Genomic DNA, 56958 nt, shown 5'->3' on the forward strand with positions numbered 1-56958 from the left:
ATTCATGAGATGACGCCTCCCTATTCACCCCAATCAAATGGGGTGGCCGAAAGAAAAAACCGTACTCTAACTGAGATGGTGAATGCCATGTTAGATACTGCGGGGCTTTCCAAGGAATGGTGGGGTGAGGCAGTTTTGACTGCGTGTCATGTCCTGAATAAAATTCCAATGAAGCATAAGGAAGTAACACCATTCGAGGAATGGGAATGGAAGAAATTAAATCTCTCATACCTACGAACATGGGGCTGTTTGGCCAAGGTAAATGTACCTATAGCCAAAAAGCGGAAACTTGGACCAAAAACTGTTGATTGTGTGTTTCTTGGTTATGCTATCCACAGTGTGGGTTATAGATTCTTAATAGCAAACTCCGGAGTACCCGACATGCATGCTGGTACAATTTTTGAGTCCAGAGATGCTACATTCTTTGAGAATGAATTTCCTATGAAATATACACCTAGCACTTCTAGTAAAGAAACTGTCATGCCCCATGAGCACTTTGCACCGATAGAACACAATGATCAAATGCCTGAGGAAAATCCTGAGGAGGACAACATTGTAGATACTCGCAAGAGTAAGAGACAAAGGGTTGCAAAATCCTTTGGAGATGACTACATTGTATACCTCGTGGATGACACCCCAAGAACCGTAGAAGAGGCATATTCATCTCCTGACGCTGACTACTGGAAGGAAGCAGTACGCAGTGAAATGGACTCGATTATGTCTAATGGTACTTGGGAAGTCGTTGAGCGTCCATATGGGTGCAAGCCCATAGGATGCAAATGGGTTTTCAAGAAAAAGCTTAGGCCTGATGGTACAATCGAAAAGTACAAGGCAAGGCTTGTGGCCAAGAGTTATACCCAAAAGGAAGGCGAGGACTTCTTTGACACATACTCACCAGTTGCTCGCTTGACCACGATTCGAGTACTACTTGCTCTGGCAGCCTCTCATGGTCTTCTCGTCCATCAGATGGACGTTAAGACAGCTTTCCTAAACGGAGAGCTGGAGGAGGAGATCTATATGGATCAACCAGACGGGTATGTACTAGAAGGTCAGGAGGGAATGGTGTGTAAACTATTGAAATCCTTGTATGGCCTCAAGCAAGCACCTAAGCAATGGCATGAGAAGTTTGACACCACGCTTACATCTGCAGGCTTTGTTGTGAACGAAGCTGACAAATGTGTATACTATCGCTATGGTGGGGGAGAAGGGGTGATCTTGTGCTTATATGTCGATGACATACTGATCTTTGGGACCAGCCTTAATGTGATTGAGGAGGTCAAAGACTATCTGTCCAAGAGTTTTGAAATGAAGGATTTGGGAGAGGCTGATGTTATTCTTAACATCAAACTATAAAGAGGAGATGAGGGTGGGATTACACTTGTGCAATCCCACTATGTGGACAAGGTTTTGAGTCGCTTTGGATATAGTGACTGCAAGCCAGCTCCTACTCCTTATGATCCCAGCGTGCTATTAAGGAAAAACCGAAGAATAGCAAGGGATCAACTGAGATACTCTCAAATCATTGGTTCATTGATGTACTTGGCTAGCGCAACGAGGCCTGACATCTCATTTGCTGTAAGCAAGCTGAGCCGGTTTGTCTCAAATCCGGGAGATGATCATTGGCAGGCTCTGGAAAGAGTAATGCGCTATCTAAAGGGCACTATGAGCTATGGAATTCACTATACCGGGTATCCAAAAGTACTAGAAGGGTATAGTGACTCAAACTGGATATCTGATGCTGATGAGATAAAAGCCACAAGTGGATATGCGTTCACACTTGGAGGTGGCGCTGTTTCCTGGAAGTCTTGCAAGCAGACCATCTTAACGAGGTCAACAATGGAAGCAGAACTTACAGCACTAGATACTGCGACAGTTGAGGCCGAGTGGCTTCGTGAACTCCTGATGGATTTGCCGGTGGTTGAAAAACCAGTGCCAGCTATCCTAATGAACTGCGATAATCAAACAGTGATTATTAAAGTGAACAGTTCAAAGGACAACATGAAGTCATCTAGACACATCAAGAGAAGACTGAAATCTGTCAGAAAGCAGAAAAACTCCGGAGTGATAGCATTGGACTATGTCCAAACAGCTAGAAATCTGGCAGATCAGTTTATCAAGGGGCTACCACGTAATGTGATAGACAGTGCATCGAGGGAAATGGGCTTGATACCCACCTAAGGTTGCATAATAGTGGAAACCTGTCCATTGTGATCGGAGATCCCGTGAATTTGGATGGTGAAACAAACTATTGTGTGACTGAGAGAAGAGACCCTTGAAAAGGGCTCATTTTCATGATGTGCTTCTCTTCTTTCCTGCATGGTAGGATGGCTTATGTCTTAATGTGATCCGAGTGGCTTTTCCAAGCAGAGATGTTGACCTGCAGAACATCTCAGAAGGAACACACCTATATGAGTTCGACTGCTAGTCACAGTCTATGAGGTTTGGGCGATCACTAGATACTCATGAAAGGCCTGGAGTTTGACTTATATGCTCCAAACAGAGGGGATGCGAACGGCAGCCCAGTGCCAGTCAAGGTTCTGAGTGAAACCTGATCACACAAAACTTACAATTCAAGGCATAGTCCATTGTTCAGTTGTGGTCTGATGTAGCTCATTTCCTAGGTGGAAGTTCAACTTAACAGTCTCCACCAAAACCCTGGTATATCAAACAGGCACAACATTGAGAACATTTCTTATGAGCCTTGAAATTTGGTGGGGATTGTTAGAATAATTGGGCTAGGCCCAATTTATAATATTAAATCTCAAAGGCCCATAATAAATGTTGAGGATAATAATACCACCTCAGGATTTAAGCGAGAAATATCTCAACCTAAATAGGGAGTTATTGGAGGCTCCCTGTTGACCAGTTGAGGTGGGGGTCGGAATGCTACACGCGCGCGCGCGCGCCGGGCCGGGGCGTGGGCGTGGGCGAGGGCGTGGCGTGGCTGGCTGGCGGCGTGCGTGCGTGCGTCACGTCGCTATCCTTTTGCAGCCACTAACCCACGTTCCCACGATTCCCTCCGCAACAGCGCGTCCACGTTTTTTCTCCTGATAGATAAGGAGGCCGCGAGTCCGATCCGAGTTTGTCGCTTCTTTCCCGGTGTTAGTTTCTCCTTCTCCGCGCCTGAGTTGCTCTCGCTTCCCCGCTTCTGATCTCTTGCGCGCACGAGAGATTGGAAGGAGCAGTGCCTCCGAAACCACACCTTCGCCTGAGATCTGCACCGGGTAGGCGGGTGATCAGGTTTTTGGGGAGTGCCTCCCGCGCACGACTGCTCATCGCCATGTCTGGAGTTGCCGCCGCCACTGCTGGCGGAGGTGGTGCGCCGCCGCCGACAGGAGCTGGATCTGGATCCGGAGCTGGTGCGCCAGGAGGTGCCGTGAACGACAACAACAACGGAGGCAATTCTGCCTCACCATCCAGCGGAGGGCCATTCTCGGGGTATAATCTTCTCCTCCTGCTACTGTTGTTAGCGCTATCGCTATACTATGTGCGCTATGTTCTTGTTCCTGTTCTACATGATGCCTCTAGCATGTTATCGCGTTACTGGTATGTTCCTGTTCCTGACATTTATGATGCGCATAGTATGCTACTGGTTATGTTAAGATCACCCTACACTGCTTTTGTCATGATCATTGTTTCAATTTCTTGGATTAAAATATGCCGATTAATGACTATATTTCCAACACTTCATAGTATATTTATACAGCAGAATAGAAGAGCAGGGTGATTTTCTTTTAACCCCTGCCTTCTATTGAATGGACATGAGTTAACATCACAACAAAATATAGAATTTGTTGTTGAATCCCCCAGAATATGGAATATCTTCAAACAAATATACTAGTATCACTTATGGGATGGCCTGGACCATCCTACGTTCGCGCCCCGTCTGGTGCATGGGTTTTCTCGCTGTTATTCTTCTCTATCAATGAGTAGGTGCTAAGTTTCTCTTAGCATCCCACGTTCTATTTTCAAAAGAATGTCACTTATTTGTGATTGGACTGTACGTGTTGCACTGAAAACTGTTTCAGATGGATATTGGTCGTGTGCAAAATGTGATGTTTATCCCTTCTCCTACTTAATTGAATAGCAGAGCTCCTAATTTTATCGCTCAGAAATGTGATGTTTAGAGCAATCCAATGGTAGTGTTTAAGGGTGATGTCCTGGGGTGGGGTGGAGACAGTATTCCTGAATTTCGTACAAACAGCCAGATTATAACTGTTTCTAAAAAGTTAAGTTTGGAAGTTGAACTGATATATCTGATGATTCAACTAAAGCTTGGTGAGCAGAGGTTCGTCCTCATCATAGTAGAAATACATAATTCATAATTTGCGCCCTAGTAGTACATGGTGGCTGGCAATGAGTCCCAAACATTTAGGGACTGTTGGAAGAAGAGAAAATTGAAATGCAAAGTATCCGACAAGCAAGCACATGAGTAAACAAAAACACAACAGCAAGCGTTGTTATGTCCGATGGGTTATGCTCGGCTGGCAGATGCCACGTTAAATTACTAGAAATTAACCAAACGGTTGGTTAATTTCTAGTACTAAGGGTGTGGGTATGGTATGGAACTATGGATAGCTAACACTATATCAGTCGAGTTCATCCAGCATGGACTGAATGGAATCGATATCTTTACGCATTTCATTAATATAGTAGCAAGTTAGGCCTAAAGCAAAAACGGACCATCCAGCGGTGAAGCATGCGAAGCGGTCGGCGAAAACCTTAAGACGCGCGTGTGTGTGTGTCTCTCTCTCTCTTTCTCTCTCTCTCTCTCTATATATATATATATATATATATATATATATATATAATATATATATATATATAATCTACAAACAAATATGTGTTGGCAACTTTTGTGACGAGTTGACAAGCACGATCGTAGCACCTTATGCCTTGCGGTGATCCTAGAGTCGTCAACCACCTCGATCTAGCAAAAAGCTAAACCTAGATGGGTTTTGATAACTAAACCGACTAGCGGAGCCGTTTTCTAGATAGCTACCCGTCTCGTGGGCAGAACGGAAGGTTTTCAGGACAAACCTACAAAGAGATGTCGCACTCTCGCAGCGGCGGCGGACGGTTTACGGCGCAAACCGACAAAGATGGACAAACTAAGAGAAAACTAAAAGCAATATGAAAAAACGATTCGATTGATTGATTGTAGCTTGGTTTTTTACAATGAACCGGCCATGTCCCTTATATAGGGGTTGGTCTTGCCCTCTACAGGCCCTCCTCCACGTCCAACTCGGGGTAGAAATCAAAGGAAACCCGAAACATGCCTTCCCGAGCAAGGAAACCTCGAAACCCGACGAAACAGAGTCGGACTCAGACCTGCCGGTCAGACCGGCCACACAACGCCAATCTGACCGGCCCTCAACCGGCGGTCTGACCGCCCAACACAAGGCGGTCAGACCGGCCCACTCGGAGGAAACCGGTAGACTTCCAAATTTTGGCAATATTTCCTATTTTAATCCTAGGTGCCAAATTTGGGTGTAAACACCCTGCCTTTTTGATGAACAACGTGAATCTAAAAACATAGAACATGTTTTTGGTCTTAGGACGATAACTCAATTACCGGCCGTAGTACCTCCTAAGCGTCTTGCCAAACGCTCGGGAAGTATTTCTTCAAGTATTTCCCGTTGATTGCTCGCTAAAAACGCTCCCCTCGAAGTGTCTCCAAAAAATATGCGTTCCCTCGAACAATACCGCATACTCGATAAGGACCTTCCCAACTAGGAGACCACTTACCGAACTCCCTGGATCGAGTACCCAAAGGCAAAATTGTCTTCCAAACCAAGTCTCCAACTTGAAACAACTTTGCTTTCACCCTTTTGTTATACGCCTTGGCCACCCTCTTCTTCTCTTTCTCTATCTCTTCCAAAGCCTTCAAGCGCTTGTCGATGACCTCATCAAGGTTGTCTCCCATCAACATCTTTTAATCTTCACTTGACAAATCATCTTGCTTGATATAACGAAGAGAACCAAGATTTACCTCAACCGGTAAAACGACTTCTTGACCATAAACCAACTCAAAAGGAGTGACTTTAGTAGCACCATGTTTAGATATCCTATGAGCCCACAATGCTTCAGAAAGCACCTCATGCCACCTCTTTGGGTGTTCCTCAATCTTCTTTTTCACTAGCTTCAACAATGTTTTATTACTCGACTCGGCTTGTCCATTAGCCTGAGCGTAGTAAGGAGAAGAACTCAACAATTTAATACCATAAGATTCGGCAAAACTCTTTACTTCCTTAGACGTAAAAGAAGCACCTTGATCCGTAGTTAATGTTTGCGGAATATCGAATCTATGGATAATATGCTTCAAAATAAAGTCAATTACCTCCGTATGAGTCATGTTCTTGAGAGGCACGGCTTCGGCCCACTTGGTGAAGTAATTCGTAGCAACTAGCACGAACCTATGCCCCTTTGATGACGAAGAATAAATTTGACCAATAAAATCCAAAGCCCAACCTCGGAACGGCCATGGTTTGATTATAGGGTTTAACACGGCGGCGGGCGCCAATTGAACATTGCCGAACCGTTGACAAGCTTCACATCTCCTATAGTATTTGAAGCAATTCTCAATCATCCTTGGCCAATAGAACCCCGCTCTCCTAAGCAACCAATTCATCTTGTGGGCTGATTGATGAGTTCCACAAATTCCTTCATGTACCTCTGCCATAGCCACTTTAGACTGATCTTCATCTAGGCACTTCAACAAGACACCATCTATATTTCGGCGATATACATCTTCATCAAGCAATGGATATTTGAACGCTTGCCACCGAATTTTCCGATCAACCTTAAGTGTGGGATCTTTCAAATATCGAATCAAATGAATCCTCCAATCCTCCTCTGTTTCCTGGGCACAAATGTTCGAATTCACAGTTAATTTGGCCTCTAAATTGATTATGGCATGCCCCCCAGCGCTCTGCCCAAAACCGGTCAGACCGGCCATACAAGGCCGGCCAGACCGTTCGGGGTCACCGGTCAGACCGGCGGCATGTGGCCGGTCAGACCGCCCCTGGTCACCGGTCAGACCGGCCGTGCAATGCCGGTCAGACCGGCCCTGGTCTCCAATTTTGCCAATTTCGCACAAAGATTTAAAATTAAGCACCGGCTCTTCTGTCACGTCCCAAAACGACCCTAAAATATATCCTTTAAATTATGCCTAGAATAATTAAAATCCTAGTGAAAGCCTCCAAAAATTAAAATGTGCCATGTTAAAAGTCAAATAAGGCTTGGAGGATTTTTGTATATTTCCTAAAAGACTAAAATGTGTAAATAAATTTTAGTGGAATTTTCAGAGCACAAATAATAATTATCAAGAAATAAACAAAGTTGAAAAGGTTTTATAAAAAGAAAAACCCTAAAACCCTCCTTCCCTCTCTCTGGGCCAAATCCGGCCCAACTCCCTCCCCCTCTCTCTCCTCTCCCCGGGCCACTCGGCCTCCCCCTCTCTCCCCGCATGCGCGCCGCTGACGGGCGGGCCCGCCCACCACCCTCGCTGACGGGTGGGGCCCACCCGTCATCCCCTTCCTCCCGCCGCTCCGCCTGCACCTAGCACCACCGCCGCCGCGAATCCCGCCGCTCCTTACCGTTCCCGCGTGCAATTAAGTGGGGGGAAATATTCCCCGTGATTCCCTCTCCCATTCCCCCTATTTTCCCCTCTCTCTCCCACGTTCAAATGGCAAGATTTGCTCCCGCAAATCTCGCCGGCGCCATTGATGCCGACCGGGAACCCCGCGCCGGTTTCCTTCCCCGCCGGCCGCCCTCTCTCACTCCCAACCCTATATAAACCCTCCCCGCGCCTCCCTCGTCCGTTTCCGCCACTCGCCGCCCTATCTCCCCGCCGGAATCGAGCTCGCACTGTCATCCTCTCTCTTCGCCGTCGCCGTCGACCTCCGGCCGGGCCTATCCGCTCGCCGGGACCGTCCCCCGCCTCGGCGTCGTCTCCTCCGGCTTCGCCACACCGCCGCCGATCCCGTCTACCGCCTCGCCGAGCTCGCCGACCGCCGGAACGCCGCTGTCCCCGTCAACCCGAGCCGCGCCACCGCCTCCCTCCACTCCGGCCACCTCCTCCGTCGCCGCCGTCGCCCCGCGGTGAGCCGTGGACCGCCGCCTCCTTTCCCCTTCCCTTCTCTTCTCTCGGCCGCCGCTCCGCCGCGCCTATGGCCGCCGCCAGCGACCACAGGGCGCGGGCGCCGCCTCCCGCCAGCCGCGCCGACGTGGCCGCCTCCGGGAGCGCCGTGTGGCCGCCGCGTGGGGCCCGGCCGTCAGCCGCCCGTGCCCTCGGGTGCGGCTGACGAGTGGGGCCCACGGCGCCGGCTGGTGAGCCGCGGGTGCACCCGGTCCACCGTGGACCGAGGGGCTGCCGCGTGGGGCCCACCACTCCCGTGGACCCGGTCCGCGCGCCCCCTCCCCTCGGCTGACGCAATAAACCCTATTTTTTAATTAAAATTTAAATGAAGAAATTCGCAAATATTCACTTAAAAGAGCATATAAACTTCAGGCTATAACTTGGCCGTTTGAACTCAGAATTGGACCGTTCAAGTCTCTAATTTTTCCTTAAGAAGTCAAGAACCCTTTTTGTGCTTTGTTTCTGCTTGTTATATGGATTTTATTAGAGTAAAAGCCTTTTTCTTTCCATTGGTCGTGTAGACGCTGCAGCTTCGGAAGATCCGCTCTACGTAGAGGTTAAAACAGACTTTTGGGAAAGCGAGAAAGGCAAGTCACATCATTCTTGAACATATCGAATCCCAGTTTATAAAATTATTTTGGTTTAAATTACTGCATTATCGCTTTATTTAAATTCCCGCGTTATCACTGTCTTATTTAGCCATGCCTATTTACCTTTGTTATGACCTTATTATTATTGCTATTATTATTATTACCTTGTTCACCCTAGGATAAACAAAACCCCAACTAGTTGGTACCCTATTCATGGTTCCACTAGTATGAATTTAGCTAGCTGCTTCGCTAACTTATTAGGCAACATTAGGTGGTTTTATAACCTTAGACTTTGGGAATGCTCATATCATTTGGACATTATGGAATGGTTGGATTATGTGGAATTGGACACACACTTCCCCCCCCCCTATTCAAAACCCTCAAACTGGTTTTAGGCTGGGCTCGAGGTGCATGGTTTTGATAGTATCACCTTGGCCACTATAAGGACCGGTCTTCGGGCCTCTGTTGCAAAGCACTGCCGTACTTCCACATGTCTAGTGGGTAAGACTTAGTTTGTGGCTCAGTCTGGTCATGGGCAAAAGTACACGGATGGAGACGGACGAAGTCGGAGCTCGATGGACATCTCTAGGACAAATGAAGGCTACACGAGCCGTGGCCCGGTAGTCGAGATGTCATGGCACAGGGCCCATGTCCTGTTGCTTGGGGCTCAATCCTGCCTACCTGTCTCGGGGGTTCCGGCCGTAGGCAGGGTTGGGTCGGTACTCTTGTCTATGGCTAGGATGGGTTGGGAACTATGTCACGTCTTCCGCCCGTATGCCATGGTGGTATGTGGCACGTGGTTACACGTAAGGAAGACGTGTCTTGTGGGTAAAGTTGTACACCTCTGATCAGAGTACAATCTATTCGAATAGCCGCGCCCTCGGTTATGGGCAAGCCTAGCAATGTACCCAAGTTAGTGTTTTAATTCTTAAAACATGCCTAACAACTAAAATGTGGAATGGTTGGCCTGGGTTGGCTTGGGACGAGATGGGACCTGGGTCTGGTTGCCAGTTCGGTCTAAATCATCGTAGGCCTTGGGTTAAGGCAGGTTCGTGTGGGTTCACGGCCTTGAATAATAACATTGTGTAGCTCTAGGATCGTCTTTACAACATAGCCTAGAGCAACTAAAAGTCTTTTAAATGCTGTTTACTGCAAACCCTAACCCCTTTATTATAACTCCCTTGTACTCCTTTGCATTTATTCTGCATTCATGGGTGTGTCTTGTTGAGTATGGTGGTTGTACTCAATCTTGCTCAATTTTTCCCCAACTCAGAAGAAGAGTTCCTGGAGGATGAAGGCTTTGGTGTCTAGCTCGTGCTTGCCGTCAAGTGCCTGTGGTCATCGCCCTAGTCTTTCGCAGTTTTCCGTTTATCTTCGTGTATGCTGGGCCTTCGTCGCCCATGTAATAAATTAACTATTTACGCTTCCGCTTGTTAAACTCTGAATTGTATCAACTTTTGGTGTACCTTGCCTCCTGGGACAAGGAATAATATACGAACGTATGGAATGCTCGTTGGGTTAATTCCGGTCGTGACATCTTCCAATACCAGAAATAATCCCTTCTTCACATTATAGCCAGATGCTTGTTGTGCCAAATCATTTGCTCTAGAATTATCATGCCTAGCAATATGTCTAATAGCAAAATTATCAAAATTGGCAATAATATCCAAGCATGAATCGAGGTACCTATTTAGTGATCCGTCCAAGCATTTATAAATTCCGGCGACTTGTTGCACCACCAATTCCGAATCACCAAAAGCTTCCACGTGCTTAGCTCCAACCATCTCCATGACTTGTAAGCCGAATAACAAAGCATTGTATTCGGCTTGATTATTTGTACAATAATATTCCAAGCGAACCGATGCTTCATAACACATTCCATTAGGCGAAAACGAAACTACCCCTATGCCTTGACCTTCTTTGCAAGAGGAACCATCAAAATAAATATTCCAAGGTATAACTTCAACAATACAAACTTCTCCCTCATAAGCAATATCCACATGATGGTCTACTATAAAATTACATACAATTTAGCCTCTCATAGATTTAAATTTTTCATAAGCCAAATCATATTCTATCAAAGCATATGCCCATTTGCCAATTCTCCCACTTAGAATTGGCCTTTGCAACATGTGTTTAATAACATCGGCTTGACAAGCAACTATGCATGTACTAGATAACAAATAATGCCTCAATTTGGTACAAGCATAGACAAAGTCTCTCTATAAAGACATACCTTGTTTCGGCATCCAAAAGACGGCGGCTCAAATATGTAAAAATATACTCCTTGCCATCTTCCTCTTGCGTCAAAACGGCACCAATGACTTTGTCTTCGGAGGCAATATATAACCGAAAAGGCTTTCTGGCTTTAGGCACCCGCACAACAGGTGGAGTAGACAAATACCTTTTCAACCCTTCAAACGCCTCTTGCTGTTTTGCTCCCCAAGTAAAATCGGCTTCCTTTCTCAAGCGAAGTATAGGAACAAAAGCATCGATTTTACCCGCTAGATTAGAAATAAATCTTCTCAAATAATTCACCTTTCCTAGCAACTTTTGAACTTCCTTTTTGCATGTCGGTGATTTGAAATCACGAATTTTTTCTATCTTCTTAGGATCAATCTCAACTCCTCTCTCATGCACCATGAATCCTAAGAACTTCCCCGCCGACACACCAAAAGCACATTTAAGTGGGTTCATCTTCAAACCATACCGGCGCATCCTCTCAAAGGCTAACCTCAAATAGGCTATATGTCCCTCCATACCATCCGATTTGACAACAATATCATCAATATAGATATCTAAGATAATCCCTAGCAAATCATGGAAGATCAAATTCATTGCCCTTTGATATGTTGCACCGGCGTTGTCACGCCCGGAAATTTACTAGTAATTTCCAAACTAATTTATACATAAAATCCTCGTCCAGGAATCAGCCGAGGTACACAAACTGACAATTTAATATACAAATCCATCATAATAATAACGTTACATACTTACAAAAGAAAAGAAAAACAGCAGCGGAATTAACGGTCTAGCGATGGCTTCAGCTCCACTCCCACAGGCAGCTCAACTGGGGTATAAGCCAAACGTCTACTCCTGGATCCTTTCTCTTCAACTGAGGTTGATTGATTATTGCAAGGTGAGCATATGACATACTCAATAAGCCACACAGCAAATATGCAAGTGCACAAGGATACCAAAGGATGGCATAATATAGGCTCATTTGCAAAAGCAGCATTTACAAAGATTTAAAAGTAAAACAGTAGAGTAATTAATCAGAAATTTTAATCAACACTGAACAGCACACCCATGCTGCTCAGGCCCAACCATCCTGAACAACCATACCCGGCTGTACAGATCTAACTCCAAACCAGGAGCTAAACAAATTATTACCAGTTATTGCATCAATAATTATTTGTGAGAGGTGTGAGACTAATCACGAAAAACATTGCTCAACTCGCTCATAACCGCTGGCACGGCTATTCGAATAGTTTTACTCTGGCCAGAGGTGTACCACTGTACCCACAAGACACAGCCTCAACATCATGTCTACCATGCGTTGCGATACTAGAAAGTACCCGAATAGAGGCTGTGACAATACCCCCTGCACAACACAACTCACCACAGTGCACCATTCCTGGATCATAATCACCCTCTCTATAAATATAACCAGAGGCATGGACTCCCCAGCGATCCCCACGGACTTCTCACCGCTTCTCCGTCTGGCACCCCGTAATGAACAATGCTATACAAAAGGTAAAGCCGTTGCCCACGTTGGCTTGTGGTTGGTACGGTTAATGTTTCACAACAGTAGCTCGCGAACCGGTCTTTAATTGTCATGAGCACGACCTTCAAAACCATGTGCTCACAACCCACCATTAATCATATTTTAATTACTAATTAATTATCATAACACGATTAACCATCGTGAGCTATCATTAAATATAACCATAAATAATAATGTAGTATATATGATTCATCCCATTAGTGAGCTAATGTTTCTAAGCATGGCTAAGCAATTATATATATAACATTTAGCTGAACCAAACCAATACATAAGGTTCAAGGTTCAAGCTAGTCAATTTATTACCCAAGGTATCAAGGAATAGGGCATTCAATGCAAATTGGCCATAACAAAGGAATAGGTTCACACCACCCGGTGACATTCGAAAATTAATAAACAGTTGAAATAAATAGAGAATTTAAATATAGGATCAACATGCTCAAAGGATTGTGTTTAGGATCTGTGTGACTTGCCTTGAGCTTCCCCAAACGCTTCCGAACCTTCCTCAACGAAAACGCTCTCCTCCGAAATGTCGGAAACTAAAGCAAAAGAACAAAATCAACAAAACAGTACAAAAACAAGCATAAATAGTACATGTGGATATTTTTAACTGAAGATCTCGATTTTAGATGAATTAGCAACTTGAACCACTCAAATCCGAGTTACGATGATTTAGTTATGAATTTATGAAGTTTAATCGATTTTCATCTAATAAAGAAAACCTAGAAAAAGGGATTTATGACGTCATCGCTGACGTCATCATCGCCGGCCATGGCACAGTTGACACGACCACCGGCAAAAGAGGGCTCGGTTGGGCTATCCGAGGACACCTACGCGTAGAGGACGACGACGCGAACTCACCGGTGCAAAGAACAACGACGGACAACGACGAACGACGGCCGGCGACGAGGTTCAATGGCGGCACGGTTCGGCTTGACGGCGGCGATGGTGCTCCGGTGGTCTTCGGCGGCTGCGAAGGGGCGGACGGGGTTCCTCTCCTCCGTGCGCACCCGACGGCGGCGACGGACGGCAGCGGCGACGATGCTAGCGGCGGCGGCTCTACGGGCGACGAGAGAGCTCGGGAGATGGGGCAAACGAAAGAGGACGACTAGGGGATGCTATTTATAGGCTTGGATTGAAGAGATCAGACTCCAACCGAGAGGAATCGAAGCCGGAAAAACCGAGGGTTAGTTAGAGAGATAAACTCGAAAACGAATTCGATTCCGCGTTGATTTCTTCGGGATAAAGTCCGATTTTTGGGGGAAAAGATAGAGGAGGATAAGAGGAATATTTCCCCTCAACTAATTTTGCAAACGGAGCACGGGATGCGGCTGATTTGGTGGAGGAATCGGCGTCGGCTAGAGCACAGGACGGCAGCTCGGGCTTCTGTCCAAGCTTGAAGATGAACAGTAAACGGGGAAGCAAATTACACTTTCGTCTTGGGCTGGCTGAAAAACAAAGGAAAGAAAGAAAGACATGGGGAGCTCGGCTGGGCCGACTTGGGCTGCACAGCACGCACGCGAGGGAGAGAGATGTTGGGCTGAAATCAGCCCAACGGCTTAGGAGAAGATTTAACAACTTTTTCCAATTAAAATAATCACTGAAATGATCTTTGAGTTGTTAAAAATACTTCCAATGCTCAAATAGTTTTAAGAAAAATCCTGAAAATACTTGAACACTCAAAGTATTTAACAAAATTATAATTAGAACATTTAATGATTACTTTAATATGTGGATAATTACTGAAATGTTCTTTGTATGATTAAAATTAAGAGTTGAGCTCCGAAAAATCTGAGAAAATTCCAGAGAATATAATTAACCATGGATAATTTAATAAAAATTAAATCCATCCATGCTTTATATTTAGGAAATTTTATTTCCCACATTTAACTTCACTTGTAAATTAATGAACATTTAATATAAATTCTAATAATAATTTATTAAATAATTTATAAATCCTAAAACGAAAATCAGGATGTGACAGGCGTTCTTCAACCCAAAAGTCATAACAACCCACTCAAACAAACCAACAAATCCTGGGCACCTAAAAGCCGTTTTGTACATATCCTCCTCCGCCATAAAAATTTGATTGTAACCGGCATTACCATCTAAAAAGCTAATCACCTTATGACCCGAGGCATCATTGATCATCATGTCGGCTATAGGCATAGGATATTCATCTTTGGGAGTAGCTTTATTTAAATCTCTAAAGTCTATGCAAACTCTAATCTTACCACTCCCCTTCTTTTCCACCGGGACAATGCTAGAAACCCACTCCGCATAACGGTATGGCCTAATGAACCCCGCCTTCAACAACCGATCAATCTCCTCTTTGACTCGGTCATAGAGTAAAGGATTAAAACGACGAGGTGGTTGCTTATAAGGCCTAAAACCCGGTTTAATTGGAAGCAGACGCTCAACAAGCTCACGGCTAAGACCCGGCATCTCATGTTACTCCAATGCAAAGCAATCAACATACTCTTTAAGTAACTCGATTATCTTAACCTTATAATCGGCTCTCATATTTTTGTTTACAAAAGTCGGCCTTGGTTTAGTTCCATCACCTATGTCTACTTCCTCTAATGGATCGGCCGATGTAAACCCCTGTCCAAGCTTCTCCACTTCATCAAAATCTTTAATAGTTTCACCAATATCGTTCTTTGTAGACCGATATTCTTGTACCCTCTTTTGTAACAACTCTAGATTAGCTTCTCTACTCATTGTACAAATTGACATGGCCTAGCCGTGCTAAACTAGCCGGCTTTACAGAGATAGGTACAAATTTGCCATCGGAAATACTAATGAAATCATACCTAGAAAGATCCATCCCCGATAAGCATTGAATATTCCCATGACGCCACTCAAAAGTAGCATCGGCCATTGCAACCTCGGCCGATGTATCCGCTTGAACAATCTCAACATCATCGCCGTCCCATTAAATTAAACATTGATGCAAGGTAGAAGGCACACAACAATTGGCATGGATCCAACAACGACCCAAAATAACATTGTAATTACCTTGCACATCGACGATGAAGAAAGCGGTTGGTAGCATCTTGTTTCCCATGGTAAGCTCCACCGAAAAGATACCCTTCGCCTCCGTTGGTTCACCATTGAAGCCATTGAGAATCATGTTGGTCTTCTTCAACTCATCATCTCCCCGCCCCAACTTTTTAAACAACGAGTACGGCATCAAATTCACGGCGGTACCTCCATCCACTAGGATCCTAGAGACCGGCTTCCCATTAATATGACCTTTGAGATAGAGAGGTTTCATATGACGGTTTGACTCATCGGGCTTCTCAAAAACCGCATCTTTAGGACCTAGTGAAAATTGAGCAACCTCGGCTTCATCCATAGCACAAAACTCCATAGGCAACATACATACCATGTTGATATCCATGTCTTCTTTTGGAGATGACTCATCTTTAACAACTGATTGTTCTTCCTTCTCCTCTACAACAACCGGTTCTTCCTTCTCTATGGATTTACGCCTCCATACCGGTGGTGGTTACAACTCATTGAACCTTTTATCTCTTTGCTCTTCGGCCTTTTTCTCTCTTATTTCTTGGGCCCGAAGACGTTGCAACCTTCTCCTTTGAGTAGCCGTCAAATCCTTAGGCATCCACCTAGGTTTCGGCTCTGTTCCAGGAGGTAAGTAGTGCCCCCTATTGAGTTTACTTGATGACGATGAAGCCCCCACTTTACTCCTTGTGAACCTCCTGTCAAACCGGCGCTGGAGCCCGGTCAGACCGGACGTAGACCACCGGTCAGACCGGCCAGATGCGCCGGTCTGAGGCATCGGTCAGACCGACATTAGGTCGGCGGTCAGACCGGCTTGAGGCATCGGTCAGACCGTCATTCGGTCGGCGGTCAGACCGGCCAGATGGCCCGGTCAGACCGGCCGTATGGCTGAGGTCAGACCGGCCAGAGGGCCTGGTCAGACCGGCCGAGTGCGATGAGCTGGTACCGGCTTCGGTTTTGTTGCTTGAAGACTCTCCAACTTCATCTCCAGAAGGTATTGGCACATCATGAGACCCCACTTTGATGGTAATCACTTTCGACGTCCTTGCCTCCACCTTAATACGCTTCCCTTCCCTCTTTTCTTCACTGGCCCGGTTCTTACCATAAAACTGGCCATTGTTTGGTGAAGACAAACACTCATGGATTGGCCTCCTTGGTCCTCCGCACCCTTGGTTGAATTACATTGGAGGCATATGGTTGAACATTGGCAGTGCTGCCCCCCATGGCATGTAATAAGGATAAAGATAACCCGGCGGCAGCATTGGATAAGGACCCCATGACATGTCTTGTGAATGATGATATGGAGGTGAATGCGACCGTCTTGGTGAGTGACCAAATCGCTTCCTAGGAGGTGATCTTGGTCTTTTCCCTTTGTTGCGAGTTCTCTCACCACTTTGCTTTTCATACTTCTCCAAAAGCATATCAAGGGTCATTTTGGTCTTCCTAGGAGCTTTAGAAGTTGAAGCTTCACTCTTATTTTCCTTCCAAACACCAACCTCCGGCTTCTTTGGCACTATCATCTTCGGCCTCGATTCGCCAATGATCACTCCTTTTCCCTTAGTAGATTCGGCTTGCTCCGGCCGAATCAACACCTTCTTCTCATTGAAATTAATTGTATTCACCGGAAAAGGATCATGATCAAGCTTCATCTTGGAACCATCGGTGAACTTCAATCGTCCTTCATTTATGGCTGATTGAACCTGTCGTCGAAACACATTGCAATCATTAGTAGAATGAGAGTGGGAATCATGCCATTTACAATAAGCTCGACGTTTCAATTCTTCTTGAGATGGTATGATATGGTCTTTAGGTAATCTAATTTGTTTGTCTTATAAAAAATAATAAAAAATCTTATCACACTTGGCCACATCAAAACTATATTTAATCTCACTTTGCCGATCTTTACGAGGAGTTGGCATTAGATTAGAACAAACAAAAGGCTTATTTTAGTTAGTCCATGACCACTCAGCAATATACATATCATGATTACCCTCATCTTAACTATCACTAGCCTCAGGGTAATCAATCAAATTAATATTAGGCTTTTTCTTATATGGTCTAACAATTTTTTTATTATCCTTAACCCGGCTTTCCTGAGCCAGAGCCTTTTGCATAAGTTGACTAACATCAAGAAATTGTTGGTCATCTAATCTTTCTCTAAGATGAGAAATTAAACCATTAAAAGCAAGACCAGCCAAATCTCTATCAGTTATATTCAAGCTATAACATCGGTTTCTAACATCCCTAAATCTCTTAATATAATCAATGACAGGCTCATTATATTTTTGCTTAACCGATGTCAAATCACATAACCTAAGCTCAGTTTCTCCAGTATAGAAATAATCATGAAATCTTTGTTCTAATTGAGTCCAAGTATGAATATAATTTGCCGGTAAAGAAGTAAACCATGTAAAAGCGGTACCGGACAAAGACAAAGAAAATAAGCGCAATTTAAAAGTATCACTATTAGCCTCACCACATTGCGCTAAAAATTGACCTACATGCTCTCATGTGGTCCTAATATCTTCACCACTAAACTTGGCAAATTCGGGAACTCTATAACCACGAGGGAATGGCACATTATCATAATAGTCAGGATACGGCTTTTGGTAAACCTTAGCACGATTCCTAGCTTCAATCCCGAATTTATCCCTAATAATCCCACTAATTATTTCCTCCACATTATTAGGCCTATGTTGATTTGGTGGTGGATTTGGTGGCCTAATAGGATGTGTTTGCGGCGCAATATGATTATATTGGCCTTACCTAGTATCGGGAGGATACCCATTAGCAACATCATTATAAGCATTAGGAACATGTGGGGGAACTTGGGGATTAGTTGCAGCAGTAGATATAGGAGGATCAAATGTTCTAAGATGATACAAATAACTAGCATTAGTCATTGGATATATCCCCTGAATCGGAATAATTGCGCCGGTCTGACCAGTCCAGGGCCCGGTCTGACCAACGTCCAGAGGCGCGGTCAGACCGGCCTGAGTCCCGGTCTGACCGCCGTGATAATACCCGGTCTGACCGGCCGTTTGGCTGGTCGGACCGACGGCGAAGTCGCGGTCTGACTGGCCATCAGGCCCGATCGGACCGGCTGTCTGCGCCGCTCCATCGGTTCCACTACTTGTTTGATCTATAGGAACTTGGCTAGCACTGGTAGAGGCTTTATCTTTTAACATAAAATCGGCCATGAGAGGGCCGAATTTAGTTCTTAAAAACTTATCAAATCGACCTTTAATAGTTGCATCTAACTTATTTTTAAAAATAATCATGGATGAATCTTTTGTAGATACAACTTGTTGTTGGATAGATTGTGTTACCTCTTCATTGCTTACCAAATCGGGAGTGAGCTTAGGACGTGGCCCGGGTTTGATGATCACGCCTTGACGAGTCCTAGTGCACGCCCTCATCAACGCCTCCTATGTGATCTCCTTAATGTACTCCTCTATGGACTTGCGATCTTCCTCCTCGAAGTCATCCAATGTAATTGGTATCACATTGATAGGCTCCACCTCTACCTTTGATGACGACTGCTTCGTCATGGCGAAGTCGAAGTTGAGTTGACGCTGAACGGATCTCCCCAGTGGAGTCACCAAAAATCGTGTTGTCAACTTTTGTGACAAGTTGACAAGCACGATCATAGCACCTTATGCCTTACGGTGATCCTAGAGTCGCCAACTATCTCGATCTAGCAAAAAGCTAAACCTAGATGGGTTTTGATAACTAAACCGGCTAGCAGAGCCGATTTCTAGATAGCTACCCGTCTCGTGGGCAAAACGGAAGGTTTTCAGGACAAACCTACAAAGAGGTGTCGCACTCTCGCAGCGGCGGCGGACGGTTTACGGCGCAAACCGACAAAGATGGACAGACTAAGAGAAAACTAAAAGCAATATGAAAAACGATTCGATTGATTGATTATAGATTGGTTAGTTACAATGGAACCGGCCATGTCCCTTATATAGGGGTTGGTATTACCCTCTACATGCCTTCCTCTACGTCCAACTCGGGATAGAAACCAAAGAAAACCCGAAACATGCCTTCCCGAGTAAGGAAATCTCGAAACCCGACGAAACACAGTCAGACTCGGACCCTGCCGGTCAGACCGGCCACACACCACCGATCTGACCGGCCCTCAACCGGCGGTCAGACCGGCCCACTCGGAGGAAACCTATATGGGTGTAAACAATATGTACTGGAGTAATATATATAGATGAGGAGGAGGATTACACGCACGTACCTTGAGCATGAGCAGGAGGAGGAATCACCAGCTTGTTGACGACAAGTCATGTCAGATTGGTTTTCAGCCGCGTGCGGCGTTGTTGTTGTTGGTCTGGTGGTGGCGATGGCATGTGGTTTGCTCATACTAGCAGTCTTGTTGGTGGTAGTTGGTTTGCTCATACTAGCAGTCTTGTTGGTGGTAGTTGGGAGGCGCTAATGAGGAGGTAAAAGGGCGACAAGAAAGCCGACGGCGGACGAGAGGACGCGCCGCCGCCATTGAACCAAACACCGCTCTCAATCTCGCCGCCGCCGCCGACATGATTTCTCTTTGTTTTCTTTTCTTTTCCTTACTGCGTTGCGTCTTTGGGCGTCTTGATGGAATGCACGCACTTTGCTTCTCGGTAGTAATTCCCCAACCCTAGCAATTTATTTATATAGATACAGTGTGAGGGAGGAGGAGATTGATCAAATACCGGATCGGATCATCGTAGTCGGTAGGTACTACTACAAGCCAATAGCCATATAGCCAGACGGACTGGGAATTACGATCGGAATCCAAAATAGTAGTAACTATAGAACCCAATATTTTGGAAGATCGGCATTGGATTCTGGTTCGATTCTGATCGCCCAACCAATACATACTCCCTAACCTCTACTCCCTGTCTCCTAAAGATTGAACTTTTCTACAAGTTCTGGGATTCAATTGCATAAAAATTTCGGCACAACTGAAATGGACGAATTTCAGAAATATCGGACAAATCTTGACCGAATTTGTTGCAATTTTTAAAACAAAGCACCAGAAAACTGGGGAAAAAACCAAATAATCATATGGGACTCAGCACACAAGCAGAATAACAATATTGATGTAAATTTTAAAACAATCATCAGAAAACTAGGTAAAATCACCGAAGGATCATCGAAGCATCAGCACATAAGCAGAATAACCGGAATAACACTAGTTTTACTTCATAATAAATGCAATTATGCAGTCCTAAAGCCAAGTTCATGACTGCATAATGCATTCTGCTAATAGCAAGTTTTGTGCAAGCGGTTGCATAATACACCCATATACGTACCGTTGAATATGCTCTGAGATTCATTGACGCAAAATTTGTCGCACACACGAAGGCCTAAGATATTTGCTTCACTCTAGTATAGGTCCTATCAAAATCGGGTTAGGAACATGCTAGTTAGTTTGATCTTGCAACTAACAAGGTAAAAACGAGAAGATTAGATCACGGGGCCAATCGACCACAGGGGTGATATAGTATTCTGTGTCCAACCGATACCGATGGAATTTTGGATCGATCGGATATATAACCGATAGATATGAATATGAAGGATTAAAGAGACATTGGTCGGAGTTTAGATGTAATATATCTATATCTATACCTAATAATTATAAAATACGTAAGGCTTCCGACTATTTTTCGTCCATCCACCTCCCCATCCCGCATGGCCGCACTCCTTCCTCCTCGCACGACTCCTCCCTCTTTCCCGCGCCCCTCCGGCTCTTTTCCAGCGCCCCACAACTCTCCCTTGTGATCCCTCCCTCTAGGCGCCCCAAATCTCTCCCTCGTGACCTCCCCCTGCAGCCCCTCTCCTTCTTGGCACCCCTCCTCCTAGCGCCCCTCTTCTCCACTACGCTCCCTCCTCCCGCACGTTCAAGGAAAACAGAACCTCCTCGTTTGGAAACACATTTTGATGCACTCACCCGGTGGTGTTAACCATTAGAGCTCGTTGTTGCCATTTCTCTCTCTACCAGGACCACGTCATTGTTGGCCACGTTCCCATTGTTCTGGTTTTTTTCATTACCAAGTGCCACCATCTATGGACGAGTCACATTGTGGGACACGTCCAACCACCTTCCTCACCACCATTTAGTCATAGGAGCATTGGCGCCCATCTTCCCTCCTCGTTTGTTTCTTGTTTCAGCTAGGGAAGATAATGAACAGTGTTAGTATTGTTTTTCCATCTTTTGTTCTTCCTGCGCGTTCAAGGAAAATGGAACCCCCTCGTAAGGAACGTGTTTTGACGCACTCATCCGGTCATGTTCACCACCAGAACTCGTTGCCATTGTTTCTCTCTCTATCAGGATCACGTCGTTGCCTGCTGCGTTTCTACTGCTCTGTTTTTTTTTGGTTGCCCACCTCCACCATCTATGGGCGAGTCATATCGTATGACATATCCTACCATCTTATTCACCGCCGTTTGGTCGCCAAAGCACCGACACCCATCTTCCCTCTTTTGTTTCTTGCCTTCAGCTAGGGAAGACGATAAGCAGAGCCAGTTGGGTACTATTCCTTCCTGGTCCAGCCCAACCATGCTCCTGGACCACACACATAATATAGACCATATAAATGAACATAACTATAAATTTCAAATATATGACGAAGAAACGGTACCAGTTCAGAATTATTGCATCGGATTTTCATCTATGGGCTAAAATAAGTTTTTTTAAAAAAATTCTAGCTAATTTCAATTGTTTTCACATTTACAGTATTAGTTTTAGCACTATTTAATATATTAAAAATTGTTTTAACTTATAATTTTTCTCTGTGTTGAATTATTTATAGCTAAAAGAAAAAACAGGATTTAGTTATATAATTTTACTGATATTGAATTATCATTCTGGCCAAAGTTATTTGTAGTTTCATATTGTTATTTCGATTATTATATTTCCTTCATCATTTATGCCCAATTGTGATATATGGTTTAGGATTTAGTTTATGTCAATAAATGTTATTTATAATCCGTTGCAATGCACAAGCATTATGCTAGTAGTATATGTAAATCTTGATAGATCAAACCAAACCGAGATAGTATAAGATTGAAAGTATTCTTTTTGCTGATCAGAAACCTTATTTCTTGAACTTTGACTGTGAAAAAACGATGAAGCTTCTAGAGGCGCAAAAACACAAAGGCAAATAGGTAAATGCTATGGAACGCATGGTGAACAACCCGCGGGAGTACTGTAATACCGATTAGTTGGATCTAGAGGAACTCAGGCAAATTAAAGTACTACCTCCTTGATTGGATCTCATGTCAACTAGCTTTTCAGAGACCTAAAAAGATAGAAGCCCCTCTCCTCTCTCTGCAACTAGAGAGGTAGGCAAACCTGAGTTGATATGTCGAAACACCAACCGGATCAGAAACCTCATCCTAAACTTACTTCGAAATAGGTTCGAGAGCTTCCATTTCAATGTGTCTTTCGACAATTATATATGTTGATCCTGAATGTAGGCCGATGCACTGAGATATTAATTAAAGCTTATCAATATTCGCGAAGTTTGTGATTATGATCATTAGCAATATAAATCTATTAATCACAATCTTGATTGAACAATTAAATTTTTATAACAAGATGTCACACTATTATACATATTTCTAATGCCATTGAAATTCAAAGTTTCACGTGTAAGAAGAATTTAATTTTAATTTGATTGTGTTGCATATTCAAAATTTTAACTTTATTAATTTTTCTATGTTTCTCAATGTATCATGTACTAGTAATTGATACTGTAGTCAATATATTTTTAATGTTACATTGTTTTAAAAAAAATAAAAGTAAGTTTAAACATTTAAGAACGTGATGCAATATTATATTTCTCTAAAGTGATAAAACAATGCCTGATTTTTGGATCCCCGGCCCTATAATTATTGAGGAGACAAAGAACCTTTTTTAAAGATACAAGAACTAATTGGTGAACGGTTGCTCGCAGAACCATTAATTGAATTCACCGTACCCCGCTAGCCCTTGTTACTTCCAGTCTCTTCAAAACAGACGACGCCGAACACGACTTGGTATATTTATTTTCAAGGTAGCCGGCCGGAATATATGCTAGAGAAGTAAAGTAAAGTAAAAATCGTAACAAACAAAGTAGTTTGACAAAGTTTGTGTCAAGTATATCTTTCTCTTTCTAAACATACCAGCATCGTTATCTTCAGGACTTCAGCGTGATAATCCGACGAACAGTTAATTGGTTAATTCCATTGTTTCGCGCTCGTGGTTTCTTACTTGACGCACGTGCAATCGCGTGCTTGCTAACGCGTTCTAGCTACCCGTACGTACTGTCGTACTCCAGGTCTCCAGCATATAGCTAGCATCGCGTGCATGCTAATGGCGCTGTACGTATAGCACGGCCAGTTGTACGGTGAAGGTGAAAAGGTAATTCGTCGTTGTCGTTGGATGTATCGCCACGCATTGACGCATCCATGCCTGCACGCCACGCCGCCGACGGCGCGCACCCAACACAACACAATACGTCCGCGCCGACGCGCGTGCACATACCATAATACCCATCTCCCTATATATATCCATGCAATACACCTCGCATCAATCATCCATCGCGGCTAGCTCCGTCGTGTAATCTCGAGAGGTTTGCAAAGCCAATTAAGCGTAAGATCGATCAATGGCGCCGCGATGCCTGGCTGCTCTTGCACCCCTGGCCGTGCTGCTGCTGCTCTCCTCCTGCCTCGCCGCCGCTCCGGCGACGGCGCAGCAGAGCAGCAGCATCGGCGACACCGTGGTGTTCTGGGGCCGGAACAAGGCCGAGGGCTCCCTCCGTGAGGCCTGCGACACCGGCCTCTACAACACCGTCATCATCTCCTTCCTCAGCGCGTTCGGCCGCGGCAGCTACAAGCTCGACCTCTCCGGCCACCCCGTCGTCCCCGTCGGCGGCGACATCAAGTACTGCCAGTCCAAGGGCAAGACAGTCCTCCTCGCCATCGGCGGGCAGGGCGGCGAGTACTACCTCCCGTCCTCCCAGGCCGCCGCCGACCTGGACGACTACCTCTGGAACGCCTTCCTCGGCGGCGGCCGCAGCGGCGTCGCCCGCCCATTCGGCGACGCCGTCGTCAACGGCATCGACTTCTTCATCGACCAGGGCGCGACGGAGCACTACGACGAGCTGGCCAGGCTGCTCCACGGCCACAGCAATGGCGGCGTGATGCTGACGGCGACGGCGCGGTGCGTGTTCCCGGACCAGCGGCAGCAGGCGGCGCTGGCGACGGGGCTCTTCAGCCGCATCCACGTGAAGCTGTTCAACGACGGGCGGTGCACCTGGGGCCGGAGAGAGTCGCTGGAGAAGTGGGCGGCGGCGTACCCGGACAGCCGGATCTACGTCAGCATTGTGGCTTCGCCGGAGGCGGACAGGGACGCCTACATGTCGCACAAGGATCTCTACTTCGATGTGCTGCAGTTCATCAACAAGCTCCCCAACTACGGAGGCATCATGGTCTGGAACAGGTACTGGGACAAGAAGACCGGCTACATCAACGGTGACGTGTTCTAATTCCTTATTAAGCTAAACATATATTACCAAGATGAATATGATATGTTAAATGTGTAATATGTTGAACAATGTACAAATAAAGTGAGGTCAGTATGTGCAGATCTCACGTACAGTGAATTACTAACTGGTGGTGATTGTAATTTGTAATTCCAATTTGTATATTTTCCGGATTTCGTGGATGATGTGGTTTCTTACCTCGGAAAGAGTATTCATCCCTTGAAAGGATATCCCATCGTTTTATGCATATTATATAAAAAGCCATAAAAAATTGAAATAAATTGACAAGATAGATTAATATGAAATATATCACTCTACGAATATGCAAGTTAAAATTTAACTTCTATAAGTTGTAACAAAAAGTAACAAATATAATTGTGAAGGTGGATGGAGCGGAGGCGGACGACGGTCGTCCCCATGCTCTCCCTGTGGCGCGGCGCCTCTCTACCGCCTAGATCCAGTGGCGGTGCCCCTCTCCCGCCTTCTCCTGCGCGACGTCGACGACGACGACGAGACGAGTGGCGGCGACAGCTATGACAACGACGAGCTACGGCGGCAGCCGGCCCCGCCGACGACGACGAGGAGGAGACGGCGGCCAGGAGCGGCGCCGCCAGATTTAGGGTTTCATTTAGGGTTTTCTTTTTTTTGATTTTTTTTATTTTTGTTTTTCCGTGCGGGCCACATAAAGCACCCGCACGCGAAAACCCGATTTTCGCGTGCAGGTGTTCCATATCTCACGCGAAAATCCTTTTTGACCGCACGGAAAAATTATTTTTGTAGTAGTGTGTTCGCGGTGACCTAGAAGTGGTCTCCTCTTGGGTCTGCTTGGAATAGAACTAGGGTAAGTTGGGGTTCACGCTGGCACGATGGTAGGCTAAAAGGAGGAGGCTGGACGTGGGGCTCAGTGGCATGTCTCGGCATTGACGTTATGACCCCAGCGTTCTCAAGCCGTGAACCCATGAGGACTCACCTAGCGTTCTCGAGCCATGAGGATGATGGAATGTGATATATGGTTATATCACAGAGATATGCGGATGCCACAAGTTTATTATATAGTTGGGTTTGGTCGGGTTTCCCCTCTATTTGGTCATGTGGGCAAAAGTGAAGCGGCTAGGACCATACTCGCACTCTGACGATGTCTATGTTACATGGGCATCATCTTGGTGGCCGGTCCGCCATGGTATGAGGGTGTAGGTTTTGTAACAATCCACTTTTGTTCTTTGGTTCGTAAAAATGTTTTTCATGTGCACTGCACTGCATGAATTATTTCGTGCATAAAAAATCCCAGCTGAGCAAAATAATGTTTGTACGATTGCTCTAAATGGTTCCCACTGCCATAACCGACTCTGAGTTTTCAATATTGTCCAAAAATTCTGGATAAATTCCTAAATATTCCATACCTTACTACTAGCCTTGCCTCCAAGTTATGTTTGGATTGAAGCAAGTTTACCCATCTAACCATTCAAACCCTCAGTCGAAATTGGAAAATTTAGGGCACTGTTCACCCAACTGGAGACCTTTCTCTCCTCCACTCATTGTCTCTTATCGTTGACCTGTTGACCTAATACTATCCCTTCTTTCTAGAAAGTTAAGACCATTAGTTGTGCTTAGAAGAAGCCACATCATCGATTTATTTTCTCAACATAGGATTGATTATTGATGGCACATATTGCCATCTCATCACCTTGCCCCAATCCATTTCCTCTCCTTTCTATTTCTACTTGAGAAATTACAGGAAAACTAACACAATTAATTAAGCCACAAGGAGCTTTCACAAGTCTCATAGCATCCCTTTATGAGCCTCTTAACATCCCTTCAGCATTCATAACAGACCACAAATACCTTCCACCATCCTCTGAACTCATCCAATCCGTGAACCATATTCGTTGATTTTTTCTTTGAAAGAACCACGGTAGGGGAAGCCCCCACCGTTAAGATTTTATATTAATAAGGGGGAAAAAATTACAACAAATTTAACCACTATAACAATGTATCTCTCTCAGAATTTTTGACTCTATGAACTAAAAGGGAGAGATCATTCCTAAAGAGAACTCTCCAAGAGGGAACAGAGGGAACAATGTTTTCAAAAATTAAACTATTCCTCTGCTTCCAAATGTTCCAAGCAGCATAAAGCACCTTCTCAACAAAATGGGTAGAGTTATATGAATTTCTGGCCGTGACCAACATTTCACCAAAGCTTAAAGAAAGATTCCAAACCACACCAAATTGCGCCCAACATTGAGTACTAAAAGGACACTGGAAAAATAAGTGGAGAGTTGTTTCCCTTGATCCTGTTGAACAAAGTACACAGAGCAAGGAAGCATTTTGAGGGGAGCAATGCCTTCTGTCTAACATGTCATAAGTATTTAACCGATCAATCAAGAGGAGCCAACCAAACACCTTGACTTTCATAGTACAACTACTCTTCCAAATCCATTTAATATAAACAGGCACATGGACATGAGAAAAATTCATGGCATAAATTTTCTGTGAAGAAAAAATACCGTTGCCCCAAACATATGTCCAGCGATCACTTATCATTAAGATGCTCCAAGGTATCTGCAGCTGACATTGCTAAATATTCTTGAAAAGCTTGCTCTGAAAGTGGCAAGGCAAAGAGCTAAGGTAGATCAGAAGTAGAGAACATCAGAACTGAGAGATTTGAATTCCTGGCAAAAGAATATATTCTGGGATAAACCAATGCCCTGACTTTATTGTTCCACAAATCTTCCCAAAACAAACAAGATTTTCCATCTTGCACAGTACAGGCCGAGATGCCTCTAAAAATTTCCACAAATTGCAAAACATCCCTCCACCAAAAAGATCCTTTAGGAGTAACAGCATGAGGAGGTTCTGCAGTGTAGTAAGTATTCCAAATCAAACTGACCTAGGGAACAGGATATCTATTATAGAACTTATGCAGATTCTTCAAGAGAAGGGCATTATTTTGCAATCTAAGGTCTATTACACCCAAACCACCTCTATCTTTCGGCTGACAAACTCTTTCCCAGAGAACCAAAGACTTCTTACTAGAATTAATATCAGATCCCCTCCACGGGCAATGTCTCCTAGCTCTATCAATACTTTCTATGACTGTCTTTGAAAGTGAAAGAGAGCACATGTAGTAAGTGGGAAGGGAGGAAAGAACTTCATTCACAATGGTCAATTTGTCCCCATGAGATAACAAAGCAGTGGTTGCTGAGAGTCTTCTCGCTACTCTATCAATTAGAGGAGCAAAATCAATAACTCTTGGTCTTGTGGTTCCAAGAGGAAGACCCAGATAAGTAAAAGGTTACTTACCAATAGAGCAACCAAACAATTTTGAGAGATGATCAACCTTTTCCAAATCTACATTCAGAGGAATCATGCATGACTTACTATAGTTAATCTTAAGGCCAGTTGAAGAGGCAAAAGTGTTCAAAATTGCCTTGAGACAGAAAAGCTCTTTTTGGGAAGCAGTCAAAAAAATAAGAGTATCATCTGCATACTGGACAATCAGAAATTCATTACCAGGTGTTGGGATTGGCATTGTAAGAACTCCCTGAGAACAAGCTTTATTGACTATAGATTGTAACAAGTCAGCTCCAAGAACAAATAATAAGGGTGAAAGTGGATCACCCTGTCTTACACCCCTTTTGCAATAGAAGGATTTGCCAAGAACACCATTTAGGATAACTGAAGAAGAGGCTGAAGAAAAAATATGAGAAATCCAGCTTATCCATTTAGGATCAAAGCCTTTCTGCCTCATGATGTCCAATATAACCGAATGTTCAATAGTATCAAAAGCTTTCTCAAAATCCAATTTTAAAAGAACTATTTCCCTCTTAGAATGCTGGCACTGATGCAGATATTCAAAAGACCAAGCCAAACAGTCCTGAATATTTCTAGCCTTAATGAAACCATATTGGTTTTGGTGGATCAATTCAATGATGACAGATTGTAGCCTATCAGCCAGCACCTTAGTAAGAAGTTTTAGAGCCACACTCTGTAAAGAAATTGGCCTGAAGTCATTTACCTTTTCTGGAGAAGACTTCTTAGGGACTAGAGTTATAAAGGATCTATTAATACTCTCAAGCACCAGAGAACCCTCACAAAATTGAGCACAAAGATTATAGAAGTCCTGTTTAATTATAGGCCAACAGGCCTTAATGAAGCAACCATTGAATCCATCAGGCCTTGGAGATCTATCAATTGGCATTTTGTTGACAACTTCATCAATTTCCATGGTTGTAAAGCCAAGAGACAATGACTGAAGATCAGGAGCAGCAGAAATGAGATCTGCCAAACTGAAGTGCATGACTGGAGAAGAAGAAACTCCCATCCTTTGCTGAAAGGTTTGAAAAATAATTTCTGCCTTTTCTGCATGATCAGAAAGCACCCTTCCATCATCAGACTTTAGCTGCATAATTAAATTTCTGCGATATCTTTCAGTTGCCGCAGCATGAAAGAATTTTGTATTTTCACCACCAAACTTTGCCCACCTTATAGTGCACCTTTTTTGCCAATAGACTTGTTTAAACTTAAGGAGCAAAAGAACCTTACTTTTCATAAAGAGTCTAAAATTCCACTCAGCCAAGGTCAAGTCTCTGAGCTCCTCCAATTTATCAACAAAGGCTAGAGCCAGATGGCTAGAATCGAAGTATGAAAGTTTAGTATACTTCACGTAACTAAAGTTTATGGTTCAACGATTTTATTTCAGTTTGTTTACCAATTCTATATGTATTTGCTTCTGTTTATTTATTGAGCATAGCCTATGAATTTGCTCTCGCACGAACAAGGTGGGAGTTTTTGATGAATTGTTTCTGCTAACTTAGAAAAAGAACAGCTATTGCGGTAATTCCATAATGCATTGTCTATTGCTTTAGTTTCTCATGAAAAGCTTATATTGTTTGACCCATTCTTATTAGTGCTATCTAGGATATTGGCTCCTGTACTTATGGGAAAACCTGAGGATTGACATAGCAGCGGATAAAATTGTCATACCATTGGATTACCTTCGAAGCAAAGGATTCTCATAGAAGGAGATGACATTTTTGTGTTTCTGCAAATCAATTTCTTCATCCTGTGGCTGATTCCTGGCCATAGACATCTTTCCCCAATTTTTGGTATGGCTTGAGGTCTATGACAATTTTGTGTTTCTGCAAATCGATTTCTTCGTCCTGCGGCCGATTCCTGGTTGTAGATGTCTTCCCCCAATTTTAGGTATGGCTTGAGGACTTTATCTTCATTTTGTTCTTTTCTCAAGTTCTTTTCTTCTACTTTCATCTAACCTCCATGACATTAATTATGATGTATTCTTTAGTTTTTTCTTTTTTCAAATACAAGCTCTGATGGGAAATATTCAGCTACATGTTCAGCCAATGAGAGTGTCCAAACATAGACTAAGTGACATTTCAGAGTTTTAGGGTAATTTCACATTCTTATGTTGGAAACACAATTGTATATGTTTTTCATGTCAGAGTTGAATATGATCTGCTAATTACACAATATCCGTTACCTCTATGGTCTGGAACTATCTGCTCATACTTTTATTTATGAAGTCGTCAATGCTCCTTTCACTAATCAAGTAATCATTGCAGTTGGTAGCAAGATTATGTTATGTACGGTACTTAAAAAGGAGTTCAGAACAAGCACAACACTTAACGAAGTAAATATGCAACATTTTTTTAGGATTAAATAACTATATGACTATTTCTTTTGGAGAATAACGAAGACGCTGCAATTCAGTTCCTAATGTTGCATGCCCTATTTTATTTTTCGACTATATTGGTTCGGCTGAAGTTTTACTAACAAGTGTTTGCTCAATATTTGTAAGTATCAACCATCATATCATTCTTTCTCTTTTAATATGGTATTTTCATTTCTCCCAAGTATTGATACAAAATCTCGCAGCAATGCGTGGGGTTTCAACTAGTTTATTTGGTAAGATAGGCAACTCCATGGGACATACTTCTTATGTTGGTCTCCACTCCCCACCTCTAATTCGGGACCCACAACCCAGCCAAACACGAGCCATTTTTTGCCGCGCTGGAAGCGTGAGCCAGGCTAGCCCTCGCGCATGACCGTGAGTTTCAGCTTAGCCACGACCCACTAGACTGCCCTGGAGACCCCACGCCACGTCACAGCTCCTCCCCAACGCCCTGCCACGCCATCATAGTGCTCCACCACGCCTCCCAATCGCATTGCACGCGCGGCAGGCGGCAGCGGCCAATCTGTCCTTTGCCGCCCATGATTTCTTGCTCCCAAGTCCCAAGAATGCCTCGTCTTTGACTCGAATGTGGACGAGAGAAAGGCCGCCTACCTCGGGACCTCGTGAGAAGCCCTTTGCCAGCCTCTGCAACACCCTGCCCTATCCCATTTATCTGTCGCAGGCTTGCCGGTGCCCACGCCATCTCGAGGCCAAGGGAGTAAGGCTGTGATCAGGAGGTGAGGTTAGGAACTCACCTCCTGCGCACGCAAAACGGAGCAACGCCTTTTCTTATGATTAATTAAGTATTTATTAATTTTTTTGAAAAATATATTAATATGTTTTTTAAAGCAACTTTCGTATAAAAACCTTTTGCAAAAAAACGCACCGTTTAGCCATTTCAAAAGCGTGCACGTAGAACACGAGGGAGGTGAGTTGGGAAAGTTGAGGGAAGAACACAGCCTAAGCAAGCACCCGCTCTCTCCCCTCCCTTCCTTGGCTTCCTCCTTAACCAAGACCATGTCCTCCTAACTCCCGAACTCGCCCTTGTTCTTAGGAAGCCAAAGGACCCAAGTGATTGTCCCTTGGTTCGCTGGGCGAGGTGCCACGTGTGGTAGCGGCAAGCACACCTCCACCGTTCCAATACCATCGGTGAGTATCATCTCATCCCAGCCATGTCACCTCGCGTCCCTTCACCCACTGATTCCGTTTTTGCACTCAGTTGACGCTGAGCACAAATGCAGTGCATCGTGTTCTCCAACGCTGGCCCGGTGCCGCCATGACCTAACAAGCGCTAAACTCTGTCCCTGGTGAGTATCTCGACATCCAAGCAGCTTTACCATGTGTTCCTCCCCCCACCTTAATCCATTTTCCTCCTCCTCCATGGTAGAACTTGCTGCTGCCCGATCTTCTTCTCTTGGGGCTGACCGAATGCCTCCATGCACTTGATTTGGGAACTTTCACCTCAGTAAGTTCCAACCCAATTCCTCCCCATGGGAGCATCTATATACCCTGCTAAGTTCATTCCCATGCTTGGTTTTAGTCCCCGACGCCCTGAGTTCCACCACAGGACAACTTCTTCCATCTGCCGTCACCTTGCCGATAGCCTCAACCGCTGAGCTCCTGTTTATGCATGTGTTTTCCTTGCCATGACCAGCGATGTCGTCGTTTGTCCAGCCGCCCAAGTGCCACCACTGTAGCTACATGCATGGCCGAGGCTCAAAGGAGTAAGACCACACAAGTTAGAACCCCAGTACCTTGCATGTAGTACCCCAAGAGCCTCCATGTGCCCGTCTTCACCAGCCGTGCACTAGAGAATGAGAGGACAGAGGTAGGCATGCCGTACTTAACCTTGGCATTTTACCGAACACCATAGGTGCACACTTGTTTGAGCTAACCATGAACATCCCATCGGCCCCATCCATGCTAGGTTGGCCTCACTACTGTTAGAACGTGCTGAAACCGTGAGTAGAGTCGCTGCCATGACTTCACGTTTACGCCGGTCATCGTTAACATCCTTAGCGAGTTGTGTAGTTCGCTCGTATGAAGATGTTGTTTTTGGACCGAGACATTTGCAACTACTGAAGTTTTTCAATAGGTTCACATTAACCCATATGTAGGTTTTGCGCCATAAAAACGCCCCTAGAACCAAGAAAATGTTTAATAGATGACCTGTTAGGTCGGTAGAATGTTTCCAGCCGTTTCAGCAGCTCGGTTGAGCGAAAACGATGTTTTTCATTTATCTTCGATTTTAGGGCAGAGAAGACTTCCTTTAGCCGTTTCTCCGTCATACAAACTCGGATTCAAGCGATTCTTTTTCCTGAAATCACGCACTTTCATACTCTGCAAAAATATTTGGATTACCTGTACTATTAAATTTTGCCATTGTATTTATTGCATTCGTTCGGTATTCGTGAAGACAACGATGTTGTCGATCCTGCTGAGGTGGTACCAAAGGAATACCAGGAGGTCCAGGACCAAGGCAAGCTCCCCCTTGATCAATTGCTCATATATTTCAAATATATAAATTGTATTCATTGCAAAACTATTATGCATGGGTAGCTTGCCAATTGCTGCATATACCTTGTCTTTGTTACTTGAGTATCATGATTCATTGTCACCTACGTTATCACTGAGAATTGGGTTCATGTGCTGGGAGGATAGTCGTGTAGAATATGCTTAGCTGGCTTATATCGGTAGTGCTAGTTTTAATCGGATTATTGGGCTTTCGAGAAAAAAATGTTTGCAAAATTATGGAAATGAACAGAGGGTAAAATCTTTATTATCTTGGTGGAAAACTGTGTCCAAATTGATCTGAGACACTAGCGCAAATCACGTGTGGCTCATAGGAAGTCCCTAGCTAAGAGAATTATTGGTTCCAAGCAATAGACCCGTCTGTTGTAGTTGTAGGTCATTGTTGTTGACATTGGATTAATGCCGGTATGGTTATTGTCCATACTTGTCGGTGCCTTTGACGATATTGTGTTCAAGGTTTACCTGCACAACGTTTGAGCCTCGGGCCTTGGAGGGCACTCCTCTGCTAGCTAGTGAAAAGGCTTCGTCATATTGGAACGAGCCTTCTGTATGGTAGCTCAGGTTTAACGTGTCATCTCGGTGCAGTTGTGCACATTCTGCAGAGTTTAAATCTATTCGGATAGTCGTGGCCATGGTCATGGACAACTCGGTGAACCATTCCTTGTTATCCTTGCATTATTACGGATTACCATTGGATACACTAAAAGTCTTGCGGAGTACGTATTGTACTCACACACGCTTGTGTGACTTCTTTTTTTTTAGAGATTGAGGAGGACCTGGCAATCGGGTACTTCTATACAACAGGTTTTGGAGACAATGATGTTGGTGCTTACTAGGACTTAACGGTCAGTTGTTGTGTGAGGGCAGAGACACACTTGCTGGGTTTTGGTGCCTTTATATTATGTTTTCGCTGTGTTTTACTCTCTTATATTGTCTTGTATTCGGCGGATGACCCATGATGTAATTGTTAAAGTCTAGATCATTTATTTACTTAAGTTTGGACTCCTATGTACTGTACTTTGATGATGTATGAACTCTAGTATCAAGGTTGAATGTATGTGCTAGCAATTGATCGTGTAACTAGCACGGCATACATATACGATTTGGGGTCAAACCCAGGTTTGACACTAGGCACCGTAGGCCCAATCCACGTGTACAGTTTAAACAGTCTTGAGAGCCATGCAACACCACAACCTATGTGGATAGTATATATAGCATGATAAAATAAGAAGGGGTTTCAAGTAAATATTTATTATCAGTGCCCACTCATGCATGGTCAGCAGTAGGGTTTGAAATTTCGGAACCCCGGGCAAATATCTCGTCCGCAATTTTTTGTTTTTTTACAATTTTTTGAATTCGATCAACATTTATTTAAATTCAACTAAAATTTATTTAAAATTTTAAATAATTTTGTGAAAAAACCCACCATTTTTTCTGAAATTATTGAAATTCCTGTGACCACTGAAATTGCCATATTTTCGGTCTTTACCAAAATTGGAAACCCTGGGCAAGAGAACCTTCAATTCACCCAACCCTCATCACAGTTCCGGGTTTGGGCTCATCAAAACAGGCAACATCTGACATGACATACATTTTCTAAGTAGCCAGAACGCTAGAGAAGTAAACATTACAGCAATAAAGTAATTGGTGGCGTGCTGGGCTGTTATATTAATTCAACAACACGTTCACGGTCAAATTAAGTTTATCCCAGCATCTTCCTTTTTGCTAAGCACCGGCTTTGTTATCTCTTCTGCATGATAAACTGAGAGGGACGAAACGGGGTTAATTTCTGTTGTTTCGCACTCGTGGTTTCTTACTTGCGCACGCTAGCTGTAACACACCAGCTACTGGTGGTGAAGCGTGAAGGTGAAGGCCTAGCTAGCTTCGTCGTTATCTTTGGACTTATGCCTGCATGCCCACGGCGCCCGCCGCGCGCACACAACATAAGACGACACGTATGTCCGTCCAGCGAGCGCGATCGATCGCTATATATATCCATGCATCCACGTTCGTATCCTTCACACCTCGATCAGTAGCTCCATCGTAAGATCGATTCGACCAACATATCAACAATGGCGCTTCGACGCCTCGCGGCACTTCTCTCCTTGGCAGTACTACTGTCCGCCGGCCTCGCCGCCGTGTCGGCGACGTCCCAGAACACCGGCGACACCGTGATCATCTGGGGCCGGAACAAGGACGAGGGCTCCCTCAGGGAGGCCTGCGACGCCGGCCGCTATACCACCGTCATCATCTCCTTCCTCAGCGCCTTCGGCTACATCCCGGGCACCTACAAGCTCGACATCTCCGGCCACCAGGTCTCCGCCGTCGGCCCCGACATCAAGTACTGCCAGTCCAAGGGTAAACTCATCCTCCTCGCCATCGGCGGCCAGGGCGGCGAGTACTCCCTCCCGTCCTCCCAGGCGGCCGTCGATCTGCACGACCACCTCTGGTACTCCTACCTCGGCGGCCGCCGCAATGGCGTCTACCGCCCGTTCGGCGACGCCAACGTGAACGGCATCGACTTCTTCATCGACCAGGGCGCGAGGGAGCACTACAACGAGCTGGCCAAGATGCTCTACGACCACAACAAGGACTACCGCGCCACGGTCGGCGTGATGGTGACGGCGACGACGCGGTGCGGCTACCCGGACCACCGGCTGGACGAGGCGCTGGCGACGGGGCTCTTCCACCGCATCCACGTCAAGATGTTCAGCGACGGCCGGTGCCCGGCATGGTCCAGGAGGCAGTCGTTCGAGAAGTGGGCAAAGACGTACCCGCAGAGCCGTGTCCTGATCGGCGTCGTGGCCTCGCCGGACGTGGACAAGGACGCCTACATGCCGCCGGAGGCCCTCAACAACCTGCTGCAGTTCATCAACAAGCAGCCCAACTTCGGAGGCGTCATGGTTTGGGACAGGTTCTACGACAAGAAGACCGGCTTCACGGCTCACCTGTGAGTGTGTGACTGGTCGTGACATTTGAAGACCATTAATTCCTTAATATTGGATCAATAAAAGCTTTGTGTGCAGTACTTGTGTACTACACAAATAAAGTCATGTAATGAAAATAAACATATATTGTGTCTGCTATAAAGATTTGTATGTTGGGTAATGTATGTAATCAATAAATAAAGCGAGGTACGGTACCTCGGGTGAAATAATAAAGAGCTTTGAGATAAATAAAACTTCCTTTATCTTAACGATTTTTTTAATGTTACATCAAGTTTTTTTTGCACCTTCGCCCATTACCCGTTGATCCAAGGGCTAGTGTTGCTCGGTTTTGCTAATTAGCGTGTACGCGCGACTTCTCTAAGTCGCACACGTGCCACGTGGAGGGTTGTGATTGGTTGGAAAGAGAATGTTAATGGAGAAATAGTTATATTTTGGATAAATTCTGAGAGCTAAAAGTTATTATATTTTGGGACGGAGGGAGTAGTAACTAAATACATAGCGTATAGTAACAGCATCAACTATGTACAATGGTTTGTCCAATTGTTTATAATCACATCTTATTAGAATAACTCTCAAGTCATGTATTAACTATGACTTGCATCCCCATCTATGTGAGTAACACCTCTCGCTCTAGTTGAATGTGTATGTCTCTTTCACTACTAGAAAAATGATTTTTCATAGCGTTTGGAAAATATTTTTCATGGCGGCTACAAGAAAAAATCGCCAGCGTAGAAAATCGGGGGGTGGGGGGTCACTGGCCGCCAGCGACCATATTAAGAGGTCCGCCATAAAAATACTATATTTTTTTAGGCGGACCTCTTAAATGTCCACCATCAAAAATAAGCGTTTTCGCTAGCGGCTACTAAAGAGATCCACCAGCGAAAAAACGGATCTGCCAGCGAAAAGCACAGCTCACAGATCGATTCCTTCACAGCATCACCCACCCACGCATTTAAAAGCAATTTCACCCACCCACCCACTGCATTCATCTCTCCTCTCTATCTCTTTCTCATCTAAACCTCACCTCTCTCCCCTCCCCTCCCATCCCCTCCCTCAGTCCCTCTCCCTCTCCCAGATCTAGCCAGAGGGAGGCGGCGGCGGCCGCCGCGGCAGCGACGACAGGCGGACCTAGCGACGGCGCTCGGGCGCGGCGGGGCGGCGGCTCTCGGGCGCGGTGGGCGGTGGCGCTCAGGCGCGGCAGGGCGATGGCTCTCGGGTGCGGGCGGGGAGGCCGGATCCGCCGCCGCCGAGCCGCAGGGAGGTGGTATCCGCCGCCGCCGGGCCGCGGAGAGGCCGGATCCGCCGCCGTCATACCACGACAACGACAGGCCGGGCCACGACGACGACGGCGACCACCACCACCACCACGACGATGGGCTGGGCCATGACGACGACGACAACCACGGCGACTGGTGACGACGACCGGAGGGTCTCCTCCTCCCTTCCCTCTCCCTCTCCCAGATCTAGCCGGAGGGAGGGGGCGGCGGCCGCCGCGACGGCGATGGCAGGCGGGCGACAGCGATTTTGATGAATTTCTCCATTTTATGTTTGTATTGATGTTTCATACATGCATGTATTAATGTTTGTTTGTTGAGAATGAAGTGAGAAATTGATGTAGTGTTCTCTTAAGGTTGGATGATTGGATTTGATGTGGATTTGAATTGTTATGGATTTGAGATTTGGGGATGTGGATTTGGGATGCTGGAGGCTGGAGAGGGAGAGGGGTTTTTGCTGGCGGCTGGAGGACAGCTACATATGGTTGTTTTTTGTCTCAAAATTAATTATCACTGGCGGCCGGTATAACACAGCCGCCAGTGAAAATCAATTTTTGCGGGCGACTGATAACCGCTAGCGAAGATTGATATTTTCTCTGGCCTTTGCTTTGTGGCCGCTGCAATTTCTGCCAGGGAAAATCTAAAATGGCCGCCACGAAAGATGATTTTCGTAGTAGTGTTTTTCCCTCTCTCTCCTTTCTTCTTGCCCCAGCCTTCATCTCTCTACCACTAGTGAAATCTACGAATAAACTAGAAAATAAAACAAAAATATATAGGTTAAAGCCTCACATGCTAACCATATATAGTTGTTACTGCACAAAAGTAGAAGTGTTACTATATGATAGGTACATGTTACCACTTCCAAGTAGCCATGTTACTGCACGGTAATTGTAGTTTTACTATGTCATTTTTACAATATGAAAATCGAATAGGTGAGCTATAGGTAAAGTCTGTAGGTGGCTTTGAGCGAGGTCTGATTGATGTAGGAGTGTTTTGAATAATTTTATACATTTGGTAAAACCATGTTACTGCATGTATATGCCCTTGCTACTACAAACTACACATTCTATTATTGCATGTGGAGGGTTAAAGTTTAAAATACCAATATTTGAAAAACAATATCTCACAAGATATGTATTGTTTTTTAAAACAGTTTCCACTATGATGCTATAGTGTTACTGTATGTGGAGGGTTAAACTTCAAAATGCATCTACGCACTCTCCTCCTCAAAGAAACAGTTCTTCCCCTCTCTTCTCAATAAAACCGGTCTCATCACTCCAATATAGTGTTACTGCATGTATATGACGTTACTGCAATTTTGACAGTAATATTGTAGTGAATTGCAGTAAATCAGGAATTGAAACAAAAATATTTGGGTTAAAAGTCTCAGATGCTAACCATATACTTGTTACTGCACAAAAATAAATGTGTTACTGCACGGCAGATACACGTTATCACATGACAGTTACACCTTACCGCATGTTTATGCAGTAACACTATCCAAGAAATGTACTAAAACACTTTGTTAATGTAGAACATATAGAACGTTACTACACCTTTGGTAATAATATCGTGGTGAAATTGTAGTAAACCAGGAATAAAAAAATATAGATTCACATGCTAAATATACTTGTTACTGCACAAGTGGAAGTGTTACTGTATGGCAGGTACACGTTACCACATGTTTATGGAGTAACACTATACAAAAATTGCAGTAAGACGCATTGTTATTACAAAACTTATGATCTTTTCTATATACTAGAAAAAAAATACCCGTGTGTTGCAACGGATAAAAATATTTTCAGATCGCTATACATTTTACTCTTTGGTTTTGGACCAAAAGCTCACTATACATTTACTCTTTGTTTTCAGACCAAAAGGTTATTCCCTTGTTCCTTTCTTGCCACCTCCCCTTGCTTGGCCTGCTTCACTTTAACTTAACCCATAGCCTGCTTCTATTTGACCGAACCCACAAGAGGAGTTGTAGTTACAGCTCGCATAGCTGACTACCGTCTTCAACCTCCGGAAAATGGTGAAAACATCTCATGTCCATACAATGCCAGAAACGGTCCTCCCATCAATTCCGATCGAATCTTTCTCGATCTTACAAAATTGGTTGACTGCTTTTATACAATCGATCTGTTCTTTCCGTTTTTATAAAAATCAGAGCGAATCCACAAAACCCATGACAAAAACGGTGACTTTTAAATATAGATTAAATCCGTTGAATTAAAACAGCGTTGAAAGAGAAAATCATGGGGAAAATGATGAAGTAGTGGGGAATCGATTTTTGCAATTAATTAGAGTAGGGAAAAAGAAAAACCGGCGCAAAAAAGACGGATGGAAGAAAACAGAAAATAAAAAAAAAAGGGAAGATGGACGGATGGAAGAAAACGGAAAAGAAAGAAGAAAGAAAAAGGAAAAAAGGAATATGGATGAAATTTTTTAGTGGAAGCCTTGCGTATTTTTTAATTAGGTATAGACTTACAGTAATATCGTGATGGGATTGTAATAACGCACAACAGATAGTAGTGACGAGTAATAATAATGCTATAGTACTACTTACTTGTAGAGAGTCAAATTCCAAAAAAGTCAAGCTTTGAAGAACAATATCTCTCACGTGATGTATGATTTTTTTAATTGTTTGCACCATGATGCTAGGAAAAAAGTGCTTATTAAAAGTAGACCCGTCATGATTATATTTTAACTAAATTTGAATATTGTTACTGTACGTAAGACAAAGTGTTACTGCACAGTGGTCTGTCGTGTTATTGCACCGTTTTGCGAGATAAGAGCTGAGAAGAGGTGGGCGGTGGGGGGAGTTAGTAGGTGATTTGACCAGGATTTGACCGACGTGGGGATGCTTTGACCGACCTTTGACTGAGATGGCAGGTGGGTTTTGAACCCTTAGAAAGGAGGGAAGGTGGGTTTGGCCCTTGGGAGAGAGGGGGGAATAGAATAACTATTCTATACCATAAAATCTATTCGGAGAGGCCTCTCGTTTTTGCCTTAACCAGCAACGTCGGAACGCGCGGAGAAATCAACTGTAGCTTACTACATGCATGCATTTTTTTTTAGAAGTCTACTACATCACATGTATGTTATTTTCTTCTTCAAACAAAGTTTTCTCTCAAATTACTTATCCGATCTACAATCCGATTACATTATTGTGTTCGTTACAATTAAATCTTCACAACAAGATTTTACATGATTATATTACGATGAAAAAATATTTATATTTATAAATTATTTTTATTATATATGTAAGTTACTTTTATCATATATATATATAAGTTACTTTTAGATTTGAATAAATTACTTCTTAGATATATAAAAGTAAATTCAATAGAGACTAAAAGTAATTAACATATATTATAAAAGTAACTTAAAACAAAACGGAAGTAACTTTGTCACGACATTATAAGTAAATTCGTTGTAGAGATAAAAACATAACTTTATCTAGAAATAAAATTTAATCAGCATATATCAACACACGTAAGTTTAACAATTTTTAAAAGTAACTTCAATGTTAATTGGAAGTAACTTTTGTATGGTTAAAAATAACTCTATAAATCTGTTTAATCATCGATTGTTTTTTTTCCTTTTATTTTTAGCTATGTAGTCACGTCCAATGAAAAAGGGTATTCATTAAAGTTACTTTCTTTTTCTTTTTGTTACGAGTTATTTCTATAATATATGTAAATTACTTTTAGCCTTTATTGAATTTACTTTCATATGTCTAGAAAGTAATTTAGTGAAATCTAAAAGTAATTTAGATATATTATAAAAGTAATTTATCATTTTTCATCAAAATATAATTATGTGGGATCTTGTTATAAAGATTTAATTGTTACGAACACAACGGTATAATCGGATCATAGATCGAATGAGTAGTTTAAGAGAAAATTGTATTTGAAGTATGTGGATAGTATCTCTAATAGATGGAGTGGTAGCTGGTTTAGAGACAAATCAGCTACCAGTAGCTGTATAGTCACATCCATTCTATACCCTTGGATTCGCCGATTACATGAATCAATTTGATTAATGTATTTGTTTTCACTTGTTCTAGCATGGATATTCAATCGAATTATAAGATCAAATGGATGGTACAGGTAGAATCTTCGCAATCTTTTTATTAGTATATAAGTAGTACCTTCATTGTAGAATATAAGAGATTTTAGGTTTAAACACTGGTATTAAAAAAGTAGATCAAATTATTTAAATTATTTAAAAGAATATTGTAATTGGTTAAAAAAAAGAGAAAGCGAAGAATTTAAATGATGAAAGGTTATGATTGGTTGAGAAAATAATATAAGTTAAAAAAATTTATATTTTAGGATAAATTTTAAAGGGCTAAAAGTTGTTATAGTTTAGAACGAAGGTTGTACCAAGAAGGAACATCTTATGAACAAGTTGTCTTGCAAGCGCGTCCATGTGCAGGGCGAATAGTCCCATAAAAAATTTGAGGTGAAAAATACTGATGAGTAACGTGAGGTCGTGAGCTAGATGCATAATCAAGGGATGTATTAACAGCCTGCACTCTCTGTTACAACATTGCCACAACGCCAGACCTTGGTGTGCCGCTGGCGATCAGCTACAATATTATGTCTCGGGAAAAGTCGGATAACGGGTGAATTATTTGCATGCATGATACATGACCTGCTATGCTCGTATCATTTGTACATTGTAACCACTAACCAGCACAGCTTCTTTCTGTTTGAGATGCACTCAGAACTCCGTGGTAACTCTAAAAGCTTTACTCAGCCGACCAACAAAGATACAAGCGCCCAAATCCAGAGAACCAGCAGGAGAAACAGCGATTTATGTCAAACCCAAAAGACAAACCACTATGGGTCTGATCTTACCTTACAAATGCAATAAATGAAGAAAAAGAAAAGAAGGAAATAAGATGATCTGAACATGAAATGTTCCTCCCCTTCTGATAGCCTGTGCCAAGCCAGAGAAAGAGTGGATGGGGCAGAACAGGAGAATAGAAGGAAAACATCGGTGGAGCAGGAAAGGGCTATCTATATGAGGGAAGCATTATCCATACTCCCTATGGCTTACTTTGCATTCCTGTAGCGGTCCAATACTTCATGTCGTTGCAAAGGCGAGACAGACAGCAACCACTTACTAAACTCAAGGTCGTTCATACCCATGAAAGATGCAATTCGGCTGAATTCCTTCTTTTTCTGCACCAGTGAGTAAGATTTTGCCTTAATTGTATGCATTGTTTCATTCTTCTTACTTTGCAGCTCCTCTAAGTGCCTTGGGACAGTTTTATCTTCTGCACAGTTGCTTGCTTCATTTGTCCTCGTGTTTACAACATCTTCATTTCGGTGAGCATAAACTATTCCTGTTTGTAGGGAACAGAATTTGTTACAAGAAAAAATCAATGCACCAATACGTAGACAGAGGGGAGATATTCTGGTAGACAACTTAGCAAGCAACTTTCGGGTTTCAATCTTAGTCAATATGAGTTTTTTGCAATTGACAAATCAGTTTTTACTGGAAACAGTAAACGTAGCAACTAATAACAGAATCCTACATAGATCAAGATGTCAAAGACTTGCATACTTGACCAAGTGTTTATTTATTTTAGACTAAATTTCAAACTGCTACTGTTTTGTCAGAACTATCCGTTTGCTGTAAATTTAACTGAACATTTCAGAAATATGCAATAATAATTGATTGTTTTATTTTTTTTTTCATAGAACTGAAACTTTATTCTTATTATAGGTCAGGCCCCCCTGTCAATACACATCCTAAAGTTAGAGAACTGATAGTTTCATGTGAACCCTTTTACCCCCACACTTTTTTTCCTTAAGAAAGTAGAGTTGGTGGTGGTGGGGGGGGGGGAATGATTTTCAATATTCTTGTAAGATGAGATTGATACAAATATAATTACTAATTTCCTCTATTTTATTCAGAACGTAAGTTATTCTATATTGCATTTCACAGACCAGATATTTTTCTGTTCATAGGATTATAGATATATAATGTTGCAAAACCATATCAATCTACAAATGTTAGTGTCATTTGAGCTCTATGGGATATGGGACATAAACTTTTCTTCAAAATGTATGAAGAGAACTTAGGGCAGACAGTGAACATAAACTAGAATAGGATGAACAGCAGGGCTAAATAAATCGATACAAACATATGAATGTTACAAAAATTGAATGCACAACAATGCAAAATATTTAGAGTCAGTATTTGAAATTAAAATTTAATCTAACAATTAACTATTCAGCCACTAGTATATTATTCAGTTTCCCATAATAGTAATAGTAATAGTATATTATTGGTCATTTTGAAATTGAAACTTTTCATAAAGCATTTAAGGTCCAAAATCAAGAAAATTAAATTAGAAATATTCAGACTGACAGTAGAACTTACCACAATGGTACAAATTCTTGTTCTCGTTATGTATTGCTGTCATTGAGGATTTCATTTGATCTTGCGTACCAAATATATTTGTATCAACTATTTCTCGAATTCCTATTGTTTCAGCTGTATTACCCTTCCCATGTTCTCCATGCATTTCAATGATCTCACTGGTGAAAAGCTTATCAGACAAGTCGCGAAACAGATTGCATATCCCAAAGAGCTCACCTTGAAATTTTTTGTCATCCTAAAATCATATAATTATACAATTTATATAAACAAAGCACCAAAGCCAAGTGTGATTATTCTTAAAACGTGAAAGGTATATGTGCTGGTAAATGACTAAGAAACTTCAAGAGAGTGACGCATAACTTCATGACTTCTGAACTGTCGAAATGTAATCTAGTGAATTGATAGATGCCTTATTCTAAAAAAAAGTATTCATGTTAACACAGAATTTGGAAAGTCATGAGGTAAGGTGAGAAAACTATCTAGTTAAAAAAGGCAGCATTGCCCTAGATTTAATACATGTAGTGACACATCATTTTACTATTCAGGTGCCATAGGACACTGCAACAGAAAATAATGAATCTACCTTAAGTGCTGTATGTGTATTATGAGTGCAACCATTCTCTTATGCCTATGACTGCTAAGCTAGGAACCAAAATAGGAAGTACATTAACATATGGTGATGTATGCAACAATGTAGGAATAGTGCAAGGCAGTTCATGTGTCACGTGTTTGATTCTGCTAAATTGCTACTCTTAACAACAAATATTAATATCAGTATCATGTGGATTACACAATGTCTACGCTTGTTTGTTAACAATACATCATCCAGGTAGTTTGCATCAACTTACAAACTCTAAATTCTCTGGTGAGTATATTAAACTGCATAATCAAATGGTCGAAATACAATAATTTTCTGAATAAAATATGAATGTTATGATTGTAATAATCAGTCCAAATACAAGCACGGGAGAAACACGTATTTTGGGAAATGGAAAAAATATAAGGACCTAAATGACTAGGTAATTCAGGGAAATGATTTTAGAACAGGAAAAGGGAATCATATTAGGATGGTCCACAATTGTACCACCCTTCAAGTAATTGAAACAATCAATCCAATTTCATCAAAATGCATTAGTTTTACAACATTACCTGCACTCCTTCAAAGTAACGTTTTTCTATTTTTCCAGAGACCGCAATATTGGAAAGCTGTTGCTTATATATTTGTCGAGAATAAATAAGCTCTTCAAGGGAACCAGCACCAAGTAGGCGAAATACAGTGACATGCCGCCTCTGTCCAAATCGAAATGACCTGTCTTGCGCTTGCAAGTCTTGCGCAGGGTTCCAACTTGGGTCAAAAATCACCACACGATTAGCACTGACCAGGTTGACACCTAAATTTCCTGCCCGTGTAGATATAAGGAAAACCTGTAGAAAAGCAATTCACCATTTGACGATGCTAATCTAAAAAGTTCTTTTGGCAGCGAGTACTGAAATGCACATCAACAGGAAGTTACCTGTTTGCTTGGGCATCTATTGAACTCATCAATTAGTAATTGGCGTGCATTCATGGGAGTCGTTCCATCAAAGCGAGAAAAGCAGTAACCCTTCCGTATAAGAAATTTCTCTAGTATGTCAAGCATCCTGGTTGTCAATTTATGCATGAACAAGTGATTACACATGCAGAAGATATAACATCAAGCAGCATATCTAAATCGCAAGTACTGTCAAGAAACGTTCCAAGAAGCAAACGCAGTGAACAAGAACTAAGATAGATGCTTAAGAGAAAAATAAGCTATTCGATACAAGCAAGTTTTGTTTTAACTTACTTTCAGGTCTAAATAAATAGGTTTAGTTTGTGTTCAGTGTAACCTGTCTAATCACATTCCCTAAAAGTGTATTTAAAGAAAGGCAAGTAGAAGGAAGTTTACATCTATTCAATGATTTAACGCTCTATACTGTCAAAGGTATATAAACCACAACTTCAGCAAAAACTGGAGCATGATGGGCTTGTGAGAAATTATACCCACTACAGTAAGTAATGATATTTTATGAACATTTAGTAACAATCAATTCCAAGGTCTTACATCAATAAGAGCTTTTTGTTCAACATCAAATATGGTTTAAAACAAAGAAATTTTCTGACTTGTGAGATATGTTATTCTTGCTTTAATCTTCATGCTTACTGAAGCATTGGACACATTGGGGATAACCACTCACCTGACTGAATAGCTGAAAAGAAGAATTTTGTCACCCTGCAGAGTCCATAATGACAATAGTCTTTCCAACGCACGCATCTTTCCACAATGTTCTGCATCACTGAGACCCATGAAGTTTTCACTTTTAGCACCTCCACCAACTAATTCAATATCTGTGTCAAAGACAGCAGCTGCAAGCTCAGCATCTTTCTTCTGCTTCTCAATTTCGTCTTTCAGGTTTGGCTTTATCAGCTCCAGATGGTTACTGATCTATGGAAAATTAGTGGGGAATTATTAAAAAAACATAAATCTTTCCAAAATATTTTAAGAATATGAAATAACCTGCTGAAGCTTCCCAAGGCAAGGAAGAACAAGACAGAAGGGGCACAGAGAACAACCCTCTGGATTGTCTCTGTGAAGATAAGACCAGATAATGCCATGTGGTTCAGTTCTCTTGCAGCATTCCACCTGAGTCAAAGGACTTCCACAGCTACATGGGAGATCCTTGTTTATAAGGATTTGCACGTCAGGCTGTTGCAGCATTCTTCTGTAAACGCGCTTTTGAACGTCACTCATTCTGCAGAAAACAATATTATCCTCCTTTCCAAGCATGAGATGCCCAATGGTCTCTTCCTTTGTTCTTCTCAACAGAAATTTGCTAAGAACTGAAACAAGGTGCTTCTTGCGCTTATCAGCAACTTGTACAAATCTCTCAGGAGCACTGAACCTCTGGCCATGTTTTAAAGGCTCGTCATAATATACTCGAAAGTGTTCTCGATCCCCCAAGCAACCAGGTACAATCCAGTCAAACAGATTAAATAATTCCATTATTTTATTTTGCATTATGGTTCCTGTGAGACCAAACCGCTTTCGAGTAGTAATTTCCAAGCAAGCTGTATATAACTTTGATTTTTCATTCTTCAGCCGGTGTGCCTCATCAACAACCACAAGGTCCCACGAGATGCCACACAAAATCTTGCCATGAATCCTAAAAGTGTCAAAACTGGTAATAACTATCTCTAGTCTTTGAGTTTCAACCTTTTGAAGAACCAGGTCACGATTTGGGCCATGATAGACAGCAACAGAACATCTTGCCCACTCTGCAAATTCATTTTCCCAGTTTCGAATTACTGATGTGGGGCAGAGGATGAGTATAGGGGCAATCTTTCTTCCTTCCACTAATTGATCACCGTGGTCATTATCTTTTCCAATAACAGCTGATAAGAAAGCAATTGTTTGGATAGTCTTTCCCAAACCCCTAAATCAGAAAAAAAAACATGAGAAACAAGGGAGTCAGAACTCAGAAGTCCATCAAATTTAAATGTTGTGTTGAAAAATCTCATTATTATGTTTTCGGTTTGAGATTTAATAATAGGTGAGTAGAAAAAAGCTCCCCAAAAATAAAATGCTCAAGCTTGCTATCGACCCTGAGATTTTTTTTCCCAACAGACCTACAGGGTATGCTTATGTGATGCCGGTGCAAGTACCTGTCAATCATCCACATGCTTACCCATCATGCAGAATATGAGCAAACTATGTATATAAATTGATGATAAGAACAGAATAAGACCACGAAGTAAACCGCCAACGGATTAAAGCTACATACAGTGGGAATGGTTTAGTTATTAATTTTTCACAAAATAATATAAACCATGCAAACTATGTGCATGGTTATTACATAGAAGTTTAGGAACATCAGGACATATGCAATACATGTATTATCTTTTAAAGACTATAATTTTAAGATACTTTTCAAACTAACTACAATTTCCCTGTCACAGTTTTGTAAAACTTTAAATAAACTTAAAAAAAAACTAGTTATCATGTCGGAGTTTAGACTTTAATAAAGCAATAGTAATAAGTCACTTACAAAATCTTTTTAAGAAAAAAATCCCTTGTATGATATAATCTCCTGGTTGTGAGTAATATTACCAAGTTTCATTGAATTTGACGATTTAAGCCCACAAACCTATCAACCACAATGTTTTCACATGGATAGAAAGAGATATGTATTGTTTTGGATATTGTATAGTTTCATTTCAGTTCAGCCACAATCAGGAGATTATATCATACAAGAGTACAAGTTATTTAGCAGTGTACTTATACTGTAACAAAATAACTTCCAAACCTCACATGTCATCTCCAAGCACACCGCCATGGTTGTTTCTATACAGATTGTATAAGAATCTTACACCATCCCTCTGATGCACAAGTAGCCTGCAATTTATCGAGGAGGGTACCTGTACCAAACAAAACAGAGGAAAGCACAGCAAAGTGAATGTGCTTGTAATAACTAAAAAATTGCTCTAACTAAAAATAAAAGAGAGGCTAAAGTGAGTAAAATTCTGTTGAAGGAGGGACTAAAGTGAACAGAGGGAAGGGATATTAGGAGGGAAAGGGAAGCCACATCTGTTATATGGTAGTTAAAGGGATATTAGGATATGATTGATTTGTATTATGTCTTCCTTATCTCTTGTACTATACACACCTGCCCCAGCCCTGAGGCTCAATATAATCATCAGGTTATGCTGTAATCTCTCCTCCTATTATTCAACATGCTATCAATCACCCAAAAAAAAAAAGCCATGGCAGGTGCAAAACATTGGTCAGAACCTATCACGGTGCGAGAACCTGACCAGTCGCCACTCGCCAAGAACTGTGGACCGGAACATCGAACAGTAGTAGCCAAGAGGGAGGCGGCAGCATAGATTTTACCTGGACGACGGGGCGCTCTCCGGGCGGCGAGAGAGCAAGCGGTTCGTAGGGCCCGCGGGAGTCGAGGGAGGCCGCTGGCGGAAGGGAAGCGCGGGGGCGGATGCAGGGGACCTCGTCCTCCTCCTCTGGCAGCGGCGGCGCATCATCCGCCGCCGCATCCGAGGTCGGGGAAGTGCGAGGGGGCGGTGGCGGCGAGACGGAAAAGGAGGAAGAGGAGGAGGAGGCATCAAGGCGGAGGAGCTGCTGCGAGAGGGACGTTTTTGGGGGCCTCCTGGCGAGGAGAGGAGGAGGTGATCGGGGTTGGGACTCGGATTGGGGCTGTGAAAAGGAGGAAGACTGGAGGGTTTCTTTGAGGCTGTGGAGCGACATGGCGTTGCTTGGCAGGGGAGGAGGAAACCGGTCGGCGGGGGTATTTGTGGGGACGTTTTGCATCCTCCTTTCTTCCTTTCTCAATAAGAACTTGCAGTCTTGGTTCCGTACTTCCGTAACATAAAACACACAAAACCTTCCATACTAAAAGATTGTGTCTTATACACACAAACTTGTTCACGCTCCATAAATATTAAATAATAAATTTTACCAAAAAAATCTGAAAATTGCATTACACATATATGCAAAGTCTCATCTAGAAAATTTGTTATGTTTTCACCATAAAAATAAAAACAAAATTCCGACAAATATATATTTTTTCTTTATAGTTTTTGTTAGGGCCTTCACAATGTAACTACATGGCGTTTGGCCTCGTCAATCCACATAGGCGAATGGCTTGCGTGGAGGAGAGAAGAGGGTGGGGACCATGTTTTCATGGGGTTCTCACATAGTCGCGTCCTCTCCAGGTACAAAGAGTCTCATCAGTTTTGTCAGAAAAAAGCGCGCAGAGAGTGGAACTCGAAGAGTGGGGGGAGAGAGAGGAAGACACTGCCGGAGAGGGGAGGGGCTTGCCGGCATCGATGAGGACGACAGGGCAACGCCAGCACTGGCGAGGAAGCGACGTTGGTAGCGGCAGGTGCAGAACCCGTCTCCAGTCTCCCCCGCCGGCGAGGAGGAGGCACCATCGATGCTGAGCTGCTAGATCTGCCCTGAGCTCGTCGCCTGCACCATCGCTGTCGACGCCGCCAGCTTTGCATTGAGCTCCTTTCCCATGCTGGCGAGGAGGAGGTGCTGATGTCGCCAGATCCGCCCCGAGCTCATGGCCATCCACGCGCACACGGTGCTGAGTTTGTTGCCGCTTCGACCCGCTGTCGCATCGCTCGATTTCCACCGGAGAAGCTCGCTAACTCGAGGAGGGGAGACCAGATAGGGGAGAGGAGTGGGACGCTGACGTCGCCAGGTCCGTTACGAGCTCACCGTCGGACCAGCCCGAAGCTCACTAGCCGCGAGGGATGAGTGAGCAGCTGGGAGGAGAATGAAGAGAGCTAACCAAAGGAGGATGCTGTGGGTGGTCACCATCTCGTCGGAGGAGGTGATGAGCCACCGGCAACGAGAGGAGGAAGGAGAGTCGCCAGTGGTGAGGTGAAGTGGGGGATTTTGGATTTGGTCAAAGGTGCTATTTTATAATAGTTTCTGATTTTAAGGGTGTTTAGTGTAAATTTTGGATCTATATATAGATCTACAGAATTTGAGGACTAAAATATAAAAGGCGAAGGCTGACTTGCACAACACCATTTATTGCTATATAAATTCTATCAAAGGAAATTATTATACAGTAACAAGGAAAGCATCAATGTTTCCTTAATTTGATATGAAATTTGCAATTCTATAAAAACATAAAAGCTTCAATATTGAATTAGAAATTTAGTAGACTTATTGTAAAATTCATACAAAGAAGGAAAATGGAAATAAATTAAAATACTTTGAATTAACTACTAAAACGATTTTTGTGGTGTTCCCCTTTTATTTTTACTGACGGACCAATGAAACAAACGCTTGTAAAAATGTATTGGCAGATTCCATGTCATGAGCTGCTAGCGATAACTGATTTTCGCTGGCGAGCTCTTAGGAGGCCACCTTAAAAGATAGCTCTATTTTATAAGGCAGGCCTCCTAAGAGCCCTCCAGTGAAAATTGGTTTTTGTTGGTGGTAACTAATTAACCACAAAAAAAATTACGCTATTAAAATTTCACACCACCCACAACCATGGCCCACCAAACCCTGGCTCCCTCGCCTCGCCTCCGCGCTCCTCGGCCTCGCCGCTTCTCCTTCACTTGCCGCCTCTCCTCCCTTCTCGCTCCTCCACTCACTGTTGGTGGCTGTGAAGTGCAAAATATATACCACCAACATCTGTATAAAGTACAGATAATAAAACATCCAACATAGTGATAGGGATTATTTCTAACATATGCCACGAGTGTTGGTGAATATCCAATATAGGACATAAACCACCAAAGTTGGGAGGAAAATCAGACTAAAGTAAGGAAGGAGTATATCCATGCAAAAGGTGGGCTGTAGACTTCATCAAAATATCAACGAATCAGCCTAAAACTCGCAGGAATGAATAAGGCAGAATAGGAGGAGTCCATAGGCCGAAACTGAGGGCCAGATGGGCCTGATCAACACTGTTGATCCTGGGGTTTGGCAAGGACGGTCCAGATGTGCTCCTGATGGGGTTGCGGGGCATTTCGGACAATTCCCCTTTCAATAACCGTCATACCTACCCTATTTAAGAAGCTTCACTCCTTCACTCTCACACGCACTTCCAAGCTTGAGCTGAATTACAAGAGGCTCTATTGTATTATTTGTATACTAGAATTAGGAAGATAGTAGAGTAGAAGAAGTCGGAGGAATTCCGGAGCTGTCGGTAATCCTCTCCTGTTTATTTTATTCTGTTTATTACTCTAATACCATAGGATTATCTTCCTGAGTAATTTAGATTTATCTTGTGAGAATTACCTCTTGGTTAGTTCCTAATTAGCATATGGGATTATTGTTCACTATAATCAACTAAACTATAGTGATTGCTTTGATGAGTTATAAACACTAAAATAGATATTAATTGCTTAGACGTGGTGTTTAGGTAATTATTATCCAGTAATGTTGCATATCCCATAGTACGTTTGAGGTAGGTATAGAGGTGGTGACAACCCTCAAGAGCACTTAAGTCCTCCATATCCGGGTATATAGTAGAGCGATATCTAGGAACAGTAGGTTGCCAGTGCCTGAAGTATTGTGTTAGGATTAAAATTAAGCTTTCCCTAGACACTATTTCTCACTAGGAAATCATCTAGGAACAGTAGGTTGCCAGTCCCTATTTTTTTTGCTTGGTGTCCTTGGATGAACCGGAGGAAGAATTAATCACACACGTTCCCTTGAATTCGATACCATTGGAATACTCCATAGGGGAAGTAATACATCAGTATATCCGTGCGCTTGCGGATTCTATCTGTAATCGTAAGAAATACCAACACTCACCTCGCCCCCTTGGCTCTCCTACTCTCCCCCCTTCCACCACCTCCAAGGCACGCCATGCTGCCGTTGCGTACCGCCACCTCTCCTACCTCCACGCTCCTCCACCTCTGTCATGCCCAGAAATTCACAAACCAGAATTCCCAAGAAAAATGTGCATTAAAACCCCTGTCCAGCACTGGACAAGGTACACAGACAACAAAATTTGCATACAGATCCACGTCTTACAAAATATCATAAAAGTATTACAAATGCAGTGGAAAGATAAAGCTAGCTAAACATAGGATAACTGATACTAGCAGCGCGACGACTCCACACCATAGGCATCTTTAATGGTAGTGACAAAGCCTACTCCCCTGAGTAACCTCCATCCAGGAAGCACTTCAACTCTAATGTGGGGGAACAGAGCAAGATTGTGTACTACCCACTGTACTCAACAAGTCATACCAGAAGAGAGGGTATGATGCAAGTAATTACAAAGGAGGCTAGGTGTTCTTTTGCATAAAGCAGGTATTTAAAGTAGTAGTTGAAAGTAGTAAAAATTGTTGAAGTAAACTAATCAATATTAATCATCACTATCCAATGCTAAACCACGTTGCGACATGCCCAACCATCCACCTAAACTATACCAGTTCCATTAAGCAATATTAATCTGGTTGTTTGCCCACAACCACAAGCAAGGCATCACAATTGTACCCACAAGACATAGCCCCACAATACATTTTCGTGTGCTGGCATGCCACCGTGACATACCGGACAGGGACTGTAATAGGACCCTTCGCATAACCCCTTCGCAAGTTTCGCCCCTACCCTTAAAACAGGGGTAGGCAGCCCCCTCTTGTGCCGCGGTATATCCATAAGCCAATCAAACCTTAAAACCGGGGCCCGACCCAACTCCATCACGCCCACCCTTACCTAGGAAAGTTATATAGGAAAGAGCTATACTACAAGCCTAGCCGTTGCCCACATTGGCTTGTGGAGAGCACGGTAATTCTTACAGGGTTTCCTGTGAACCGGTCCTTACATGCCATGGGCGCGTTTATCAAAACCATGCGCCCACAACCCATTTGATATGTTTTAGTTGAATTAATAACATGGTGGTACATCTCCATAATTATCATCATTAAAACAGGATAGAAGTTCTATGTGATACCCCATAGTGAGCTAGTTGATCTAAGCATGGCCAAGCATTTTCCTAACCAACCATCTAATCATATTAATTCCCAGGTTAACAATGGCACAAGGTAAGCGATATAAAGCAGAGTAACAGGAACCATCCCACATGACATTATAAAACATCGCAATATTAAATAGAAAGCGAGATATTTATGAAATATACACAATATGATCAAATGTAATGCATGACTTGCCTTGCTCCGGTGCTACTGGGAACTCCGCAACAACTTCAAAGTAAACCAGAGCGTCGGAACTGCCGGAATCTACGCGACAAACAAAGCATATAAGTAAAATAGAATATAAGTGTAGATGGTCGTTAGCGATCAGTTTCGACCGTCAATATTACCAAAATAGAGGAGAACTAGTTATGCTTGCAATGCATATCCATGTTAGAATAATAATATTCCACTAGTATTTGGTTCACTAACCTTTTGTAGAGAATAACCATAAAGTGGAGGAGAATCGACATCAAATCAAATGATAAATCAATCGAACGATGTCGTGACTCATACTTATGCATGAATGGGCCAAGAACTTAGAATTAATTGGGCCAAAATTTACAAGTCTGCGTAGGAGAGCAACGGAAGAGGCCACCTGCCAATTTTGGGCCAGGTTGGCCTGACCCATGGTTCGGCTGAAGCCCCCGCAGCGTCGTTCGATCCAGGTTTCTCCTGGACGACTGAGATGGCTCCCCAATGATGGTTGGTGGGTATTACCGACCTTTCCAACCATCACAACCGTCATTGGGAGGCTATAAAGGAGCTGTCATCATCACTCCACACACACACCTCAAGCAAAGCTTTCTCATATTCTCTCAAGTTTAGTTTAGTGTTATCAAGCTAGTGGAATAGGAATAGAGTAGAAATCGGAGTCCGGAAGCCTTCGGAAGAGTTCGGGTATGGCTCTAGTAGCTCTTCTCTTCTCTTTTGTAAGCTTTGTACTATTATTAGAATACTCTTCTTTATACATTTATGGTATTGGAATACTTTCCAAGTATATGAATGCCAACTTTACATTATGTTCATGTTATACTGATTATACTTCTAGCTTATTTGGGAGATGCTTTGGTGCGGGTATAATGTTTGCTTATGCAATTACTCTATGTCATGAAGATGATATTAGAGTAGTATCTGGTAGTTTAGACGTGGTGTCTAGATTACAGGGTATCATTATTTGGGGTTATATGCTGCGGATGAGAGGTGGGCCGCTGATGGTGACAACTTAGTACGGGTATTTCTCCGTGCGTGGATATAGTCCTAAGTTAATTTCCTGGGGAGGGTACTCCTCCGTATTTAGCCTCGGTTGTATGGTCATGACGGGCTGTCGTAAGGAACTCGGCAGTCAGGGGTGGCTTCTCGAAGTACCAGGAGGACATCGGATAGAGGGTATTAGCTAGTACATCAGATAACTAGGATGTATGTAGACTATGTATACTAGAAGTATAGGAATAGATTCTCTTTCTCTTTTTTTTCCACTTAGTTTAGATATTTTAGTATGAGAATGAGTAGCTCCCTACTTGTGTGTCACTCTACCCTTGAATTATATTAACCCCTACTTAGACTATGATTATTACAAGTAACATATAAATTATTAGTCAGGTTCTCTCTACCATGATCTTCCCATGGGATTAAATAAATACGATACCCTTGGAATACTCTCAGGTGAAATGCTACAATGGTATATCCATGTACTTGCGGATGAACTCTGTAACCATAATATACTAGGAGTATTTCTGCGCCATTGCTGGGAATTATATTTCTAGTAATGCCGTTAAGAAATACCAACAATAAGATTACTGAAACATGAAACAACACTATTTTTAGTGGATTCTAGGCATTCTTATGAATTTACTATAATTTGAATGGACTTAAACGGAGCTCGGATGAATTAGTTATGAAATTTAGAATAGTCACTGTGTTTTTACGATTAATAGAAAACACCTTAACGAATTATTGTGCATTAAAGCTTATGGGTTGATGTCTCAAGGGAGGGAGGCCAGCACGATAGTCGGGCTCCACCGGTCAGTGGTGCAAGTCGGGCGGCGCACGGTGAACCAAGTCCATCGGGCCAGGGACGGGCGCACCACGTGGCGTACACGTGGCGCTGACATGGTAGCCACGTGGGTGGCCGAACGAACAGCCCCGATCTGCTCCGAAGCAGATCGGACGTCTGTGGAGAAGCGGTGGCCGGCCAGCCATCCCAACCGGGAGGAGGCAGCGCAAGTGACCACCGGCGGCAGCTGCCGGGATGCGGAGGCGTGCACGAGTGGCGATGGTGCGGCAAAGAAGAGGAAGGAAAATGGGAGGAGAGAGGAGGGATTCCTCACCGGTGAAGGATGATGACTGGTGTGAAGGGATGACGGCGATAGTGGCAAGGGGCGGAAGGGGCTATAGCATGATCTAGGGAAGGAGAGGAGAGAGATTAGACAGATAGGTACCACGGCAGCGAGCATTGCCGGTCGGAGTTTGGTGAAGATGGAGGTCTCACCGACGACCGAGGAGAAGCAGGTTTCAGCGGCGCAAAGCGACGGCCGGGGAGAGGGCAAGCTTGGCGAGCACGGTGGTGGTGACGGCGTGGAGCGGCAGTGACCCTAGTAGCAGCTAGAGGCGGCCGTAGTTGGTGGAAAAGGTAGCGGCGTGGGGTGCGACGTCGTGAGGGCAATAAGAGGGCACCGGAGAGGGCATCAAATGAGGGAAAAGGAGGAGGGGATCTCGGGGGTTGTTTTTATAGGGCCAGGGAGTTTGGACTTGACCCATGTGAGGCGAAAACGGCGCCGATGTGGGGAAGGAGAGAGAGAGAGAGGCAGAGAGATTTGAAAATCGAATCTCCGCCCATTTTTAGGGGCGCGGCTTGCAAGAAGTGGGGCGGCGATTGCAGGAAGGGCAAGGAGTGGGGAAGTGGGTGGAGAGGGCACTGGGTGCGGTTGCTCCCTTCGATTTCGCCGGCCGGAGGAGAGATATTGATCCGACAGGTGGTCCACCTGTTGGTGTCTGAAGAGAGAGAGAGGGGCATAGGCTCGGCTGGGCCACGGCCATGGGTCAGCGAGCGGAGGAGGCGAGCACGCGTGGGGAGGCAAGGCGGACCGCGGCCCATGACCGAGGGGAAAAGATAGCAAAAATATTTTATTTAATTCCGATAACTGAATTCTAATTATTACTTACTTCTTTGCTCTGAAAATTTCACTGATAATCCTGTTGTTGTATTTTAGAAGGGGAACTTAAGAAAAGTTCTATTTGTATCTCTAGTAGATAAACTTGTAAAACACATATTTTAATATATATAAACTTGTCGGGGTGCGTACGAACCAAGACAAACAGAATAAAACAAGGATAATCTTGCTAATTTAAGTGTTGATTAGGATGTTACATACATATTTACGTAAGAAAATGATACGTAGATGTATACATCTGTTCATAAAAAAAGGTTAATAAGGCCCGATTATTGCACGGAGAAAGGCATTAAAACCGAGAAATGATGCAAAAGGTAGAACCCGCAATAATAAAGCCGATGAATGGAGTTCTCAAAACAAGATCCGATGAATGGGCCCAAACGAACAATAGCGGTGAATAAAA

General features: G+C 43.3%; 3 protein-coding genes and 1 long non-coding RNA gene across 5 annotated transcripts; 2 read left to right on the forward strand and 2 right to left on the reverse strand.

The window, feature by feature from the left end:
• Window positions 1-11548: 11548 nt before the first annotated feature.
• On the reverse strand, window positions 11549-13937 carry LOC136356432 (uncharacterized). The gene is made up of 3 exons (XR_010741237.1): window positions 13376-13937; window positions 12988-13053; window positions 11549-11845 (listed from the first exon to the last, which is right to left on the reverse strand). It is a non-coding gene; the product is annotated as an uncharacterized lncRNA (long non-coding RNA).
• Window positions 13938-24102: 10165 nt separating this feature from the next.
• Window positions 24103-25274, forward strand: LOC4338209 (xylanase inhibitor protein XIP-like). The gene has a single exon (XM_015782931.3). The coding sequence runs from the start codon at window positions 24178-24180 to the stop codon at window positions 25057-25059; it is 882 nt and encodes a 293-aa protein (XP_015638417.1). The 5' UTR covers window positions 24103-24177; the 3' UTR covers window positions 25060-25274.
• A 10023-nt stretch (window positions 25275-35297) lies between these two features.
• Window positions 35298-36473, forward strand: LOC4338211 (xylanase inhibitor protein XIP-like). Its single transcript, XM_015782930.3, has one exon. It carries the CDS (start codon window positions 35350-35352, stop codon window positions 36229-36231), a length of 882 nt encoding a protein of 293 aa, XP_015638416.1. The 5' UTR covers window positions 35298-35349; the 3' UTR covers window positions 36232-36473.
• Window positions 36474-42002: 5529 nt separating this feature from the next.
• LOC4338212 (switch 2) lies at window positions 42003-49190 on the reverse strand. Of its 2 annotated transcripts, XM_015784973.3 has the most exons (8): window positions 48809-49190; window positions 48227-48333; window positions 46436-47351; window positions 46116-46363; window positions 45413-45539; window positions 45048-45323; window positions 43899-44133; window positions 42003-42855 (listed from the first exon to the last, which is right to left on the reverse strand). In XM_015784973.3, the coding sequence occupies exons 1-8, from the start codon at window positions 49175-49177 to the stop codon at window positions 42563-42565; spliced, it is 2571 nt and encodes an 856-aa protein (XP_015640459.1). In that variant the 5' UTR covers window positions 49178-49190; the 3' UTR covers window positions 42003-42562. The 2 variants fall into 2 exon arrangements, with proteins under 2 accessions (XP_015640459.1, XP_015640460.2); XM_015784974.3 differs by lacking the exon at window positions 48227-48333 and having other exon boundaries at window positions 48809-48966.
• Window positions 49191-56958: the final 7768 nt, after the last annotated feature.

This window comes from Oryza sativa, chromosome 5, assembly GCF_034140825.1.
Source record: "Oryza sativa Japonica Group chromosome 5, ASM3414082v1".
NCBI classification, from domain to species: domain Eukaryota; kingdom Viridiplantae; phylum Streptophyta; class Magnoliopsida; order Poales; family Poaceae; genus Oryza; species Oryza sativa.

Bases quoted from the DNA above. Each gene is read 5' to 3' on its own strand.
- LOC4338212 (XM_015784973.3), bottom strand. From the start codon at position 49,177: ATGTCGCTCCACAGCCTCAAAGAAACCCTCCAGTCTTCCTCCTTTTCA. The intron at 45,324-45,412 runs GTAACTTCCTGT...GCTTTTCTACAG, and splicing joins ATAGATGCCCAAGCAAACAG to GTTTTCCTTATATCTACACG. The intron at 44,134-45,047 runs GTAATGTTGTAA...ATATGATTTTAG, and splicing joins GTTACTTTGAAGGAGTGCAG to GATGACAAAAAATTTCAAGG.
- LOC4338209 (XM_015782931.3), top strand. From the start codon at position 24,178: ATGGCGCCGCGATGCCTGGCTGCTCTTGCACCCCTGGCCGTGCTGCTG.
- LOC4338211 (XM_015782930.3), top strand. From the start codon at position 35,350: ATGGCGCTTCGACGCCTCGCGGCACTTCTCTCCTTGGCAGTACTACTG.